General features: G+C 42.2%; 1 protein-coding gene across 1 annotated transcript; it reads right to left on the bottom strand.

Annotated features, from left to right (window-relative positions):
* Positions 1 to 17,644: 17,644 nt before the first annotated feature.
* Positions 17,645 to 52,019, bottom strand: BDNF (brain derived neurotrophic factor). The gene is made up of 2 exons (XM_082661205.1): positions 51,944 to 52,019; positions 17,645 to 18,899 (listed from the first exon to the last, which is right to left on the bottom strand). The coding sequence occupies exon 2, from the start codon at positions 18,876 to 18,878 to the stop codon at positions 18,132 to 18,134; it is 747 nt and encodes a 248-aa protein (XP_082517331.1). The 5' UTR covers positions 18,879 to 18,899; positions 51,944 to 52,019; the 3' UTR covers positions 17,645 to 18,131.
* Positions 52,020 to 72,089: the final 20,070 nt, after the last annotated feature.

Consider the following 72,089-nt stretch of genomic DNA (forward strand, 5'->3'; position numbering starts at 1 on the left):
TGTATGACTGTATCACTTTGCTGTACAGTAGGAATTAACATAACATTATAAATCAATTATATTTCAATAAAATAAATTTTTTAAAGAAGAAAGAAAGCTGTGTTCTAGGAGTATAATGGCATGACTGAAAACGCTAAGGGTCCATTGAGGGCTGGAATTAAAGTGGGATGGAGATTTCAGGACAGGGCCTATGGGAGATGGTTTCTAGCTTGGGAAATCAGGAGCAGCGTCAAGGAGGACGTGGCATTGGAGTTGAGTCTTGAAGGATTTATTTATCCAGAGACAGGAGTGAGAAGGGACAAGCAAAGGGCCAGGGGTGGGAAGGGCAATGTATTGATGGGAACCAGGCAGCGGGTGTTTCAGGAAAAGTGGATCCTGAGGGCTGTGCAGGAGAGCAGGGAGGCATGGGACCTGAAACCCCAGGTGAGGCCAGATCACCAAGGGCCTCAAGTGTGAAGCTAAAAAGTGTGCTTCTAAAATTGGAGGTCCTTAAAATGGCTCTTGAAAGGACCAAATGAAAAAAAGAACAAAAACAAAAAAATAAGACTCAAGACTTTGAGACACAGTTATTATTTATCAGTAAGAATTGGCAAAATATGGGCTTATTTATCTAGTTAGCTCTCTTCTGAAAAAATCACATCAGTTTACAGAAAAAAAAAAAGCTTTTTTTAACCACAAAGGGAGCTGATTTTGCAAACAAATACTTGTTCATGTGAAGAGGTTTCTGTCTGAAACGTGGTACAATTTCCATATTTAAATGAAGATGCTATCGTGGGTATTTTCCCTTGACTGGATAAAATATACCTAGAACTTAAATTTTATTTGTGAATTCTTTCCCTTCCTCCTTTCCTCCTTTTCTCCCTCCCTTCCTTCTGCTTGCACTGGAGCTTGGCTCACTCCTTTGTCCTGGACAACTGGTATCTTCTCCATCTTTAATTTTGATCTCTCCTTCATGTTTTGAATGTTGTCTTATGTTTAAATTTCACATTCTTTGTGACATGAACTCTCAGCCACTAGCACACCCAACATCCCTGGCATGACCAAGCTGAAAGGGACAGTCAAGAGGATGTAGTCTAACATCAGATTACAGCTGAGAAGACTAAGGCCCAGAGACAGAGCATGTCTTTCTCAAGAACATGGTGCCAGTTCAAGGCAGAGCTGGGCCCTGAGCTTGTCCTCCGTTTCCCATCCAGCGCTCATTTCAGTGCATCATGTGAGCACGTGTGTAAGCAGGGCTCAGGGGGAGAATTTAGTTTCCTAGAAGTGGTTATTTCAGAGTTTCAACAGACTTCTCATGTACCTTTTCAAGACTTAGAAGCCATGGAGTATTTAGAGCTGGAGGGAACTTTAAGATCATCAAATCCAGCATCCTCCTTTTGCAGAGGAGATGACCAAGGCTGAGAGAAGTGAAGGGGGGACTTGCCCAGATCAGGCAGCTGGAGAGGGGCAGAGCAAGGTCAGGGATTCCAATCTGCTGACTCTCAGGCCCATGTTTTCTCTCTGTACATGCTCATCCTTATTTTTCAGAGTCTCCACTTCAAGAACCCATCTCTTGACACTCACACACACTGGAAGGAATTCTGCGGCACAAGGCCTGGAAGAGCTTCAAGTGGAATGTATCCAAACCAGGAGGAAGCCGTTCCTTTGGTTTTCCTCTGATGGTCAGTTCAGGCTGGTGTGTGGTGGGGATGGAGGTGTGGAAAGCTGGCCAGTTCTCCTTTAGCAAGTTCTTCATCCTTTCCTACCCGAAAATGTATCACAGTTATGGACGTCTTTGTGAAACCAGAACCCAAACAAGAGAAAGTGGAATTGGGAACTGGTGAATTAATGCCCAACCCAGTCAAAGCCAAGATTTCATATTTGCATAGCACATCTGCAGCCACCTGGTCCTCACACTCAGGAAGGGAACACGCGGCGAAGGCTCGATGGCTAGACTGAGTTGTGGGTATGGTATGCGCATATGTGTCCACACGTGTGTGAAAGCACTGTGTAAACTATAAAACACATTGTATGAAAAAATGAAAAGAAATCCATAACTCTCCCTCATACCCTATTCTCGCTCCTTTGTTATGGGTTAGACCCAAAGAAGAATGTCAGTCCAAATCTCTAGCAACCACCCATCGTTTTCAACCTTGCCTGCCCAGTAAAAATCACCTGGGAGCTTTAAAAACAATATAGATGCCTGAGCTCCACCCCCAAAGATTCCGATTCACTTGATCTGGGATGGTGTCTAGACTTCATGGGGTTTTTTTATTTGTTTTTTTTTAAAGATGTTGGGGGTAGGAGTTTATTAATTAATTAATTTATTTTTGCTGTGTTGGGTCTTCATTTCTGTGTGAGGGCTTTCTCTAGTTGTGGCAAGCGGGTGCCACTCTTCATCGCGGTGCGCGGGCCTCTCACTATCGCAGCCTCTCTTGTTGTGGAGCACAGGCTCCAGACGCGCAGGCTCAGTAGTTGTGGCTCACAGGCCTAGTTGCTCCGCGGCATGTGGGATCTTCCCAGACCAGGGCTCGAACCCGTGTCCCCTGCATTAGCAGGCAGATTCTCAACCACTGCGCCACCAGGGAAGCCCAAGACTTCATGGTTTTTTACAAAACTCCCCAGATGTCTTACCTGCAACTAGGATGGAGAATCACTCAGTTGAACTATCCAATAGCTTTCCCTGACTGCTGGGACCCACTCCTTTTTTTGCTGCTAATCTCTTTGTAGTCACGGGCTAAATGCACTTAAAATGTGGTGTTATACTGTGTCATTCAGTTTCATAGACACTTGCTGAGTGCTTGGTGGCTATATGGACTGCAGTGGGTGTAGAGATGAATGAAAATGCCCATGGCCCTAGAAAAGCATAGGGTAAAACAAGGGGCTCAGTCACCTAGACACATAACTACTGCCTGGGGAGGTAGCAATTACTTTTTTCTGGGAAAATCCTGAAGCCCTCATAAAATTGAACCTTGAAGATTCTATAACATGTGGGAACAATTGTTATTTTCTTAGTAGATGATTCCTTTGTAGGAAGAGGCCTGATTAATGGAAAGGTTGCTTTGATAAGTCCACCATCATGTTCAAAAGTGCCTTGGGCCAGTGCCTGGGTTTGGAAGATGGAAGCTTCCCTGTGTAACAGAGAGTGGGAGCCGGGGAGCAGGGCTGAATGCCGTGTAGGGAAGAGGTCAAAGGAACACTTGGCAACTTTTTCACCAAAAACGGAGGCTCAGGGGGCCATTTTTAATAAGATTCTTTTAAGATGAAATGATAGGTATTATGGAACGTAAACCCCACCTTTCATATTTACTAAGAAACATTCAGTAAAATACACATTGTTCACCAATGATTTGGTAAGAATGAATTCTGTATGGAAAACACAAAGAAGTGCTGAATCCGATTTTGAGATGGGCTGAGTAAAATCAGAGGATGCATATGGGTAGAGCAACATCTTATGGGCAGGGCTGCTGGATGTAGCAAACGAAATTCCAAGACACACCGAGTTCAATTAGAATTTAAATAAACACAAATAATATTTTAAGTGTGTCCCATGCAGTATTTCTACATACTTATATTAAACATTATTCACTGTTTATTTGAAATTCAAATTTAACTGGGAATCCTGTATTTTATCTGGCAGTGGGTTATGCTTGGGTGGGGTTTTTACAATCAGGGAATCAGGAAGTGAACAAAGGAATGGTGTAGAGAGAGTGCAGAGTGTACTTGGAGAATAGGGAGGGGTAGGTCGGGAGTGGTCTGAGAAATACAGTAGGAAAATAATCTACAACCACATCCTAGAAGGCTATGAACGTCAGTCTGATTGATTTATGTTCTGTCAACAATGGAAATCCCTTCAATACGTCAAAGGAAGGAAAATCATATTGTCTGTTCATCCATCCATCCATCCATCCATCCTTCTACATCAATGTATCTGCATTAATAGCACGTTGGAAAGCACATGTCCTCTGAATTTATATAAGGTTCTGCTATGTGCTCACTGAGAGACATTTGGCAAATCACCCAGCCTCTCTCAGCCTCCGTTCCTTGAGAAATGGGCATAATTAGGTCTTTATCCTGTACTTCTCATCAGTATTATTACACTGTCATACAATTGCTGAGCAGACAAGGCCATCTTGAATGACTTCTTGAGAACTTTTTTAAAGGTTCCAATACTGTGTGTACCAACTGATACCCTTGTTACCCTAAAACATTCCACTCAGCTGTCTGTTTCATCCTTTTGCAAAAGCACTGGACTTTATCCCTGTGTCCTTACCAGTGAGTAAGGACAGCATCCCTGCCTCCTGCCAAGTCAGTTGATGGGCGTTGCCATTTGTGTACTGTGTTACAAAGCACTTTCACATGATTTCCATCGAATCTTCAGGGAGATCCTTCTGCTATCACGAGAGGACAGATTGTGGTGAGGGTAACAGATTGGAGGTAGAGAACCCACCAGAAGACTATCATGAGAGTCCAGGCAAGAAGTAACGAAGACCTGAACTAGAGTAGTGGAAAGGGTGAGGTGAAAATGGAAGGAACGGATGAGAAAAAATGGCACACAAGTAAAAACAAAGGGATGTTCCGACACAGGTATTTGGTCTCTCTAACACTGCTTCCATTTCCTCTAGGGACGTGTCCCGGATAAGGGTGAAATCGGATATTCTTTGGCAGTTTCGGATGACACCACCCCTAACTTTCCACTGGATGAGAGAAGGCTCAAAATAGCTTCTGGTCCCACAGGCTAGTGATTCCAGGGACTCAGATTCCTGTTCTGAAAAACACGGGGAAGAAGCCAGGCGCTTGCCCACTTTTACCCTCCTACCAGCTGACCCTGCTGCCTGCTGACACAGAGCATTCGCCGGTCCCAATGAGCCCCGTGGCCTGGCTAAGCTGGGCATCTCCTGCACTGCTGCTCAGAGAAGCCCTCCAGGAAGGGGCCGAGAGACATAGAGATGATTTTTCCTACTAAGTGTCAATCAAACTGACTGGTTGGCAGTTTGAGGTAGGGGTGGGGGGAGACAGAAAAATTAGAAGGGGCAAAAGACAAAGCCAAATGCTAACCTAACGGTCACTCTGAAAACAGAGAAGACATTCCAAACAATCAAATCTTCCTTTTGCTTGAACTTTATAAAGTCCTTTGGAGTCCAGCAGAATAAGACAAGTTTCAGTGAAGTGACGTGTGCAGGCTTGTCTCTGGCTCAGAGCAGCCTGCTCAGAGGTGGGACAGGCGATGACCTGCCTGCCTCCTGGCGAGTGGAGCTTTATTCTCTGCACTGCTGCCACTTGACCCTCACCTGCAGGCTCAGCCCTCCTGTAGAGTTCGTGCCTCTCCTGTTCTTGATCACAGCGAATCTGAAGGAGTTTGAGGACCCTAGTTCGGGATTCAGTGTTTAACTGAGCTATCTGGTCATCCCATCCTGACTCTGAACGTCGATTTTCATATCTAGAATTGTTCTTTGTTCCATGGCAAGTCTTCTACTCTATTTGATTTCCCCTAGGTCTAGGGTCTAGTTGGTTAATCCCCAGACATTAAACTACAATGCCCAAGTCCTAGCCACTGGGTTAGGACCAGAATTCTCTGATATTTCTGACTCATGCTTACCCAGAGGAAGAGGAGTCTAGGGTAGTGGTTCTACCCTGGCTGGTCAACAGAACCACTGGGGAATTTTAATACAGATGCCTGGGTCCCACTCCCAGAGATTCTGATTTAACTCATTTGGGGTGGGGCCTGGGCATATGTATTTTTAAAACATTCCCTAAGTGATTCAGATGTATAGATCATGATCAAGAGCCACTGGTCTGGTGATTAAGATCGGGGTCCTTGGCATTTGCAACAGTGTGGATGGACCATGTGGGTATTATGCTAAGTGAAATAAGTCAGACAGAGAAAGACAAATACTGTATGATCTCATTTATATGTAGAATCTAAAAAAGCTGAACCTTAAGTCATACCAATGTTTTCTTATGTCAGTCTCCCAAGGTAATAGAAACAAAAAGAAAAATAAACACATGGGACCTAATCAAACTTACAAGCTTTTGCACAGCAAAAGAAACCATAAACAAAACAAAAAGACAACCTATAGAATGGGAGAAAATATTTGCAAATGATGCAACCAACAAGGGCTTACTTTCCAAAATATACAAACAGCTCGTACAACTCAACAACAAAAAAACAAACAACCCAACTGAAAAATGGGCAGAAGACCTAAATAGATATTTCTCCAAAGAAGACATACAGATGGCCAACAGGCACATGAAAAGTTGCTCAACAGCTCTAATTATTAGAGAAATGAAAATCAAAACTACAATGAGGTACCACCTCACACCAGTCAGAATGTCCTTCATTAAACAGCCTACAAATAACAAATGCTGGAGAGGGTGAGGAGAAAAGAGAACCCTCCTATGCTGTTGGTGGGAATGTAAGTTGATGCAGCCACTATGGAAACAGTATGGAGGTTCCTCAGAAAACTAAAAATAGAATTACCATATGATCCAGCAATCCCACTCCTGGGCATATATCCAGACGAAATTATAATTCAAAAAGATACATGCACCCGTATGTTCACAGCAGCACCATTTACAATAGCCAAGACATGGAAGCAACCTAAATGTCCATTGACAGATGAATGGATAAAGAAGGTGTGGTACATATATACAATGGAATATTACTTAGCCACAAAAAAGAATGAAATAATGCCATTTGCAGCAACATGGATGCAAGTAGAGATTATCATACTAAGTGATGTAAGTCAGAAAGAGAAATACAAATACCATATGATATCTCTTATATGTGGAATCCAAAATATGACACAAATGAACCTATCTAGGAAACAGAAACAGACTCTGTTTCGGACATAGAGAACAGACTTGTGGTTGCCAAGGGGGAGGGGGTTGGGGGAGGGATGGAGTGGGAGGTTGGGATTAGCAGATGTAAGCCTTTATATATAGAATGGATAAACAACAAGGTCCTACTGTATAGCACAGGGAACTATATTCAATATCCTATGATAAACCATAATAAAAAAGAATATTAAAAAGTATATATATATATCTATATATATCTCTTTCTATATATATAACTGAATCACTTTGCTGTACAGCAGAAATTAGCACAACATTTTAAACCAACTATACTTCAATAAAACAATAAAAATTTAAAAAGTGAACTTATAGAAATAGAGACTAGAATGATGGCTATCAGGGGCTGGGGGTGGGGCAAGTGGGGAGATTTTGGTCAAAGGATACAAACTTCAGCTATAAGACGAATATGTTCTGGGGACTCTAATGTACAGCATGGTGCTTATAGTTAACAATACTGTATTGTACACTTGAAAGTTACTAAGAGAATAGCTCTTTAATGGTCTCACCACAAAAAAGAACAGTAATTATGTGATGTGATGCAGGTGTTAGTTAACATTATGGTGGTAATCATTTTGCAATATATGTGTATCAAAGCAACACATTGTACTTAAACTTACACAACGTTATATGTCAATTATATCTTAATAAAGCTGCGGTGCGGGGGGAGAAAAATGCCAGGGTTATAGTGAGCATGCCAAGAGATTATTAACAGAGGCAACAGCAAACTTATGAAGAATTGTAGGTAACATACGAACAATGAAAGGAAATGAAACAATGCTGATTTGAAAACAATTGGGGGTCTTGAGATTCTATAGATGTGGCTTCAAATCTGACTTTATCATTTATTAACTGTGTGACCTTGGGGCAAGTTATTTAGGCTGTCCGTTGTCAGTTTCCTTGTCTCTAAAGTTATACGTATCACAGAGTTGACGTGTATTTTAAATAGCACGCAAAGGGTCTAGCATGGCATCTGGTACATGGCATCTGGTACAAAATAGGTACAATAGCATGGCATCTGGTACTAATATTATTGCCTATGTCAAACTCTTCCCCATGTTCAATCAGTTTCTAGGGTAATCATTCCTTACTGGGCTTCTCACAGTGGATCATCTGTCTGAAGCCATGGAATTCACTCTCACATTCACATGTCTGCAGAACATGCTTTGCCCTTTCACACCCAAATTCTGCTCCGACCTGATGGGCATATCCAGTCCTCAGCACCTTGACTTTGCTGCCAGATCGATCCCATCACCTATAGGATCTGATCTTGAGAAACTGGGGGAATCAGGACAGCAAACTGTGTTCGTCTCCTGGGTCAGAGCACAGCCTTAAAGATGGTTCTGAGACTGCAGCTAAGCTCAGCTAGGACTTGTTAGCAATGTCTGCCCTACATGGAAGAGTAGGGGAGAGATGGCTCATGTGCTGCTCTGCTCCTGATGCCAACCCAGCAGGGCCAGGATCACTGCACTTTCTCTCCTCCACCAAGCCCAAACACAGAACAACTTTGTACGTTTTTGACCTAGGGAGGATTGGGCATTCCTGAGTTTAGCAGAACACTCTGCCTGTCTACCCAATCCTGGCTGCTCACAGGAAGCCCTTCCGAGCTGCTATGAGGTAGACTGGGTGACAGCTGCCTCATTTCCAGGTATTGGAGACAGCTGACACAAAGCTCTAGAAACCCTGCCCTCAGATTGCCCAGCACAGAGTTGCGTCCACTTTTGGAAGGGCCCTCACACAATTTGACCCCCTTGGCACGTTAACCCTTAAAAGAGCAATCCAGTGTTCTCTTGAAAGCTAAAAACTATAAGCACCACTAGTGCTCCACCTGCTTGATGGAGGTCCAACTCTTCTTAGATAGGTAGCTCCCTCCATTTTTTTTGTTTCTGTATTTTCCCAATGCTCTTACACTGTTTCTATTTTGCAGGGGTTAACAGAGTGGCCCCAGATCCAGGCTGCCTGGACTCCAGGTCCTGCTCTGCTGCTCACTAGTGATCTTTGGCAACTTAATTGAACTCTCTGTGTCCTAGTGTCCTCATCTCTAAAATGGGAGTCCTAATCCTACCACCTAGTCTATGGACTCTTGTGAGAATTAAGTGAGCACGTCTGCACGATGTGCCTCGGACACTGCCTGCTCACAGTGAGCACTGGTCATTCTTATTGTGTGAAGGGCTGGATGGCTCAGCGGTGAGGTGGGATCTTCCTGACGGGCCACAGCTATTTTGAGAAGTACGGCTGTGGCGCCTTGTTTTTCTTTCTGACTCTGTGAGTTCATCCATTTCACCCTGGCGTCAGTCTTTTCCATTCAGCTGGGATGGACACTTAAAGGATAATGGGCTTCATTTGGATTGTACAATCTAGAAAGATGCCTTTGATTGTAGTGTATCTCCTTCTCCATTTGCCTAAGTGTGTGTATTGGCCACAGTTTAACTGCCAAGGAGTATATTGCCACGGGATACACAAGAGTTGACTCCCTGAGTCTTCCAGAAAAGACAAGCGGCCTTGGATGCTTAATGAAACACATGAAATAGGATCCTCTCTAGGAGTCAGAGAATATTAGAGAACAGTCTCTGATATCTGCTCTAGGTGAGCCCAGCTCATCCGCAGTCAACAGAGTAAGAGTTTGACACTTCCATGGGACCATCCTTTTTCTAAGTGCTTTATGTGCATGGACCCATTTGCTTTTCACAAAATCCTATGAGGGAACTGGTAGTATTTTTACCTGTCCTTTACAAGTGAGGAAATTGGAGCACAGAGAAGTTAAGTAACTTGCCCACAGACACACAGCTCTAGTGTCAGAGCTGAAATTCAGACCCCCAACCCTCAGGCTCCAAAATCTATGGTCCTGTACTCTGAGGGGTGAGAAGTTGGATCCCAGAATAAATAGAGTCCTGAGGTTGCCAGGAAGGGAAGATCAGCATGAACGAGGAGCAGACATAGATGGCACTAGAAAGAAAATATAGGTTTTCAGAGATTCAGGCCCAAAGGATTCTGGCCCAGGAATAAGCCAAAGTTGGGTAGCTGGAACGAGGAATTCCAGATTCTGCCTAACCAGCGAGGTTTGTCTCCTAAGCTAGCCAAAGTTCTACTCAGAATGACCTTCCCTGAAGTTTTGCTGTGAAGAAGTCTATTGGGTGTGGTGCTGCCATGATTCATCATGTGACACCATTGTCTTCAAGGCTATTGTCTCCAGAAAGAGGCTATACCTAGAGTGCCGGGGGTAGCAGAGGAGCAGGTTGAGAGCTGCATGACCCTGGTGAAGCTATAAACCCAAAGGAACTGAGAGGCAAGTCCCTTCTGCTTTGGAGGGTTCTATAAACAGTGACTTTACAGGATGCAAATCCTGCAGTTTGATCCAGGGTTTCCTGACCTCACCTCAGCAAAACATACCAGATCTCTGTTTGTCGGGCACCATTTTTGTCATGGAGTGACATAAAACACAGGCAAATATTGTCTGGCTTTGAAAGCAAGTATAGAGCCAGGCAGAAAATGTTTGCACCTTGCAGAATATTTGGGCTCCTCTTCCAAGGCATTTTCTGCCTGATTGTCAAACAGTTGGTAACATTTTCATTTTATATATGAAGTGAAAAGCTTCCTTGGGGCATTTCCCCCCTTCCTCAACTCCCATTTTGACACAAGTACCTCCTGATTTCAATCTTGTGATAAGTGCCAAGCAGTAAGCGTGGAGGGATCCAGGAGATGGGCCGTGAACTTTCATAATGTTCCCCAACCTTTAAGAGCTTCAGAAACCTCTTTTAACCTCTTTTACCACAAATGATGAAGTAGGAAGAATGGAATGATAGACTCTTAGGGCTGGAATTTACCTCCAAGACCATCCAGTTCAGTCTTTTCCTACAATAGATGAGGGCTTGGAGGTCCAGAGACCAGAAATGGCTTTGGTCATCCTAGTTAAAGACTGAACTACCAGGACTCCTGGTTCCTAAGGTAGGCTTGTCAGAATTCAGGTTTCCATGTTGTCCAACAGATGGGTAACGTATTTGGACACCCTCCACCCCAGCTCCTAAACAGAGAATCTTCAAATGCAGTTTGCAGTGTCTAACGTGTGCAGGAATATGCACACACAGATACACACACACTCACACAGAAGGGGTGGAGGTGCAAATAGATTATTCTCCCGTCCTCCTTTCCAGAAATAGTTCCTACGATCAGGAAAAGGTTTGCCACCGAGGCTGGAGAAGCCCTTTGCATTTGCAATCTGGCCTTTCTGGAGGGGTGAACCTAGGACTCCTCAGCTGGACGTTAATAGCTGATTAATTCAGGAAGCTTATTTAATGTGTGACTAATATAGCTCTGTTTCACAAAGAGGAGGCCATGTTGGCAGATGCAGAGACCAGCTCCCCAGATGGAATAATCTTTTTCTTATTAATTTGCTGCATGTTGCTTCTCATTTCTTGCGGTCATTCCAAATGTGTTACAAACAACTACATGCTCTGGGTCCTGTATCCACTACTGCTATAGCTTTGAAAAAAAAAAAAGAAAAAAAATATTGACTATCAACTGCAGTGAGCTTTCCCAGCACACATCTTCATGCTTGCTTTTTTTTAAATCATTGCAGTCTCCCATCACTGAGCACTGCTCCACCTGGGAGCACCCATTGCTCTTGTGTTTTTTAGGAAATGAAAATCTGGATGGTTTGAATGATGTGTTCAGGGTCCTGGAAAGAGGTAGTGGCATGGCTGGGATTAGAACTCACAGATCCAATTTCTTGGGCTGTGCTGTCTTCCTACTGTCTAGAAGAATATGTGGCAGTCTGTCTACTCCCCCTAGTCCAGGGATTCCTGAGTATCACCTGGAGGGCTTGTTAAAAACACTGATTGCGGGCCCCTCCCCCAGAGCATCTGATTCAGTAGGTCTAGGGTGGGGCCTGAGAATGTACATTTCTAACAAGTTCCTGGAGATGCTGTTGCTGCTGACTGGAGAGCATCCCTTGAGGACCACTGCTTAGTCCAATCAGATGCATGGGCAGGTAGTACAATCTCCAACTGAACGCTCTTGGTACCTTTTGGAGAAGGTCTCTGATGTTTGGAGCGTTTCTATTTTGTTTTGTGTCTTTTTCCTCTTCCCCCCCTTGATATGCACCAAATTCGAGTTTGGAAACCATTATGATTATTTTTTCATGTTAAGGCTCGATGGAGAATGTAGACTAAATTAATTTGAATGTGTACCTCAGTACTTGATATGGATTTTTCCAAAATGTGAGCACTTAAGCTAGACGAAAATATTTCCCCTGGGTTCAGCCATCCTACACAGAGCAGCTCCTGGTTTCTAAGGAACCATTTGAACAGCATACAGTACCAAAGTGCAGTGCTGCAGAAGCATCCTTGTGATGTTTCTAAATGCAGAACATACACCCCAAGCTCAGTCTTTCAACCAACACTTTTTCTTGTCACTTACAGGCTTATGATTATTAATACCGTCATTAATTACAGTGTTCTGTGTGGGGTATTTTAGGGCAGAAGGGCTTATTTTTGCAAAGGAAAAGTACTTTTGTTTTGCCACATATAAAAAATTAGCAGCTCGCACTCAAATAGACAATGAATGCACAGGTCCTATTTGTTTATTTTGCATGTGTGTTGGGGGTGGGATAAGATTTAATGAATTGGAAGACTAGCTTTTACGAGTCCATGCTACTGACATCACCAAGCATCCAGGGTTGTTGCTTTTCAGAAAAGCAAATGTCAGGTCGGGGAGCTCCTGATCTAGTATTTTGTGCCTAGCAACTAATTCAAGGGATTGAGGTAAAGGCCTATGGAAATCCTGTAGAGAGTGTGACATAAATGGCTCTTTTTCTTAATGAGGACTATCACGGGTAAGGCCACAATATTTTTCTACTATTTAAATATATTCTTCAGGCAATTTACTGCTTCTACTCACATATCAAAACGCAAGGAGGTTGCCTTTTTTTTCCCTACAGAGAATGAAAGGGTGGCTAGAATTAAAGGAATAGGGGATAGAGGTGTGGGCCGGGTATTTATTAGCTGGAATGTACGTAAAGCCTGGCTGGTTTGGAGTGGCCGCACCTACTCTAGCCACTGAATTTGGCTCTTAGGTGGGGAGTTCACAGCACCAACCACCAGTCAGCTTATTGTAACCAACAACAGTCAGATTCCCAATTAATTTCTCCCCCCAAACCAACCACCCAACCTTTTTTTTTTTTTTTTGCGGTATGCAGGCCTCTCACTGTTGTGGCCTTTCCCGTTGCGGAGCACAGGCTCCGGACGCGCAGGCTCAGCAGCCATGGCTGACGGGCCCAGCCGCTCCGTGGCATGTGGGATCTTCCCGGACCGGGGCACGAACCCACGTCCCCTGCATCGGCAGGCGGACCCTCAACCACTGCGTCACCAGGGAAGCCCCCACCCAACCTTTAAAACAAGTTAAAACAACCCGCAGCTAAAAAAAGAATAAAAAAAGAAGCCCAGATTCCATCACTAATTTTGCTGTTCAACATTTTAAGGTTGGATCAAATCTGTGGGTCATTCTTTCCAAGCTAAATAATTTATCTACCTACATTATGTAGATAAATTGTTTCTTATCCCAACTGTCAACATCCTTTACTTAACAATGGCTTACCAAAACATGCAGCCACTTCCACTTTAACTGTCTTATAGAACAGGCTTAATGCGAGAACATGGAGGAGACGTGTGTTTTAATTAGGCCTAAGCCCTAACGCTGCTAGGGTGCTGGCTGAGCTGAGGCCAGGCATGAAGGCTTCTGTTGCAGTGCATAAGGTGTCTGACATTTTATCCAGAGGCTAGTAACCTCTTAAATGAATCAGGGAAAATTTAACACTGATCCATTCTACGAATTAGTTCAGATTCTCACTCAGAACTGTGACAGTATTCACAGAATCGGTACAGCTAATAAAAAGACTTCATAGCCACTGCTAATGACCACAGAGGCTTATGAATAAGGTGAAAAACAATAGCAATGATCTGGCTTATTTCCAGGCATCTTCATAATGAAAGAGGTTTAACCGCTTACCCAATGACTAGAGTACAAATTGACTAGTCCTGTTAAGTTCAAGCTGGTTAATTTAGGAGATGTCTCCATCTTTTGTTTGCTTGTTTCTCTGACCTCATCTTCTGATGAAAACTTCCTGTCATGTTTACCAAACTCCTTTAACTTTAAGGAGCTTGAATGTCACATTGAATTCTCACTTCTTTTTACTCAAGATTCAAAAACCTTTTAGTCTTCCTCGACTGTGAAAATTGGTTAAGTCTGAAGTTTCCTAAAGTTCTAATTCATTGCTGGGCTCGCTGGCTCACTGGCAGCCCATTGCTGTCTTCACTGGCCGTAGGGACTTCTCCTAGGATTTAAGAGTACTTTGCAAACTCACTGGACAGATTAGGATGGAGGAATTCCTCTCATTCGATCTGCCCTTCCTTCCATACCCACAAATCTATGTTTGTTATGACTTTCTTGATCCTTATTTATAAGACAATACAAGAGGAAACCATGTGTGTGTATGTTTGAAATAGAAATGATACATTGCACAGATATAGTTCACCACGTTCTGGGATGGGTTGTCAGTGTTCAAATGGGGAGTCTGAAGAGTAGGAACAGATGCTTTTTTTCCTTAATGGCCCTTTCTCTCATTTAAAATCCTTCCATTTATTTCCCTAAGATTTAGCGATAACTTCAAACACTTTAACTAAATTACCCAGCAGCTTGGCAGCCATGAAAGAGGCAAATCTTTTTAGAAATCCTAGCAATCTGTTAGCTCGTGGGTACTGTGATATAAAATCTGCGTGTTCCACGTACAAAAATTAAATCAGTGCAACGGATACGAGCACATAATGCAAACGGCACCATTTCCAAACGGAGGGTACATGACCTGCCTCTAAATATTGAATTTCTATGTTTTTTTCAGTCATTGACTTTCTAAATTTGGACCAATTTATCCTCATTATCCCTAAGTAAACCTACTTTGATTTTTTTTTAACAGTTATTTTATAATCAAATAGAGCCAGCCAGCCCTAATTCACGGATCCTGATGTTGCTAGGATACATGGCTTGGTATTTGATGAAAGTATATCACTTCAAAGGGGAAAACTTTCAAGTGTCCTAGAAAATGACACTCCCGTTTTCCACTGTGGAAGACAGGCCCAATCCTAGAGCTTCTTGAAAGCTCACAGACTGCAGGATTGGTCTCCCATGCTCTGAAATAAGCATCCTCTCTGGAGGGCTGTGCAATTGCTAAAACTAGTCAGGTTGGTCTTAAAGCAAGGAACACACGTATTTATAACAAAACACGTTGTCATGTTTGTTTTACAGTGAAGAGAATAAAACCCAGAACCCCCAGATTTTACGTACTTTGAAAATATATTTAAAAACATTAAAAATTCTATATTTAAAACATATATTATATGTTAATTAGTACACTTAAATAGAACTTGTATTTACAATAGGCTTCTGATGCGATTAAGTTTTAATGCCAATTTTTTCAAGAACATAATTATATAAATATACTAAAATACAATAAATATTTTTTGTTTGTTTTACATGGTGAATAATATCTTTACCATAGAGAGAACAAGGCCACAGACATTTACATTGTCAATGGGAATCACCAGAAAAAAGCAACAGACCTGCTGCCATGCATGAAACACTTCTGCCACAAAGAGACCACAGCAAGACTTTAAAAAAACAAAACCAAACAAAATGGAACAAAAATGAACAGCAACAGAGAAAGATTTTAACAAAATCAACCTTAAGTCAACGTAAACCACCAAGCAGGTGACTGTGATGTAGCTTATTGAATAAGAGACTGCCACCGACCACATGATTGCTGAATGCCTCCTGCTCGGCCACTTAAGAGATCCGGCCTTTACAGTACACTTCGAGACTGTGATGGGGACTTTTTTGTTTTGTTTTAGAATTTTGTCCCTTGACAGGAGGCTGTGAAAATTGATCAGACAGCAGATATTCCGAGTATTCATTACATGTTAAAGATAATTACAAAGATAGTAGTTTCAAACAGCACAAAACAAACCTATACTACATAAGTTATTCCTTCTTTTAAAGACAGGTATTCAGGATGGTACCGTAAAAGATAGCCTCGTTCTAAATGAAAGACTGAACAAGTAGACATTATTTGCTGATGGTATCTTCATTCCCTGGGTCATGATGGACAGCCTCTTTTGCTTATCCCTCACCCTACTAAGGTGCAGCAAATTTCTTGAGGCTTTCTGATACTCAAGGACCCGGTCCAGGACATTTTCAGGTTTACACGATGGGCTAAATGGGCACTAATTTCCACTGGAATCCATTTTACCTAGGACCACTATTTCAGGCTCCCAACTCGACTTCTCCTAACCCAAGATTGCAGAGGTAAGGCAGGGACCCTCTCCATGAACAGACAGGATGGCCACGAGGTGGCTGCAGCCTTTACCGGGGAGCAAAACTTTGTCAGCTCTGTCCTGGCCTCTTCCACCGAGCATAGCGCCTTCAAGCCTTTAGTGTCCTGGATGGGCAGACACCATCCCAAAGTCTTGTCTCTGGACAAGATTTTCTTTTGGTAGCCATGGTCATCCAACCTGAGTTTTGGGGCCTTTTCCTGTTCCCTTCCCCTTTACCAAAAGTTCTCAAAAGACAAAACCCTGGTTTCCTCAAGTCTAATTTCAAAGCAATAAGTGCTCATGTAACAAACATCTCCCATCTCATCGAATCCATTCCATGATCACAATGCCATCTTGTAGTTCCAAAAATGTTCCAGGCTAATCCAGCTTTATGCAAAATTACTCAGAGGTGGAGGGTGTAAATCGGCTTGAGCGCGCGGTCCTCCAGCGAGAACCTCTTAGCACGGTTAGATAATGTAGGCACTTAAAGCGCGAGGTCCAAGCAACTTGACGCGTGTCATTCCAGAGCCACCCCTGAGGGTCCTTCAGAGTCCTCCCTCCTGGAATGTCTCAAGTACCCTTCTCCACCCCACCTAGACCTCAGCATGGCCGCTCAGAAATTCCTTCTGCACCACCTGGAAATGATAGGTCAGCTCCACACAGCCTCCAGAAGGCTGTTCAGTCTCATTTCACTGGCAGTGTGGACTCCTGCTCTGATCTAGGTGTTTCTGGGTCTGTACAGAACTCTACCTTTTGCTTGCAAGACAGTTATATGCCTTTTCATGATTTTTTTTTTAAGCCTCACAATGATTGACCCAAATGTTTACCCCTCATCTAAAAGAATTTTTATTTTTGAGTTATTTTTTGTTTTTCTCTCATCTAAAAAAAAAAGAAAGAAAGAAAGAAATCACTGTTCTCCATGCTTATATGAGTGCCACGATGTGACAAAACATGTCTACTCATTTGCAGCAGTTGTAAAATATTTCAGAGCGCGCAACTGATTTTTCTCCCTTCAAGAAAACAAAACAAGGAGGGGACCAGAGGGGGTGGGGGGGAAAGAATGTGCTCAGAGTAAATGGAGATCTTTCCAACCAAAGAATCTTCCCCCGACCAAGGCCCAGAGGGTGAGCAGGCGCCTAAGAGGTGCGTCACGGGAAGTGGAGTGAGCACGTCATTCGTTTGCCTTAATTTTTATTCACTTTCCAGTCATCTGATTGATACTGCCGACATCTCTGCAACATACAAATGAATCTTTTATCAACCAGACTCTAGATGGAAGGAATTCTTTCCCCATTCCTACACCCTGTGGGAACTAAAAAAACAAAACAAAACAAACAAAAAAAAAAAACACAAAACAAACAAAAATATACCCCCCCATCCCCCATCCCCTAAGCCAGTAAAGCGATGACAACAGCACCTTGACATTGTTTTAATTCCAACGCTATCAGAAGTTAAAAGCAGTAAAACAGATAGAGTACTAACAAGAACGAAGATACTTACTGTCTAAAATGTAAACGGAATGTTTTGGTTCAAATTTTTGTTAGGCTTTTTTTTTTCTTTCTTTCTTTTTTTGTTTGTTTTCTGAAAGAGGACAGTTTGTTATCAATTCACAATTAAAGCAGCATGCAATTTATTAGTAGTATTTTTTAAACTTTTTTTTTTTTTAACGTTTTTCAATTCTTGGCAACGGCAACAAACCACAACATTATCGAGGAATGTAATGCAGACTTTTTTAAAGTTGTGCGCAAAAAATGACTGTTTCCCTTCTGGTCATGGAAATGTCCAATAAATAGATCGTAGAACCACTGTACTGTATAAACTTCATTTATACATGCAGTTCATAAAATTATTTTTTTCTTAACTGAATAATTTACCCTGTTATGTATATATACAAATAGATCATTTTTGTCTCAATATAATCTATACAACATAAAGCCACTATCTTCCCCTCTTAATGGTCAATGTACATACACAGGAAGTGTCTATCCGTATGAACCGCCAGCCAATGCGCTTTTTGCTATCCATGGTGAGGGCCCGAACGTACGACTGGGTAGTTCGGCACTGGGAGTTCCAATGCCTCTTGTCTATGCCCCTGCAGCCCTCCTTTGTGTAACCCATGGGATTGCACTTGGTCTCGTAGAAGTACTGCTTCAGTTGGCCTTTCGAGACGGGGACTTTTTCGAGGACCGTGACTGTCCCGCCTGACATGTCCACTGCAGTCTTTTTATCCGCCGCCGTCACCCACTCGCTGATGCTGTCGCACACGCTCAGCTCCCCGCGGCGGGCAGGGTCCGAGTGGCGCCGGACCCTCATGGACATGTTCGCGGCATCCAGGTAATTTTTGTATTCCTCGAGCAGGAAGAGGAGAGGAGGCTCCAAAGGCACTTGACTGCTGAGCATCACCCGGGACGTGTACATGTCCGCGTCCTTATTGTTTTCCTCACTGGGCCGAACTTTCTGGTCCTCGTCCAAGAGCTCTTCGATCACGTGTTCAACGGTGTCAGCCAACGACGACGTCAGGCCTCTCGAACCCGCCTTGGGCCCATTCACGCTCTCCAGAGTCCCATGGGTCCGCATACCTGGGTAGGCCAAGCTGCCTTGTCCTCGGACGTTGGCTTCTTTCATGGGGGCAGCCTTCATGCAACTGAAGTATGAAATAACCATAGTAAGGAAAAGGATGGTCATCACTCTTCTCACCTGGTGGAACTGTAGGGAGAAAGCAGAAACAGGACACAAGACTGTTTAGGGCTTTCTTTTGCTGGGATACAAAGCAGCCATCTGATTGTAATTCCAGGCCATTCTGCACGGTCAAGGTTTCTGCTGTATTGGTGATAAACTCCAGCTGCACCAGACACAGGTTAATGTCAGTAGTGTGCTCGATGGGCCTTAATACAAACCAGAGCTGTGCAGCCTTGGCCCCAAGGTTTAGCATGTAAACCCGAGATTAGGTGGCTCCTGAGCAAGTGAAAAGAAACTGTGGCTTCGAGTTTGCCTCTTTCCTCCCACTTGAGCAGCTCTGTAAGTTTAATTTTTAATGATCTCTGCTCGGGCTGTCACAGGAAACACAACAGCAGAAATGTTACCAAGCAACAACGGCGAGGGTAATAGTAATCTTTTTTTTTCCCTCAAGCCAGTAGCGTGGCCCTATGGCAGGAACGTGTGACAGGACCAGTAGTGGCTTGTGGGGTCTGAGGGGGCCTTTCTAGCTAGGGGCTATCCAGGCATGAACAAGAAAACAAGTCAGGGAGCTACAAGGAGGCTCCCCATTGACTCTTTCCTCCCATGGAGATAATCCATTAGAAGAAAGGAGGGAGTTCCTTGGTGGTCTAGCGGTTAGGATTCAGCACTTTCACCGCTCTGGCCCGGGTGTGATCCCTGGTCAGGGAACTGAGATCCGGCAAGCCATGCGGTGCGGCCAAAAACCAACCAACAAACAAAAACAAAGGAGAAAGATCATTTCGTCAGATCATCCAGTTCTACCGATAAGAAAACCAAAGGCCATGGAGGACTTGCCTCCCGTCACGAAGAAAGTTTCTATTAGAACTCGGGGCTCCCAAGTCCAGCTTCAACGTTTTTCTACTACACCTTGGGTGGTCGTTAACGAAAATAAGCTTTGCTCGTTCCCAAACAGAAATCATTTTCTACACGTTGATTTTAATGACGCGTCTCTGCCTGGGGCTGATATCATGAAAGCAACGTGTCTGCCTGAGAGAGAACTGGGGCTTCCCTGGTGGCGCAGTGGTTGAGAGTCCGCCTGCCGATGCAGGGGACACGGGTTCGTGCCCTGGTCCGGGAAGATCCCACGTGCCGCGGAGCGGCTAGGCCCCTGAGCCATGGCCGCTGAGCCCGCGCGCCCGGAGCCTGTGCTCCGCAACGGGAGAGGCCACAACAGTGAGAGGCCCGCGTACCGGAAAAAAGAGAGAACTGAAGAAGGTGGCATCAAAAAGCTCGAAGGCAATTTCAAGTGCCTGCCACATGCGCATCGACGTGTATCTCCACTAACTCCCTCAGCCCCTCACCCCTCGGCTTTTCTGGCTCTTGTGCAGACTCATCTAAGAGAGTTCAGCCTCTCTTTTTATTGGAACGTGACCTGTGTGCACGTGTGTGCGTGAGCTCTGCGTCGATCGTACCTTTAAAAAGCCGGGCGGCACTGTGCACATTTTGGTACAGGCAGCTGAGCTGGTGCTTCTTTCTGGGCTTTTGAAGGTTTCTGGGAAGTCCCTTAACAGCACACTACAAAATTAACCTTTTCCTGTTTGCCAGAGAGTAGCTATACTCTAAATTTGGCTCTCCAGCTACAAGCATGCTCTGGGAAACCAATTAGAATGAGTGAAGAGCGAGGTGAAAACATACCTACAGACACAAGGTTCCCGTCGGATGGTGAAGGACTTGAGGATCACTTACCTGAGGCATCGCGTCCCTGAGTAGCAATGGGAAGCATTCCCCCGCCCGAGCCCAACACTCTAACTTTATTCCTACTTCTGGGTTCTGGAGCAAGGGCTTACAAAAAGACATGCACGTGCCACAGCTGTTACGCTGTGCCACTCGGTAGGAAAGGGGACTGCTTTTCTGTCCATGAGGTGTCACTTGCCAGGAAGGTAACCTACCTCCTCCAGTCAGTAGGTCATACTGCAAAAAGAGCTGAAACTCTGGGAGCGAGAACCCAATGTTTCCGTCCTCCAATTTTATCAGAGATCCCATTTTCTACTACTACAAGACTTCATTACCGTCCCCAGACACCAACCAACTTCCTTGCAGATTCACTCTTGCTTCTGCATGAGTAGCAAGCATGCTCAGAACTGCTTGGAGTACACAGTCTCAGATTAGGATACACTGGTTTGAATAAAACACAGATATCCAGTCTGCTAATACCTGAACTTTTGTGAAGGTTCTGGATTCCACACCATCAAAGAAATGGATCCTCCAAGGAGCTTTCTATTCCTGGCAGCTGTATTTACACCACTGGATGAAAATCCTTTCTCCTAGTGTTTCCGGTCCAAATTAAAACAACCCAAGGGGTACCTCAAATGCAGGCCGATGAAAAAAGTCAAATTTAGAATATTTTACTCCTCCCCTCTATCACACTGGTAGACATTTGCTGTGATTAGCTATCTTTTAATACCATACTTCATGAAATCTAAGATACTATCCTTCTGAAGTACACCATTTTAGGTACCACTAGGATATAAAAAACACAGCCAGTTAAACTATTGCTTTCTTTACCGCTTAGAATGGAAAAGAGTTCTTTTAGACTTATTTGGACATATTTTATCATAGATAACTTCTGTGCATATGTAAAAAAGAAAATTAAGCAAAATAAATTGGTTAAGGCAATGACAACTATGTTGCAACTGCTACACAGCCAACGACAATAAAATGACATCAACTGTAACCCAATTTCAGAGATGTTAAAAAGATGAATAAGAAAATGTGAATCTTTGAATGAATGAAAAAGTTTAGTAAGTATTTACTAAGTGCCTACACTCACTGCTTAAAATGGCCCAAGGCACGGAGGCATCTTAAACTACAGAGTGGGAAAATTATTTTATTATTATCATAGTAATGAGTCTTTTAATGATCCTTTTTTCTATACTTGGACTTAAAGAAGTTGACCCTGTAAAGTTACTGCTTTTCACTTGTCGCATTTATCTTTCTATTAATAACTTTTCGGTTATAAAAATAGTTAGCACTTTAAGTATCATTTTCTCATCAGTTCCACAAGCAAATTTTTCAAAGGAACAAATGGCATCTGAGTAAATATTACTTGGCTTTCATCCTGAAGCCCAAACATGGGCATCCCTCAAAGCAGAACATCTGCAGACATTCAGTAATTAAACTACCTGGTGATAAAGCTCAACCCCAAGCCACGGCCCCACCCAACTGAGTGACTTTCTACAGTGCTAACTGCCTACTGGCTTATAAGGCCAATACTTTTTGTTGGAACAACGTCACTTCCTAACTTTTCTGTTTCTGACAATGGTTTCTTTTCTTTTTTTTTTTACATCTTTATTGGAGTATAATTGCTTTACAATGGTGTGTTAGTTTCTGCTTTATAACAAAGTGAATCAGTTATACATATACATATGTTCCCATATCTCTTCCCTCTTGCGTCTCCCTCCCTCCCACCCTCCCTATCCCACCCCTCCAGGCGGTCACAAAGCACCGAACTGATCTCCCTGTGCTATGCGTCTGCTTCCCACTAGCTATCTACCTGACGTTTGGTAGTGTATATATGTCCATGCCTCTCTCTTGCTTTGTCACAGCTTACCCTTGACAATGGTTTCTTGATACTTTGGACCACCCAGGCTGCAGGATAGAAATCTTGGAATCAATTCTGCCAATGTATTTCTTGTAGAGCTTTTAAATCCAGTCAGTGAAGAAGTCCTGCTCATTTTTCCTTTAAAATACTTCTCCTGTCCATCCTGTTTCTCCATTCCACTGCCACTGTCTCGGCTCAGCCCTTGCCATCTCATTTTGACTACAATGCCCCCAGCGCTACCCACCTCCCCCCGCTCCCCCGCCCAATGTATATGACATCCTTTCTGCTCCATTTAACTCTGATGACCTGACTAACCTCTCATCTTATGCTCCTATACAAAGACTTGCAATGACTTTTTTATTCCACCAGATCAAATCTAACCTCTTTTGCCCGGTATTCAACACCCTTCAAAATCTGGCGTCACCTTACTTAGCTAACTTTCTCATGTCAGCTCAGTGCTTCATCACCTCTCCTCTGAGCAGGCCAGAGTCCTTGGAGCCCCAAATGTATCAGTGCCTGTAAGTGACTTGTTCCTTTCTTCTGGAAAATTCTCTTTTCTCTATCTGACTAAATCTTGCTTATCCTTCATGACCCAGTTCAACCATCAAATCACACATGCCACCTTCTTTAAACTACTCCAGCGCACACTGCCCTCCTTTGCCTCTAAAATTCCACATAACATGTACCTCATTCCCTACTCACTGGTTAATTGGTAACAGTGCTTGCTAATTATGGTCAGTCTTCAATTGGATGATAAGCTCGCTGGATCATGGGTGATTCCCCCATAATGCTTAACACAGAATAATGTAGTAGTAGACTCAGTCAAAACTTACTGATGGGTTTATTAAACCATGAGAAAACAGTGCTGATGTCATTTTCACAGGAAGCCTTTCCATATGGCAAGCACCGGTGAACTCACTGAAATTATTAGGTCAAGTACAGGCTGTACTAAACCCAAATTACAAGCTCTCAAGTATTTGATAGATGGTAATTATCAGCCATGAGGAATCGCTTGAGTTTCTCTAATAGGGTATAACTTACCTTGAGTAATAATTTCTTAAAAGCAAATAACACTACAACACACTAACTGCCCCTACTACTTCCTTTGCTGCTCTGTTTCTAATAGAAGACTTGGAAAGGGGGCAGTAATAATAATTATAGCAAAATTTGGAACTTTCAGTCTTTTAATGTTCTTTGTCCTATTTACCTCTTCAATGAGTAATTTTATACACTGTATTAGGAAATCAGGAAAGGTTAAGAACCTCCATGACAATTTTCTTATATGACAGTTTCTTCAGGTGAGTGTTACACAAGAGATAAAGAGGCTATGCAAAATTGCTAAGTAGCTTGTTAGTCTATATATCTATTTATACATTACAAAATTCACTGCTGTTAATTCTGTTCCAAGCCTTACAACAATCAACTCAACCACATGTATAAAATGCTAGGAAGGTTGTTTTTAGCCCCATTCTCAAAAAATTAAATATAGTGCACAGAGCTAAAAAGAAAATCAACGAAATAGAAATAAGGTTTACTTTTAAGCATGACTCACAAGTCTTAAACATTCAACCAAATGAATATCCATGACAGTAGGCTGTAGTAATAACTTATATTTGTCTAAAAGACTGCAGAACATTCACAAGCATCGTCTAATTGGATTGTCACAAGGAGATAGATAGGACAGGTATTATTATCCACATTATACAGATGAGACAATTACTGTTCAGATATCATAAAGCTAAAAGGTTCCCTGTCTCACTGTCCACATTTTTACCATCAGGCCATGTTCTAAATATATATATTTTTAAATTTAAAATATTTAACCACAGGGAGGAGAGAAGTGATGCTATGAACGGTGGTCAAAGAAGCAGCTTATAAAGTATGGACACAGTTTTCTGCAGTTGTGTGTATCTTAGAGCCCAACTTTCTAAAGGCAGCACCATTAAGATGATATTCTGACCTTCAAGACCCTTCAACTTTATGGCTTGATTGCTTCAGCAGATGGAATTTCAGACAATTCAGTCCTCCTCTAAAAGCAAGCTTTGCAAAAATTTAGGCATGTTAGAGCCAAGTTTCCATGGCCAGAGCTAAGAAGGGGAACCAAACAATAATATGGATAATTTGGGCATATAGGCGGAAAAATACAAGGCTTTGTTTTTTCCCAGTCCCTTTGGGTTTTGTCTATGAGCATGTAGTCAAAGGAAACACAGTTTAAAGATATAGTTGCTCACGTTAGACAGTCCTATAAGCAACAGGGATAATGCTAATGTTGGCAAAATTATCAATTAATATTTAATTCCTAACATACCTGATGCAAAAATCTATTAAGAGCCCAATTTAATGAAATCTTGCAAGTCTAGGCTTATTTTTGGTTGTTCATTCATCAGACATGGATCTGTTTTCAAGCCTTCCAGTCTAGGAGGGAGGTAGGACATATATGTAAAGTAACTAAAATATAAAGGTAGAAACGACCCAGAAAAGTATAGGTACAATTCTATAAAGAGAAAGAGGCTACTTCCACTTAGAGAAAGAAGAATGCTTTGTGAAGACCATAGCAAAGGATAGAAAGGATTTTAATGTATCCAGAAAAGACCCCAGTGGATGGACGGCAGCTTGGTTAAAGGCACGGAGTACATTTCTGGACAGAAGAGTAGTGAGGAATAAGAGTGAATGATTGTTAAGTTTTGAAAGACTCTGAGGGTGATGCTGAAGAGTCTGGACCCTGCTGTAGAAGCACGGAAGAATCAACTAGAGTTTCTGAGTGGGAGGAATGCTTCAAGAAGCCCAGTTTATCACAATGTGTAGGAGAACCTGAAAGAATGATACATTGGAAGAGACACGTCAATTAATTGACTTTATTCTTAGCGGCTGTTGAGCTTTGAAAGTAAATACTAAGGAGTTACGTAAGTGTGGAGTTGGGGTTAAGGGGCCTGGACATAATTTTTAACTTATTCTATGTATGTATGTATGTGCGTATGTATGTATTTTTAGGCTTAATTAAGTTGCCAAAAGCAAAGGGTTTAGAGAGACGTGTGCAGAGCTGGGTGGTAACCATGAACCGTGTCTGTCTGGTCCAAAGGAACAGAACGGAGGGAGGTGGAGGGAAGGCGGCCATATAAACTCTCATTCCAATTATGATTACACCGAACTTGGATTCTACTGCTCAGCACTTTTAATTCGAAGATCTCCAAACGCTTTGCAAATATTAATTAAGACTCATAGGCCCCTAGAGGTGCAGGTAACTATAATTATCCCCATGTCATACAGGAGGAAAGAGGACCAAAGTTTTTAATCAACTCATCCACTTCCCCTGGTTCCCCTGAAAGAACAAGGTTAGAACCTCGGATTCCAAAGGAAAACTAGGCCTTCACCTACAGGGACTAGTTTCTTCCATCCCTCTTCATTATTTCTGTATTGTTTTCCCATTAGGTATATATTGTTTAGCCAAGAAGACTTAAAAGAGAAACACCTCACATCCCTCAAAGAAAATAATGGGTAGTTGGAATCCACAAATACAACGGAGGGAAGAAAAGCTCATGATCGTTACAGATGCTCACCTACTCACCTGAAAGACCAGTCAACTGAAACTAATAAATATTTTAGTAAATGATATCTGATAATGCATATGTTCCAAAGCTTTGAAGGAAGTTCCTTTAAAGATGTAGTTTTTAACCATAACATAGTTTATGTCCAAGAGTATCTGATTACACTTCTTATAAAACACAGTCCTTCCTACTACTCTCTGACCCCTGAGTACGCTCATGGTGTTGAGTGACACTTGGATACATTACTTAGCCTAAGAACGCCAGAGAAATTGCTGGTTCTTAGTTCAAACCTGGAGTGACACATACATGCAAGTACCATGAAAAAAAGGTGTATTTCCCTGAATCATAAATTTGATAGACAAAAGTACATACATCTTTGATAGAAAGCCCTATAGCTCTGGCCCTCTATTCACTCCTTCTATTCCGGCCCCCCCCCCACCGCATTTCTGAAAAAGGATTTTTTCTATTGGTTGGAGACCTACCTTATCCAGGAGTAAAACCAGACCGTAATCTCCATTAGGAGAGGGATTGGGCATTCTCTGAATTACCACAATTTGTACAGTACCTTGCACAAACTAGGTTCCCACACACATTAAATGACTCAGTTCCCCTCTGTACTGGTAATATTTGCCTAGTATTTAGGGAGGTGCAACGAAAGTAAGAGCAGTAAGTCTTAAAGTGAGCTATAATGATGGAATGAATTTTGGAATAAGAGATAGGAGATGCCTGGCACAAGGACCAGGCCTGGGCAAAGAACACACTCCACCTGGCATTCCAACCCCAGGCACAGCTGCCACCATGCAAAGGTCCACAAGCGCTTCCATCATTACTGCTCTGGGAAACCTGCTGTTCTACGGGAACCAAGGCAGCATTCCAGAAAGCCAGAGGCACCCAGAGCTGGCAGTCTTATCCATTTATCCACACTCTGCCCCCTTCCTCCACCTCCTCTACACAGAGAAATACTGCCCCAACAGTGTACATCTCTAGTCCCTCCTAAAGAAGTCTCAAGCATACACAGGTCACTTGACCATCAAATAAGGAGACTGTCTAAAAATGCTTTTTAAAGTATTGTTTTAAACTGCCAGTTGTTAGATTACAAGAACGAAATGGCAGTTAACATTCAATTAAAAAGCCTAACCTCTTTAATTAGGATTCTGTTTCCTTTAGAATTTCAGGTGGAGTTTGTCATAATGAGCTGAAGTTCATATTTAACAATGTTCTGACTATTAAATTGCCAAAAAGCAAGGTATTATTTATTAAATTTCCACACAGGGTAGACAGTAACATTAATTAAGAAGACACTGTCTACCTGGTTCTGTGAAGTTTCAGTGACCCACTGCGTAAGGAAGGGCCTGAAAAAATTATCAAGTATCCATCACATTTAATGCTAGGTGTTGATCTCTACAAGTCCTGTGAAATCATGGGGAAAAATTTCCCGTAAAGGGAAAATGACTCTGGAAATAGTAAATAAGGAGATATAAACATCATTGTAACACAGGCATTTAAGTTACATTTAAACACATGGACTTTGAATTTATAGAAAAAATTTAAGTACAAAATTCATTTCATGCAACCTAAATCTCCAACTTCAGATAATTTTTTGAGTGTTACATCTATAAATTAAGTGTATTAATGCAATTCCAATTTGTTACTAAGAATACTACAACAGAAGGAGAAACTTGTGGAGCCTGAAACAAGTTTTAGGAAATGTAGGTATGGGATAAGTGTCCATGGGTGGAAATTAAATGAAGCCTTGCTTCTCAAAGTGGGATCCATGGGCCAGTAGCATTAGCAAAACCTGGGAGCTAATAAGAAAAGCAGAATCTCAGCTTCCCCTCCTCCAAACCATCACAGCATCCACTCAATCAGAATCTGCATTTCAACAAGACTCATAAACTTCAAGGTGATTCATATACTTACTAAAGTTCAGAAGCACCGGACTAAGTGATAAAACCAAATGGCGGTTAACATTCAATTAAAAAGCGGTGTCTACTTAAGACACGGAAAACGGCAGGGTTAACATCAACTTAAGTAACCTCCTTGGTTCAACTTGCTTTATTGGGACATTTATTATGCAGCAAAATAGTTCTGCTTTTGAAATGTTAAGTAAAATCTGGGTTCCCTTTATGTCAACTGGCTTTTCCACTGTTGTGTTCATACCATAAAGTGCAGGATACCTATAAACGTGACAGGCTGAATGAGAATTTACAGAGTACTACTGATCTAAATCTGGACTTCCACTCAATCATTAAATTTTATCTCAATGCTACAAGGCAAGTACAAGCATAACTGGCCTCCCTGATCATTAGAACCCTAACATCACTCACATGATCAGAATGATACTGGAAATGATGTGATCAGTTAGAGCAGCGAGTAGATTTCCAGGCACATTAATATTACTTTCAGCCGGATGTCTCTGATCCTCCTGAGTTCTTTCTGTTGTGAAATGGTGAAACAGAGGCAGAAAGAACTGACTCACCCACTTAATGGAGATTTCTTATTTCTACGCTTGTCCTAAAACTAACAGATCGAGCTACCTCCTACCAAGTACTATGAAGTTAAAACAGAAAACAAAAAACTCACAAAATAAAACAGCAATGGGGAAATTCCCTGGTGGTCCAGAGGTTAGGACTCCACGCTTTCACTGCTGAGGACACGGATTCGATCCCTGGTCGGGGAACTAAGATCCTGCAAGCCCCACGGCACACCCAAAAGAAATAAAAACAAAAACAAGACAAAACAAACAAAAAACAACAACAGCAGCAAACAACCAAACCCTAAAGTATATTAGCGTACGTACCAAGCATCAAAATCCCCTCTCCAACCCAAATCTGTCTCTCTTTCAATAAGGTACCCAGCAGCAACCCAATTTCTCAGTTGAGTTCCAACATCTGGGATCATTTGCTTCAAGACTGAAGCACCCAAAATGGTTTTTAAAAAATGTTAGATTTCCAAAGAAAAGTAAAAACTTTGAGTTGAACAACATTATCAGGGAGTCGGTGGGGTAGGGTAATTTCATAAACAGAACTGCTAGAGACTGGTCCACTCTTTAGGCTTTTTACAAAGGACTAAAAAAGATGGCTAGTTACCAAACCCCAAGAAGTCACCAAGTTCACCAGTACAAATGCAAGTGACTCGCACTGGGAACCCTGATATCGTGGGTTACATCATTGTTACATCATTGGCAAATGGGTGAGTGTTACATCATTGGCAAATGGGTGGGTGAGATGAGGCTGAGATGCCACAAAACCCTATTTTCCCAGGCAGTATCCACCTTGAGCCCCACCCAGTACAGATGTCAACAAAGCTAAGGGACTGCCTCTCCAAATCACAAACAAGGTGCACCTACTGACAGGGGCTGTTGTGAAAGCACAGTAGAACATGGTCTTCCAAGTTCCTGGATCCAGGAAGGAGCATGCTCTGTCTAAAAAAAATGCAAGGGTGACACAACTGCATTCTTTGTCCCTAAGGGGAGAACATGCACTAATTCAAACCAGAGGATAAAGAAAATCCACCTTTAAGAAGTCGGCCACAATGTGGAGACTGGGAATATGCCAGAACAATTACAATCGGAAAAAAAAAAAGGCAAAGGAAGAAAGTTAAGACCGTCTGTCCTATTTCAGTCTCTTCTTTCAGAACCGGCAATGTCAAATCGACAGGTTGCTTTCAGAGTGCTGCTGGACACTCTTGAGTTCCTGCCAGGAGGTGCCGTGGGGATTCTGACAGCTGTGAGCCAACACCCACTAGACACCGTCCCCATACAAACACACTCTTAATGGACCCCAAAGCTGTGGTAGAGGTATACCTTTCTCAGTGTTTCCACAGATGGTGCTCCTGAAAATTTCCATAGCCAATGTATGCCTGTGGTTAATTAGTTACCTGAGCAATTTCCATAAAGAAAGAATATCTGTACATAATTAGACCCATCTTAGGTCCAAACTGGAAAACTTCAATGTCATTAAATCAGAAGGGGTACAAAGAGAATGGGATGGGTAATTCTCACCTGATGAAGAGACCTCTCTCTAGATTAGACCCTATCCTCAGAAGTAACACAGAACTTTAATTTTTAAAAAAGCAAGGAGAAAAAAAAAAAAAAAAGCAAGAGAGGTGAAAACAGGTGGGGGAAGAACCTGAACGGAGGATAAGTTGCCTCTAGAATCAAAAGAATAACATTCCTTTAAAAGCTACTACCAAGAAATACTAGGGGAAAGATAAAATTAGCAAGAGAAGGCCAGCAGCTCTGTTGCTCACCTTTATGAGACCATTTTCAGGAATCGGTTTGTTAAATTCCACTGAAGCACAAATGCACACACCACAGCCCTTCTTCTGGGATGCACAGTCATACCATACAGAAGCGTGTGGGTAGAGGCCAAACATGTGTGGACACGCAACCCTTTCTGTAGCAACGCAGTGTTCTGTGCATTCTCTAGGATTAACCTTCTCCACACGTGGAGAAAACTGGCGGTTCCACACATCGAGTTGTCCTTCAGGTTATTTTTGCATCCACCTCTATAATTTCTTTTAATTGCTTATTGTAAAACACAGGAAAGTGCTCATTATTTGTAACTTAATGCAGGAGCAAAACTAATTGCGTTCCCCCGCCCACTGCCCTACCCCAGCCCTCAACTCTTCTGTGTGTCACCGTTCATCTGAACAGCACAAGGAAGCCGGTTTCTGGGCCCTGCACATAATGAGCCAGGTGCACCCTATTCCAGAAACTGGCTGTGCTCCAGAGGTACTATAAAATACACGGAAAATATTAACTTCTCAGATGACAAAAGATCCATATGGCTGGTCAGAAAATATCTACATCATAGAATGTACCTATACGGAAACATTCAATTCTGTGGTTCCGTGAGTATCAGGACTGTGAGAACGTTTGTTTGGCTCCAACCCTTTTCACTCCACACTGATTCCTACAGAAGTCACGCAAACTCTAACATCAAAACATTTAATCTAAACAAGGGGATGAGGGCTGTGTTTCTACATAGTACCATAAATAAATACAGTATTGGTAATGCTGTATATGGGGGGGTGAGTTGTGGAAGATGCTCTAGGGAGCTGGTTAAATAAGTAATATCAAACTTCTCTTCATATTAAAAAGCGATTTAAAATAACAGCTAACATTTACTAGCTATGAGGTAAATAATCTAATTATTGACAGTTTACAGCTGAGAAAACTGAGGCTCAGAGCGATTTTGTAAATTGCCTAAGACCATATGCCTGGCATGTGGTGGAAATGGAAATCTGAACCTGGGCTAGCTTGCATGCTTCTTTCCACATGGGGTCAGAGGTGAACGTGGCGTCATATTTTGAGGGAGGTCTATTCCACCAACTGCTTATTTATTTAAGCAAAGCCGCATGTGATCATTCCTGATAAGTAGTTTGTTTACACGCTAATTCCACAGAGGTTGAACATCATCTTAATGTTTCTTCTTCACTACCCTCTTCCCAATATTGAATTATTCCCTCAAGGTACCAACCATACATGCATACTTAATAGGGCAGAGTGTCAAAACTCTGCAGGAAGGTAATTTGTTTGAAATGGCAGGACATTTTCCCCTGAGAAGATTTCTTCGGGCACTGGAACAAAACCACATGCTTTTCAGACCAGGAACTATAACTGCCAAATATATGTGTCAACTCCACTTGAGTAAGAATACAGTAAGTCCCCTACATACGAACCTTCAAGTTGCGAACTTTCAAAGATGCAAACGTGCATTCACATGTCCAATCACATAAGTTAGTTGATGTGTCTGACGTACACTGTCACGTGCATGCACCCTCTACAAGTGGTTGTGCTTTTGTGTACTTTACAGGACTGTTGCTGTGCAACACGAGGCACTTACTAATGAAGACCTGATGGAATTGGAGGCCCAGAGAAAGGACGAAGAGAGACAAGAAGAAGAAGGAACTGAAGAACCGAAGAGATTCATGCTTCAGGAAATGGCAAGGGGATTTTCTTTATCTGAGGAGGCACTGTTAGCTTTTGAGGCACAGGACCCGAACGTAGAACAGTACACGAAGGTTGCAGCAGCCGTTCAGAACGCAATCCAGTGCTACCGTGTCATCTATCGTGAGAAAAGAAGAGCTACTACCCAGACATCACTGGATCGCTTTTTCAAGAGGGTAGATAGAATTGAATCCAGCGAGGAACCAGAGCCTGTGCCATCAGCGTCAGGCGTGAGTGAAATTGCAGCTTGCCCTCCTCCTATTGCTGAGGATCCCTCAGCTCTACCATCTCCCACCTCCTCTCCCTCCTCCAGTCAGTAACTCTCTTCTTGCCTGTTCACTCGATGCCAGCCCCTGTATGCCAGCTGTTGTACTGTACTACTGTACTTTTCAAGGTACTGTGCTGTAAGATTAAAAATGTTTTATTTTTTTGTGTTTGTTTTCTATGTATTTTTTGTGTAAAAAGTATTAAAACCTATTACAGTACAGTACTAGATAGCCGGTTGTGTTAGTTGGGTACCTAGGCTAACTTTGTTAGACTTACGAACAAATTGGACTTATGAACGCGCTCTCAGAACAGAACTCTTCAATACGTAGGGGACTTACTGTAATTTCAATCAAGACCCAAGTGCCCATGTGTCTTAAAAAAAAAAAACAAAACCAAAAAAAACTTCTGACATAAAAACCTTTCTTTTCAGTATCTCAACCTAATCCCCTCCAAGTCTGGAGCCTGGTAGCCTAGGTTACCCCACTTCTGACCCATGAGGTTTGCCCTGTTACTCAAGAAAAGAGCTGAGGGGCTGAGATGGGAGTGAAAAGTATGGCAAGACAGTGTCAAATATATGCCTGGGGAGCAGTTCAGACACCTAGTTAGGACCACAAAGACAGGAGAACAGGTGGCCCAGCATGGACAGAGCAGCAGACTGTGCGAACAGAAGCCATTGAGTCAAAAAAGCCAAAGGAACAGGGTGATGGAGCTCAGATCTCACGCATGTTCTCTGCCAGAAACTGATACCCAGAGGCCCTCCGCGTGAACGACTAAGGCAAAATGGACCCCACAGCTACACGGAGCTGATGCAGAACATATCCCTGGGATGACATCCTGAACGTGTGTGGTGGGTTAGATGATAGCATAAAAGAACACCACGCTTCTGGCCTTAGTCAGCCCTCGGCAGAGAGCAGCCTTCAAGAAGCAGCTGCGAGGAGCCTGACAGCAAAACTGGAAATGCCTGTTGTGAAGCCTTGACAGGTATTAACAAAAGAAAATGGGTATCTGCATTTGTCAGTGGTGTGTCAGCTAGCTTCTGGCAGTCCACCCTTATACCCAGGAATTATTTTGTGTTTCTTGTGTAGGGCAGATACAGTCATCAATTAACTCCCCAAGTGCAACTAGTCCACATAGGAGAGAGGAGTGGCTTTCCCTTTTTTTTTTTTTTTTTTTGCAGTACGCGGGCCTCTCACTGTTGTGGCCTCTCCCGTTGCGGAGCACAGGCTCTGGACGCGAGTCTCAGCGGCCATGGCTCACGGGCCCAGCTGCTCCGCAGCATGTGGGATCCTCCCAGACCGGGGCACGAACCTATGTCCCCTGCATCGGCCGGTGGACTCTCAACCACTGTGCCACCAGGGAAGCCCTGGTTTTCCTCTTTTAAGTGGCCCCTTCAAAAATTCTATGAAAGAGAAGAATGTTCGTTTGGATTGAATGACCATTCGGCCAGGCTCATTTAGCACACTTCTCTGTGCAGTGGAATTAAAGTGAGTTTTTTCTGAACGGAGCACACTGTCCTCAGAGAAGAATAAGACGGAGAATCAATCTTACCAGTGGGAATGGCAGAGTCGTGCGAGGATGATGTGTAATATATGGTCTTCAACATGTGGAGATGTTCTCTAGGCTATAAATCTTATGTTCTCACAGGATGCCCTATTTGTAACATGCAGAAAACTACCCGACAACTTTAATGGGGAAGTCTAGCAATATTGCAACATTGTATCCCATAGTTTTACTTTACCTTATAAAGCACTAATTATTTAATTACAAATGTTGGGGTAAGTGCAAAATTATTTCTCAAAAGAGCACTCCCTTGGGTATGAAAGCTCCAAATGTAGCAAGACTTCCTCTGTGATTTGGGATCTCTCTCTTGAACTCAGTCCCTAGAAATAAGGTTAGCAGCTGGGAAACAAGCATTGAAAGCCTGGTACGCAGGGCACTGCAGTGGAACAATTTCCTTTTCTAGTCCAGTAAACACTGTTGTGCTCTTTAGACCCAGTATTGCTAGCTGGGTGAATAATGAATGCATGCTCAACTTTCCACTGCAGGAAATTCTGCAAGTGGCAATGTGGGTCCATTCCATGTGTGTCACTAGAGCTGGCGTAAGCCCACGCCATGGTGAGGCATTATTTCCATTGGAACTGATGCCGGCACCAGCTCTCGGAACTGGGCAGTATTCCCACTGCAAACCAGGGGACTCGGAAGAGACTGAGACCTCACTTAGAAGGTCGCCTCCCGTTTCTCATCTTTCAGACTGACATGCACTCTGTTGGTGAGGCTGTAGTGAAACAGGCATTCTCATTTACTGATGGTGGGTGTACAAAGAGTTCAAGACCTTTTTGCAGGACAATAAGGCAATACCTATCAAAATTTTAAATGAATTTTCCTGCTAATCCAGCAATTCCACTTCTGAGAATAAATGTACGGCAATAGGTAGGTGCATACATACAAAATGATGCATACACAAGGTTATTAATTGCAACAAGGCATAGAAGAGCAAAAATGCTAGAAGGAGTCCCATTTCTAGCTAAAGGAAAGTATATAAACTATAGTGCATACTTACAATGAATTTGTGCAACTGTAAACAAGTTAGTTCCCATACACTGAAATGGAAAGCTCTCTGAAATATATTGGTAAGTGATAAAAGCAAGATACCAATCAGCAGATGTATACATATACATACTATCTTTTAAAACTGGGGGAATATAACAATATTCATATTTACTGTATTTTCATAAAACACACTGTATTCACATGAGACGAATACAAACGACCACCCACAGATGGTATGTGTCGGGTGGGGATACAGGTGGGCATGGCACAGGTGGGGCAGGAATTCTCAATGCAGCCTCTTTTTTTTAATATATATCTTTGTCGGAGTATAATTGCTTTACAATGGTGTGTTAGTTTCTGCTGTACAGCAAAATGAATCAGCTCTATGTATACATGTATCCCCACATCTCCTCCCTCTTAAGGCTCCCTCCCACCCTCCCTATCCCACCCCTCTAGGTGGTCACAAAGCATAAAGCTGATCTCCCTGTGCTATGCCGCTGCTTCCCACTAGCTATCTATTTTACATTTGCTAGTGTATATATGTCAATGCCACTCTCTCACTTCGTCCCAGCTTTCCCTCCCCCCTCTGTGTCCTCAAGTCTGTTCACTATGTCTGCATCTTTATTCCTGCCCTGTCACTAGGTTCATCAGTACCGTTTTTTTTTAGATTCCATATATGTGCATTAGCATATGGTTCTAGTTTTTCTTTCTGACTTAACTTCACTCTGTATGACACACCCTAGGTCTATCCACCTCATTACAAATAACTCAATTTTGTTCCTTTTTATGGCTGAGTAATATTCCATTGTATATATGTGCCACATCTTCTTTACCCATTCATCTGTTGATGGACACTTAGGTTGCTTCCATGTCCTGGCTATTGTAAATAGAGCTGCAATGAACATTTTGGTACATGTCTCTTTTTGAATTATGGTTTTCTCAGGGTATATGCCCTGTAGTGGGATTGCTGGGTCATATGGCAGTTCTATTTGTAGTTTTTTAAGCAACCTCCATACTGTTCTCCATAGTGCCTGTATCAATTTACATTCCCACCAACAGTGCAGGAGGGTCCCCGTTTCTCCACACCCTCTCCAGCATTTACTGTTTGTAGATTTTTTGATCATGGCCATTCTGACCGGTGTGAGGTGATACCTAATTGTGGTTTTGATTTGCATTTCTCTAATGATTAGTGGTGTTGAGCTCAACGTAGACTTTCTAATACTATTTTGATTTTTGAATCATGTAAATAAATTATCAAAACTTAAATTAAAAATAACCAATTAAAAAAATGTTTAACCCAGTGGCTTTACTTTCGGCACCAAAGAATCTCCCACACTGCTCTGATGCAACAGACACTCAAGAGATTTAACCAGTTCTAGGTCCTGGTGGTGACTAAAACCAAAAGTCTTTGGGGGAACCATCTCAATTTCTGGGACATTTCTCTGGAAACCAATTTAACGTGGGACACTTGGATATAAAGGACTGTCTCTGGGGCTGGGGACTGAAGACCTGAGTTCTGGTCCGCCTTTCCCACCTGCTATTAACTTGACCCTATAAAATGGCTGAGAACTGGCCATTTTTTTACCAACAAATTGGGCAAATTCATGGGTGAACCTTCATGGGTGAGCCAATTCAAGGACTCTGCTGCCTCACTTCTGTGACAGAAGGAGGATTAGAGTTCTCACCCTGCCTGTCACAGCATCCTGCCAAGGGTCATCAACACGTAGAAAAGGGCTCTATACACTCTAAAGGGCAACCCTATAAACAACCTTTGTAAAGCACAACACCAAGCTGAGGGGTGACCATGGCCAGACACAGACGGAGAACAAGACCCATTCCCAAAAGTCTCTGAGACACTTAGATGGTGGGGAGGAAATAAAACTCCCAAAAGACGGAATCTAATTGTAAACAGAACACAAGAGCAGGCTGACAAAGAAAGACTTTGAAGATTAAGACATGTGGTTAAATGACTCCATATGCGGTCATCTGCAATTGAATATACTGCAAATTCTAGAAGCCTTAACAGGAAATTAGGGAAACATATATGGAGCAAACTTAAAGGGTACAGACCTGAATACAGATGCAAGATCAATGTCAAATGAATGATCCAAAAGGATGGCCCTTATCCTTGCGAGCAGTGTAGTTGTTGGAGCCATGCGCCTGTCACACAGAGGCAGGCCTCCAACCTTCCTCCAAAATAAAATGCAAACTGCTCCCTAGGAGACCACCTTTTACCCCAAATTTAGAAATGGTAAGAAAAACACTCTCTAAAAAGGCAAAAAAGAAAAAAACCTTCTCAAAAAACAAACAAACAAAAAAAGAAAGAAAACCTTCTCTTCTCCATATTTATGGTCATCTGGAAAGCAGATCTCCCTTTAAACGGATGGTCAAAGCTGGACCACAATGTTAAACTCATCATGAAAACCCAAAGGTTGCTTCTCTCACCTTCTTGAAGTGAACCATTCCGTTCCAAGAGGTAGGAAATAACCACAGGAGGAAGTTCACTGTCGGTGCCCTAACTTGGTACTGCTATCTAGACACCTGGTCTGGAAACCAGAAGTCTCTTTGGAACTCAGAAGAAAGCAAAGAACTCCTTTCTTTTTTTCTTTTTTCTTTTTTTTTTTTTTTGCGGTACGCGGGCCTCTCACCGTCGTGGCTTCTCCCGTTGCGGAGCACAGGCTCCGGACGCGCAGGCCCAGCAGCCATGGCTCACGGGCCCAGCCGCTCCGCGGCATGTGGCATCTTCCCGGACCAGGGCACGAACCCGTGTCCCCTGCATCGGCAGGCAGACTCTCAACCACTGTGCCACCAGGGAAGCCCAAGAACTCCTTTCTACTTCGGTTAAGGAAGGTCCTTGTGCAAGGTGCCTGGTTCCAATTAGGTCTAAGTGGTCTAAACCGTACAATGCAGAGACCACCACTTAATGACTTTGATGGACCTTGCTAAGAATTTCCCAGGCCACTTTGGGTCAAATGCAATGTCCTCTCACTTTCAGCTTCATGTTTCAGTTGACCATGCTTCCTTACAGAAATTTCCCTAGGAGGCTTACTATCCTATATTATTTCCAGTCAGAGTCTCCTTTTGCACAAGAGGCTTAAACTAATTCTGATTAAGAATCAGAATATGCTCTGTTTTAGTTAAGGATTCATTTATTCATTCAGCACAGGTTATTAAGAACTTACCAAGTTTAGATGTGCTTTGCTTTAAGAAAATCATTTTCAAGGAAGCTTCATGTAAAGCAGGAATAATTAACCTGGTGACTCTTAATAGATTCTTCAAGTGGCTGAATCCTGAGTTTAAATCCTCACTGATTTTCAAATACAACAAGAAAATCAATTATGGAGGTGGGCACACTCCCAGCTAACTGTCAATAGCTTTCAAGGGAGGTGTTTCAATGTCGCTCCAAATGGTCAATATCACATGGTTAATCATTTAGTTAGAGATTCACAAGATCAAAAACAATTCTTAAAAAAATGTTTACAGGCACACAGGGACAATGAGTTAACACCTCCAAGGTGTATGTCAGTGTCAAGGATACAAGCTCATGTTTCATAAGCAGAGCTCTGGTCACTTGATTGAAGTTGAAGGTCATAACCGGCTATGTTTCTGTCATTTCCTCATGTGAAGAAAAGTAAGTTGTAGCCCATGTTTATTCCACGAGGAAAAAAAAACCCCACAAATGTATTTAAAGCTACATTTTGGCCTCTTCTCCCACCAGAGCTACAAAGGTTGCCCATCTTTCCATGGCTGGGTTATGCGTGAAGGCCTTGTTTGGATATCAACTTGTCAAACTTATTGCTTAGAATGACTATGACTTAGTGTTCTCCTAAAATGGACTTTTTAACTTTTTGTTCACTTATTAGACATACTCTGAGCACAGATACTGGGGACACCAAAATGAATGAGAGAATCCCTGCCTTTGGAACTTCACTGTTAAAGGGGGCGGGGGATGCAGAACAGTTTAGACACGTGAGCCAACGATTACAGCTCAATGTAGAACACGCTGTAAGCATCCTAAGCAGGATACTCTAGAATGTTTTTCTCGACTAAGACATCACATCCACAGCTCCTAGCAGAGAACCTGATACAGAGAAGACACCCAATAATGTTTTAATAGTTGTGCAATTATTGCTTATATGATTAACTATTAAATTGTAAGATAGAGACCATGGATGACCCAGGAATCCAGATAGAACAGGTTTCTCTTGGGCAGAAGTCTTTCTAGAGGAAGTCAAATTCGAGCTGGGTCTTAAAGAATGAGTAGGACTCAGATGGATGAAAGGAAGAGCAAGTCAATGAGTAAACAAATTAGCCTCCAAAGATTACAACAAAAGAGTTCTGGTCTTGTCACCGTTGGTACCAAGTGAAGCAGGTTTAGGCATGGAGCATGCTGATACAGTTTTTAATTGTCTTGACAATAAGTCATAAAAGGTACTCTTTTAGGGCTGGAAAGTGCCAGTAATAACAACAGTGGCTGAAATTCATTAAGCATTTACTATGCCAAGCGCTGTCCTGAGGACTTTACATGTATTAACACACTTGATCCCTACCATGACCCTGTTAGGAGGTTGAGGCACAGAGATGGGAAGTAGTTTGTACAAGGGCCTAGACCTCGTAAGTAAGTGGTGGCCTTGGAATCCAATTCGACGCTTGGGCCCAGGAATGTTGTGCCAGGCCTTCTGCTCTCACATGGAAGTCTGCAATTACGCACTATCTTTCAAGTCAGAAGAATATCTTCAACAGGCCTCTGACCTCAAAGCTCCTGAATTTCTGATTATTTACAAGACTGCAAACCCCTTCTAACCATGCTCAAATCCAAGTATTTGGACGATGAAGTAAATGATGTCTTTTAAAATTTATTTGGTTTCTAGTTCAGTAATTCTTAAACCTCCTGCACACCTGAACCACCTGTGGAAGTTTCTAAACATAACATATGGCCAGGCTCTGGCCCAAACCCACGAATCTCAGAGATTAGGACCTGATAGCTGTATTTTTTCTTAAGTTTCAAAGGTAATTCTGATGATCACCATCTTTAAGAACCACTGCTCCATGGTATGCTTTCCAACAGTTCACTTACAGGACCCTCAGCTTTAAGCAAAATTATAACTAAGAAGCTCAAGGAACAAGTTGAGCTTCTTTTTCTCTTTTTTCAAGAGTTTTTTGTTTTTTTTAAAAAAAGGAAACTAAATTTAAAAACTCCTTAGAGAAAACATTTCTTATCTTCCCATCATCATCTTCTTCCTTGGCACACAGAAGGTTGCCAATCTCTTCTCTAGAGAGTGGACACTAGGCCAGGGTGACAACACTGGTCTCCATCTGTGCTGGGCACCCACATTAAAGCATCAAGGGTGAAATACGGTTTCTAACCTGAATTCTGCAGTTCACGGTTGTAGACAACCAGCATGATGGTCAGAGGGCTGGATTAGGAGGAGTCACGGAGCTGTAATCCTTGCTCTGGTTCTATAGCTGTGCATCTTGGATCAAGTTATTTAACTACTCTGAGCTTCAGTTTCCTCAACTGTTATATAGGAATAATGTCTGCCCAATGGTTTTCAAAGGGTTATTTATAGGATCAAGTGGAATGAGACGTGTGGATGCATTTTCTTAATGTATGGAGCACTACACCTTTGGACAAGGTTATTACCGAGGTGTGCAATCTTACCTACATATGACAATAAAATCATGTAGGAACGTTAGTGATGGGATTTTTGGTCCCAGTACCAATGTCTACTGGGGCACTGCACTAGGGCAAGTCGTCAAAACCTCTGATACTGGGGCTTCCCTGGTGGCACAGTGGTTAAGAATACACCTGCCAATGCAGGGGACATGGGTTCAAGCCCTGGCCCGGGAAGATCCCACATGCCGCAGAGCAACTAAGCCTGTGCGCCACAACTACTGAGCCTGCACTCAAGAGCCCGCGAGCCACAACTACTGAAGCCTGCGTGCCTAGAGCCCGTGCTCCGCAACAAGAGAAGCCACCGCAATGAGAAGCCCACGCACCGCAGTGAAGGGTAGCTCCCGACCACTGTAGCTAGAGAAAGCCCGTGCACAGCAATGACGACCCAACACAGCCAAAAATAAAAACAAAAAAATAAATAAATTTATATATATATATATATATATATATATATATATAAAATCTCCGATACTGCATGGAACAGTGATGGCGAGGGTTCCCCTAAATTCTTAGATGAGACTAACTCTGAAGAACAATCAGATGCTCTGGAATAATAGACACTTCAAAGTTTTAAGAAAATCATTGCCAGGGATGTGAAAACCAGAAAAATATACTGGTATTTTAGGAAGAACATTTTAAAATAAATTTTATTAATGGTGATAAATTTCAATGATTAATAAAATCTTTAAGGTAAGGTCACCTTACCGTTTTTTTCTCAGCCGTTACACGTCTATGATTATTTCTAAAAGTTATGCAGTGGGGAAAATGTCACATACCCGTATCTATGTTACCAAGTTACCATCCATGAATAATTTAAACAAGCGGATGAACACAACTCTCAATGCGAGAGAATGGCCACAGGAACGGGCAGGGGGACAGTGATTTTCGTGAAGAAGGAAGGAAGATTTAAGACTTTGGGATTTCCACTTATTGATTTTTCTCTAGAACAACAGTTTTCCAACTGGGTTTTGCAGACAAGAGTGTCGAGAGGCTTCTTGCAAGGGGCTAAATCGAGGTCAAGGAGACAGGACACTGATGTTCCCACCTGCAGTTCAACTAACTCAGCCCTGCTTATTTTTGTTTTACACATTGGGATTTTAAGTTAAGGCTGTATTACAGGAAAAAAAAAAAAAAAAAAGTCCTACAATGTACTTATTTACATTTATACCACTAATTTGGAGGTTAGAGGACCTGTGTCTAACCCTCTGATTTTGTCTCAAAGAACAAAGAATGAATGGAATAGTCCTGGCACTATTTATTTATGGCTTATTCTTTCTTTATTTATGGATTTATGGTTTATTCTGATTGCCCTGCTCAGGAGTGAAGGAGAAGGTTAGAAATGTGGCTATAGGTTTGGTATTAGAAGGAAAATGGGAGGTATTACCACTTCCTGATCCTGTGATTTTTTTTTTTTTGAGATTCACAAGAGAATATGAAAATTTGCTTCCTTGTTCAGTATATCAAGAAGCTAAACATTTCTGAGTTGATGGTACCAAACTGTGCTCTAGTTCCATTGACATATTTACATGATCCACAAACACTACATACGGATTCTTATTTATTCCATGTATTTGAGCAAAAACACCTCCTGACTTCACAGTGAAAGGAGACCAACCCAATGGATTGAAAAGTGGTTTTAGGAAACTCTTAAAAAAATTACCATTTAAGCATGTTATTGACTAACGTTTAAAGGCAATATAGTATTTACTACACTGATTTTTCCTTCTTTTTCTTACTCAGCATAATCATGAAACCAGCTTCTAGTAAATGGAAGCATTTTCACATTTTTAGTTTCTTTAGGGAGGAAACACACAGGGTTTATAAACACTGCAAAATAAAAGACACACTCCTGAATACTAAAAGGCCCAAACATGTCCTTGTAAGTACAGAAAAAAATCCATCATAACATCAGTGGAAATGAACAGCATCTTTAGTCCAGAAGTTCTCCTTCTACTGTGGCTTCTACCAGCATCATTACAAGAGTTCCTCTTGAGGGCTTCCCTAGTGGCGCAGTGGTTAAGAATCCACCTGCCAATGCAGGGGACATGGGTTCAAGCCCTGGTCCGGGAAGATCCCACATGACGCGGAGCAACTAAGCCGGTGCGCCACAACTACTGAGCCTGCGCTCTAGAGCCTGCAAGCCACAACTACTGAAGCCCGCACACCTAGAGCCCACGCTCTGCAACAAGAGAAGCCACCGCAATGAGAAGCCCACGCACCGCAGCAAAGAGTAGCCCCCACTCGCCACAACTAGAGAAAGCCCACGGGCAGCAACGAAAACACAACACAGCCCAAAAATAAATAAATAAATAAGAGTTCCTCTTGAAATATCCTCAAATAATAGCAAAATGTTTAAGACACTAACAAGCATTTTTGTTGCCTTAATTTGAACATGAAATGATACCCGATTGTTATATATATAAAAAAAGATTAATCTCTTAAAAGTGACATAAATTCTTCCAAAATATTACAATCTATGACTGAAAATACAGGGTGGGCAGGAAGTTCTGAAATGACTCAGAGAATTTGTTCAATAGATTTTTAAAATACTCTTTTGAAGTGAGTATATGAAGAGGTAATGGAAGACTTACCTGGCAGAATCAATGGAGTTCCTTATCCAGGGGCATCTGAAGATGGATGGATCCATCTAGCCCAGTGCCTGGCACCCACTGGGCACTCAATTAACACTTGATGAATTAATAAATAAAAGAATCATTCCCTGCATGTAATGCTTTTACTTTTTTTTAAAGAAAAGCTTTGAAACAGGAGAAAATATACATGTAGCAACATGAACTATATATAAAATATGTGATGCTCTAAGGGGGATGTAAACGGTAAACTGCTTGCTTTGATGACTGACAATATGAATATTTGAAAGCAGTATTAGAGACCATGAAGAATAAATATTCATGAGTACTAGGAGTGGGCCATGCAACCTAGGGTCTAAACTTGCATTTTAATGACATCTCCATGTTGGTTAATCTCCAAATGATCTACAGAAGAGCAAAATAAGTTACAAAAAAAAAAGTTAACTCCATCCACGTTGGAGCCTGAAGGGGTTGGGGGAGGGGTCCACTGTTTTGACAGTTTACATTTAAAAAAAGAAACTCTTTGGAAAGCTGAGGATTCTGCAGTTCCCAGAAGGGGAAGGTGAATGTTGAGGGTTTTTTTCAGTTCAGTTGCTGAACTCTCTAAAAAATCTAATGTCAAAAGCTAATTTCTTAAGCAATTTGGGCATCTGAATCTGATCAGGACTCTTTTTTTAAACATTCCATTCTGTCTGATCCAAAGGAAAAATAATTACTTTTGTAAGCATGAAAAAAGTAAAAGCCCAGCACTTTGCAAAGAAATGAGAAGGATTTCTGATGCTCAGTTCATGATACGGCCCCTACCTCAGGTAGAGGATCCAAAGACAGAAACATATGATCGTCATTAGGATTGTATATGAACTCAAAATAAGGAGCGTACCTATGATATGATCAATATATTTGAAAAACTTAGGCGTACAAAGGTACTTCAGAATATACCTAACTCTGACCTCCCATGTTAATAGCTGTCCTTTCTGAATGGGTTTCAGCCTCAGCTTAAACATCTATAACAGGAAACTGATCATATTCCAAAGAAGCTTCTTTTTTTCTTTGTTAGATCATAATTCCCTCAACACAGTGCTTTGTATGCAGTGAGCCTGCAATATCTGCTTAATTAAATGGAACTGAAAGTTCTTCTAGATACTACGTACAGTGCCTAAATTATATCACTGGTCCTAGACCTGCTGTCTGGGGCAACATAAAAAAAAAACCCTCTCCCTCCTCCATGTGCCAGTTCTTTACACTCGTGAAGACTGTCCTCTAAATTAGGACGTCAAAAACATGTCACACATGCTGCCACTCTACCCATGGCGGGCAGAAACAGAACATTCTCATTGAGCCTGGACAGCTCCAGAATTCTTCTTAACCCAGCCTTCCAGGTACCTCCCATCATGTGATTTAGACTACCTAAGGGAGAAAGAATACATTCACCATTGCAGCCTAAGTTTCCTTGTCCCCAAGCCACCCATTCCAAGTTCCCTCAGCCATTCCTCACTTGCCAATGGTTTCCAACTTCCTATACATCATGATCATAATGATCTCAATATACACCAATTTGTCAATGCTGGACCTAAAGCAACCTATTCCAGTTCCTTAAACTGAAGATATTCCATACATAGTCTACTTTAGAAATGGGGGGAAATTATTAGTTTCTCCATTTGCGTGTTAGGCTTCTACTAGTACAGACCAAAACCGCAATAGCTTCGTCCAAAGCCCCCCACCGCACACCAACACACACACACACACACACACACACACACACACACACACACACACACACACACACCACTGGCTCCCACTGAACCTGCAGTTATTTAAAACGTCTGAGTTTCCTTTGTACAGTCTAAGTCAGCGCCCAAAACCTTGTCTCAACTCCATATTCTCTCTATTTATACAGTTGACTTTTAACCTAACCACAGTATTTTACATTTAAGTAACTGTAAATGATCCAGGTTCTATCATCCAACAGAATGCCTGCTGGCTTTATGTTTCAGAATGATAAGCCCATCATCTGTGACTTCAGATACATTATCAGACAGTGTGTGAATGCTGGATGTGCTCTCCCCATGTTGCGTAAGAGACAACACCTTCACCAGTCTGCTCTAGGAATGTGGCCTGGGACTCCACCAAGCATCTCTGCCCGCAGCATGAAGCAAATTTCTCGGCCTTCAGATTCTGCGTGATGTAAAAGAAATCTATCTGTGTTTAAGAACACTCCCCATGATTCAAGAAACAGATGAACATGTGAAAAGATAGAAAAACTTGTTTCAATCTGAGCACAGGTTCCGTTTTCAAAAGCAGAAAGCAAGTATCAGAAAAGGCAGCAAATGCTGATGGTAACAGCTCCAAACCAAGAGCGATTAGACCAAATCCCATGTGGCAAAAATGTTATTCAAGGAGTTTCCGTCCATCTCTCTCTCTCCCTCTCCCACCGCACCCCCATCTCTCTCTATGTACGCATAAGCTGTAGATATATAGCTTTTTTTTTTAGTAATTTTTTTCCTGAAAAGTAAAGTTTTCTGCACCTGATTGCTTCTACGCATGACACAGACAATATAATGACTTTCTTTGGTTAACTGCTTACCAGAAATTGGAACCAACTTAACATATACCATTTTCCATTCCCTGAAGCACAAGGACTGGCATCGCCCACCAGTACCCCAAAACTGAAAACATTTAAACGAAAATCCACCAGTAGCTTTTTTTTTTTTTTTGCGGTACGCGGGCCTCTCACTGTTATGGCCTCCCCCGTTGCGGAGCACAGACTCCGGACGCGCAGGCTCAGCGGCCATGGCTCACGGACCCAGCCGCTCCGTGGCATATGGGGTCTTCCCGGACCGGGGCACGAACCCGCGTCCCCTGCATCGGCAGGCAGACTCTCAACCACTGCGCCACCAGGGAAGCCCCCACCAGTAGCTTTATAGTTGCTACTGTCTAAATCAGCTTTAACATTTCATATGGTCCAAACATGACAACTTTACGAGTGAGCCAAATTGTACATAAGAAATTTCAGAATTAAGCCAACTAAAGGACAGTTATAATACATACTAGAAAAACAAAACTATTATTACATTTATTTCTTCCAATTTCTGCCTCTCTGCCAGCAAAACAAATACACATTTTTCTATAATTATAGAGTTTCTTCATTGCCCACACTGCTAGTCAGAATCTGAGGCAACTATTAGTCAATCTATTTGTTCGTTCAACAATATTTGCCTAAGTGCCTCTTCTGCTACCAGAATCATTTTGGATACTATTGTGGAAGCATGCAAAAATGAATGAAATGCAGATTTTGTCATCAAAGAATTTTAAGCTAATTTGTAATTATTGGCTCCTGGCTCTGTTACCGGTTTTGGTGCTGGCTCAGATGTACATCTTTATTTATTCTAAGGTTGAGGCAACTCTTAAAATTGCCTTCTCCTTGTCCTTTCCCCGCCCCTTACTTTTTTGGTGTTTAAAGTCTTGCCACATACATGACCCTTTATTTTACTCTTAATTCTTCTCAAATCATTAAAGTTAAAATGAGATCATCAGAGATCAAAGACATTTTTAAGGTCTCTCTACTCTATTTATTTGGTGTTATTATATCTCAGAAAGGGCAATGAATTGCCTGTAGCAAGTAAATAAAATCAGAACCTTTGTACTCAATGCTTCAGCATATATCCTTGAAAATAATAAATGTTAAAAAGGAGGCCAGCCTTTATTCCCGGCAGGTTATTCTACATCTGGCTAATATTAAAATGTTAAAGGGACTTAGTGTAGGTATTGAGGTATGGGTATGGATCTGGCTGTTTTAAAATCTCATCTACAATCCGAAGTGCATCCTAAGCCATCCCCTCCCTGCCCCACCCCCACCCCCCACCCCGCACATACACTCACCAAATCCGAATAGGGTGCCAAGGCAATCCTAGTAACTGTAGTCTTAGAAAATGGCTCATATGGCAAATGAGCTGTTTGGCTGGTAAAGCTGGTGATTTTGTTCTCTAGGTGGCGCTATTACTTCAACTTTTGATGAGTTGCTTAAATTCCTTGAAACTGTCCGTTTATCTTCTTTCCATTTCCATCACATAAATCTTAATTGTATACATACTAGTTGTAATTAAAGGAAAGACTGCCTTCTAGTTTGATTTTAATAAGCCACTTGAAGTTAAGTGATTTTTCTACCATATGATTTTACAGATTTCCTAGTTATGCTGTCTTAGATTTAAAGAATCTTCCTTTGCCTGCCTCATCCCTTTAAAATGCAGGGGCATGTCAAAAACACAGAGGGTCGTCTTAAAGCTTCAGTCAGACCAAAGGAACCAAGATGAAAGCACATTTAAGAGCTACTAGGTTCTGTGAGGTTTCAAAATCAAGACATTACTACCGTGACAACCAATGAAAAGTTCTTTCAAGTGAACCTCTGGGGAAAACTGCATAACATTCATTATTCTCTGGGCTCTTTGGAAATAAACTTTTATTTTATTATGGCTGTCACTGAAGCTTGTGAATTGACTTTGCTTCCCCCCAGTCACTCTCCTGTTCTACACCCAGTCCCCAATTCATCTAATGGAACCATGCTCAAACTTTAGGCAACATATAGATGAGATATCAAGGCAATGAGTCACTTCTTAGCATCCAGTATTATTGGGTCAGATTTATTTCACCAAGAGTATAAGTGTCCCAGAGTTTGTACTTGAATTTGAGTACTTTCATTTAAATACTTCTTATTCATGTTTTTCTTACAGAAATAAGAATACCTTCCAGTTCACTTAGAAAACATGTGAGTGTTTGCCACTCCCTCACCCCCAAAAAGGTTTTCCAAAGTCCATATATTAGTGAGCTCCATTGTTTCGTGTCTATCATCAATAATGATTCCATATATTTAATAAATGGGTCCATGACTTTTCTAAGCCTTTAGTATAAGTATTCTGGAAAGTCAGAGATGCATTTAAAGTATAAAATGATTTAGGATTAAGTAATTCTATGCCTTAAGTGGAAGTTTAAGGAGACTTTGAGGACGCTTGTCTAAGCTTAAAAATACCAATGCCTTCCTCTGTCTCCTAGGGTTAAACCCCACATACAAATGACATACGGATTTCACGTGCCAACATCAATTATTGTTTGGCATTACTCCATCCTAAACAGAGTAAACGGATGCAGAGTGTAACCAAGAAGTTCACTCATTCACTTTCTAAATGCTGATCTGGGCATGTTATTCATCCTGACAAAGAAAATTTATCACAATGCAACTTAACGTTCAAATGACTTCTTCCTCCATTGAACAACAGCCAGTTGTTTTAAACCTAGAATTCCCCGGAATTCTCTCCTCCTTTCCTCTATTAAAATGCAATTCACAGCCTGAGATTACAGAGGCTGCCAGTGGCTGAAAGGCTGCACTAGATGGTTGAGAGTCCTTCAATTAAGCAGCAATTTTGCAATTAGTGGAAACTGCTGTGCTCCATAACAATTGTTTGACAACAAGTTGAGACAAGTTAGCAATTACCCTATTATTGAAGGGAGATATTCACATGCTTTGGGCTAGGCTAGGCTAGCCCCCTCACACAAACAAATCTTCTACACAGGGAGATGAAAGTTGAAAATTATGTTTCAACCATTAAAATAAATTCAGCATTATGGACATCTGAAATAGCAGTGCTTCTCATTTTAAAACGTATTCAGAGTTGAGCTTTCATATATTCAATACTTCTCCATGCTGTTTTCATTCAACCAGTCTAAAATCGTTCTTCTGTCTACTCTGGGACTAACCTCCAAAACCTAAAATGTTAATCAACTACTAGTATATGACCTTTCCATTGTGTACATCTTCAATATTCTTGAAGCTCAGTAGAAGATTAAGTCTATGGTTGAGACCCAAAGCTGCTGGCTGCTACATTCCACAAATTCACTACCTGCATGTAGGGGCTGTGGATGGATGTGTGTGACCCAAGTTGGGTGGTGGCGGAGGTGTTGGATACTTACGGAAGATTCTGAAGACAAATGTACAAAAACATAAACAAGCTCTTTGCTGTACTATCAGGTGGGTGTGCTCAGCTTGCTGTGTGTGTTTAAGTTACAAACCAGAGCTATTTATGTTGCAAAGAAATGAGATTATCAATCATATGCCTTTTGACTACTGAAAAGCTGGGACTCTTAACCATTCCAGGAAGAAGAGAATAACTTACATTCTAATGGTGCCCCCTATTAAACAGGAAACTCAAGGACTTTGAGCCGGGATTTTAGAAATTTGCATTATTTACAGGACTCCCTCTCTCCTGGTGAATCAAAATGAACCAGCAATATTCCAGCACCTTCCCACCCTTCTGTGGCCATTTTGAGATTTAGGCAATTGACTCACATAGTATAAATGAATCATTCGAGGAGATCATTGCATTTTAGGCAAATGATCACTTTCTTAGTTCCTTCTGTTTGCAAGTTACACTTATTGAAAAGACATCCTAAAACAGAGTTCCTAAATGCTTTATTTTCTGGATATTCAAATGTTGACCTGCTATAAATCTCAAAAGACCTTAAATATCATCTTAAAATAAACAAGATTTCCAGTTACTGATTCAGCTCTGAATAGGCAATGAAAGGCTCCAAAGGTATGTGAAAAATTACTCTGTTATTTTCCTTAAAAAAAAATGTGATGTCTAAGTGTGTCTGCAATGTTCTAATGCTTCAAAACATGTACGTAAGTCTTGTTTATCTGGAAATCATTTCTTTCTGCTTATATCATTCACAAATAGAAAACGTTCTGTAATGACTTAAAATAGCTCTACATACACAGTGCTTCTCCTGTCATAATACTTAGTACCGGTCTATATTTACCAACATTTATCACATTTTGCAAAATAAAGTGGAAGAAAAAAAAAAGACAACGACTTTATGGCCCTGGAATTCCAGTAAGGGTAACCAATGTGTTTTAAATTCCAGTAAAGGTATGGTTACATTTCAACAAGTGTCTCTTTCCTTTCTCTTACCTCTGCTGCAAGTCCAGCAGTAAACTTACAAAAGAAGAATCTTAAGCAAGGTATTTGCAAAATCAAGGAACAGGAGTTAGAGGCTGTTTTAAAGGGGTGTGGTTCCCAGGGTCAAAACTTTGTGATCTATTACTTATAATAATAATAATTTGAAGTGCTACATGCCATAATCTCAGAACCCTTCAACCTAAAAAATAATGTAAACATCGAGGGGTCCCATGTTTAGATGAATTAAATCTGTAACTATACCTCAATAAATTAAAATGCAAAAAATATAAGTATATACAAATATACTTTTAAATATACTTTTAAGCCTCTGACTTTATAACGAACATATAAAAAGTAGATTTGGGGGGATAAAATTAAAGGAGAAGGGGTATTTTCCCAAAAGTCAAGCCAATTTGAAGGTCTCATTTAATAACATTATATCCTATTAGAAATCAATATGCAGTCTTATATGCAGTGAAAAATCAACGTTCCCAATTACATATGGCTTTGCTTTAAAAGATAACTGTACTAGAATTAATAAACACTCAGAAATATGCTTTTCTTTGCTTCTGGCCAAGAACATTCCTGCATTCTTGTCAGAAAACGTTCGCTGTTTACTGCTGACGTAGAGAAGTAAGCGTTAAGATCCCTGAAGGACACTAAAATGAGATCCAGGAATCCCTAACACACCACTAACCGTAGCCTGTCAAAGCTCCCCCAGCTCAAGGAAAACTTTTTGCATTGGAGCCAAAGAGGCGCAACCAGTCGAAATTCATCCGAGTCGGGAGTCAGAAGCGTCATTCAACAAGTCCCTCCTACCAGCTACTGAAGGGATTCCGCAAAGCCGTCTCTTACCACTTCCCCACCCCCAGCAGCTGCTCGGGGCAGCTTGGCCGGCAGAGGGCACCCTCTACCTTCCCTAGAGCCTTTCTCCCCACCCCACCCCCCACCTCCTTCGGGCCCCTCGAACCGAGTCCCTCCACCCCGCTCCACCCGCTCCACCCGCTCCACACAAACACAGCATCCTCCAACAGTGACTCTAGCTCACCCCAGCAGCCCCAAGGCTTTTCTTTCCTAGGGGTGCCACCGGTCTGCAATTCCCCTTCTCTGCCCGTCGAGCAAAAAGCCTCCAACCCTCAGCTATTTCTTTCCAGGCACGGCTCACTCACCCATTTACTCTTCCCGGCTCTGCATTCCCAGAGACCTACCCGAGTCACAACCTGTCCCCCCCCCCCAATACACACACACATCCTTCCCAGCCCCCGAAAGTAAAAACTTTTTACTTTCCTGTAAGGTGCCTCAAGGGAGGGGCACGGGATGGAGAGAGGTGTGGGCACAACTAGCCCCGGAGTCCCGCAGCCCCTTTCACGTCCGAGCTGCAGCAGTGTCTCAGGTTTCCTGAGATAAACTGGTACTGGACCTGGATAAGTCCGCTTTGATCTCAACTCTTGGGGAGCAGGTGACAGTGTGCAGCCCGGCTGGAGGCCCGGACGGGGATGCGGGCTGAGGGAGCAAGGGGCCCCCCGAAATCTGCGCGGGGACCTCCCAGCCCATGGGAAAGATTCCCATCTCAGCCCCAAGCCCGTCACCTCAGTCGGGGCCCCCGACAGCTGGCGCCCTAAATCGCTCTCACGGCCTCTGGGGAAGGGTTTCGGGGGACACCGGGGCGCCGTCTTCTCCCATCGCGCAGCTCTGCTTCTCCTCTTGGCTTTCTCTCCCCCACTTCGGGGCTTCCTGGCGTCCCTCTCCCTCGGGGGTCCTGGCTGCCCCTCTGGATCGTGGGGTGGGAGGAGAAAGCTCCGAAGGAGCAACTCAAAGTCTCCCCTTCTCGGGACTCGTGCAAGGGAGGAAAGGAGGAGTTCTGGCCTCTTCCCATAACTTCAGGACCCCCCGCCCCCAGCCAACTTTCGCCGGAGGACCGGCGGCTCCCGCGCCAAGACCCACGCCCGATGCTCGCCTACCTCGGGGTTCACACAAAGCTCACGGGTCCCCGGCGGCGGAGTCACATCGTTGGCCCGCTCCTGGCCCCTGCGCCCAGCCCCGGTCCCCGTCGCGGAGCCGCTCGCCGCCGGCCCCACAGCAGCGGGTGGCAGCTGCAGTTCAAGCGTCTCATCAAAGCTTCTCCAGGAGGAGGAGGGGGGCGCGCCGGGCCGGTTCCTCGGCCCCGCCCCGGAGCCCGTGGCGCGACGGGGTGCGCGGGACGGTGAGCGGGCGGGTGCGCCCCGGCGCGGCGGCGACGGGGACCCAGAGCTCCAGCCTGCGCCTCGAGCTCGGGTCAGACATTATTTAGCTCTTCGGTTGAGCTTCGATTGGTCAAACGGCGCCGCCCCCCGCCCCCCCACCCCCGAGCTCGCCCGCGCCACCGAGACCTGTGCGGGGCGGCCGCTTAAAGGGGACGCCGCGCCTTTCCCTTGCCCCCGCTCGGCCTCCGGGACTCCCCGGGCTTCCGGAGCTCCCCGGGCCCGCGCGCCCCGTTCCGCCAGTCGCTGGGGGCCCGCGACGTGGCCCCGCAAGCCCTGCGCCCGTCCCTGGGGCGACCCAACTGGACCCGCGCGCCACGCCCGCGGCTCTGAGAGGCGACCTAGCCCCCGCCCCGGGGAACCCCGCGTCCCGCGCCCTCCGCGTAAACCCAGGCTGTGCGCGCCGGGGCGGGAGCTAGCGAGCGCGAATCCAGAGCCCCCAGGGTCTTGCTCCCCTCCTCGGCAACTCCCTCCGCCCCATCCCGGCACCCAAGTTCTGAGGGAGAGGGCGTACGTTTCCCGGGCCATGGACACACCTTCCCGCACCTTCCCGCACGACGGAGCTTGAAAACGCTAGCACACAATGAAATCGCATGGAGCATGGGGGCTACTGGTTTACTCCGCTACCTTAAACACGCCGCGGCTTAAACAGAGTTCGTGCACTGACCTCTCCGGAGTTTGCCTAATAGGAATTCAATCAAGATAATAACGGCATTTTTTATTAATGAACGCCCCCAGATAACGTTACACCAAGTTACTTGCTCCAGCAAGGAAGCCGAGGCAATGACAGACCTCACTCAAGCCATACGCTTTCTAGCCGACCAGAGAAAAACGGCAAGAGAAAGAAAGAAAAGAAACCCACCTTATTAGTCACTACTTGTCAAAGTAAACATCAAGGCAGCTGCTCTGGAGAAGACTTCGGCACCGAAACTCCCAGACTCTTTTTTTCACGTTCCCTTTGGTTAAAAAGAAGTGGTAGGGGGGAGTCTTTGGTGCCCGGTATGTACTCCTTCTGTTCTGCACCAAAGAAGTTAAATTATTGATAGTGGAAATTGCATGGCGGAGGTAATACTCGCACCCCCTGAGCGAAGAGCTCCATTTGATCTCGGCAGCAGGGAGATTTCATGCTAGCTCGCCTGGGGGAGCGGCTGCGCGAGCAGCACTCTCCGGGTGAATGGGAAAGTGGGTGGGAGTCCACGAGAGGGCTCCACGGTGCCTTGACGTGCGCTGTCATATGATACCTCCGCTGCCTCGAAATAGACACTCTAGTGCACGAATTACCAGAATCAAAATTCAGCGCATTTAAAATGATACATCTTTTATTAGAAGAGTTCCGTTAAAGGGCATTGCATGGTTCTGCAGATGTTTTCAGTTCCCTCCCTAGCAAACTTACACACATAAAACAACCCTTTTAATAAAGAACCTGGGCAGCAAAGATACATAAAAAGCCTCTGTTTTAACGTGTGTGTGTGTGTGTGTGTGTGTGTGTGTGTGTGTGTGTAGGGGATGGGCAGTTGGCTCAATTAATCCTCACCTCGCGCCCCTCCCCCCGCAGCAGAAGAGCAGTCTTTCGGATTCTTAGTTGCAGGTAGCCGAGACCCTTGGAGAGAATTTAAGTGGCCAGGGCCCAGAGGACCATTTTCATTTTGCCATTGGACGAACGTTTTCAAACGTCTACCTAGGTTCCTGCTTTAAAGCTGAATTTTCTTCCCATTAGTTCGACCGATTCGTAAGCACTAGGACAGAACTTAAAATTTAGAATAAGGAACGGAACAAGACCCCAGCATTTAACTTGGAGTCCTTGGACCTCCTCCGAGCATAAAAAACCACCTGGGTTGCCTATTAAAATGCAGATTTCTCCTCCTGAAATTGTGATTTAGTAAGGGTGGGGCAGCGTCCAGAAATTAGCATTTTAACAAGCACCTCTAGCAAATGGGAAGCAGAAAATCTGAGGTTACACTTTGAGAAACACTCTTTCTTAAGAGATGCATAAATGAGTGTCATAGCAATCTCCCATTCCCCCCAAATTTGGTAGGCAGTTCTATGTGTATGTGCATTTTTTTCTGTAATCTCAAAGGGGTTTGACCTAATAATTGCTAAGACTCACTGCTTTAAAAATTTGTCTAAACAGTCCAACATTAATTTGGGGAAAGGGAAAGATTTATAAACAGTTTCCTTTCCTGGACCCTCCTGTGGTTATCAAGAGTGTGCTGTTGAACTGAGTATATAATATCATTATATACTCAGTTCAGTTTACCTAAGGGTTTACAGTTTAAAAAATGAGTGCACTTATATTAGCTGTTTTAGAGCTCCTGAAGACCATTCACAGAAATTATTATTCCTATTTTATAAATGAAAACCTGAGGCTCAGTGCCACAAAATAATTTGCCCAAGTTCACACAGCTAAATGCCAGAGATAAGACTTTAATAAATCAGGAACTCTAGATAGAAATATCCCTGCCTCTCTCTCCACCCCCAATAAAGGGAAGCTGTCTGTTTCTTGGAAGTGTTATCAGGATGTGTGATCTTACAGAGCCTCTTCGCAAACTGTTGGACTGAATAGTCAAATTATTCAAATACATGCATATTCTTAGAGCGTCACACATTTAGCTTTGCACCTCTATCAACTTGAGGGTATACATGACCAATACAAACTACCATACAGCACAGATGGTGAAGTATATTGTGGAGTATTTAATGTAAGTGAAATAGACTGGCTAGTTGGAAGCAATGAAGGACAGAGGCCAAGAAGCCCAGCCTGGCCACCTCAAAGAACCTCTGAATTGACTCCCAGGGGTGTAGGCTGAATGCAGACACAATTTCTTTTAATATGGCAAAACAATTTGAGAGGCTGGATTATAAATTTAAAAAAACAAAACATGTACTGATTTATAAAGTACTGGAGGAGCCCTACCCTAAGATTTTTTTTAAATAATTTTATGCTAACTTCAAACCAATGCTTACTTTCCAACTTTAAATTTGCTTGAAAATGAATTACTTCCTCAGGTTTTTAAGCTCATTTGTAATTTAGTTCCTTCCTGAAAAATACCTAGCCAGTGCGTATCAAGAATCTTAGCATTCTCAGTGCTGTTGAGTGAGAAGTTATGGCAAATCTATATGCTAAATTCACGTCGCCACGTCAGCATTTCTTCTGAAGGAAGCAGTGTCCTTATTTCTGAGACTCTGATTGTATCTATGGCCAGTCTTCTTACTCCTACTCTCCCTTGATGTTTTACAGATGCATATATCTTTACTTTCCAGTGTGTGGTGCAGTTTTACTGAGGAAAAGACAGATGAATAGAAATGTCAGGAATATTTAGAACTAAAAGAAGATCAAATGCCAATTCAGATAAACCCTCTAATGAATCAGACCTCTGGACACTTCTGAGCATTTCCAAACTTTCTGATTTGTGATTATGGTGTTACCAAAACAATAAAAGCCCATACTTAAACACTTGCCTATTTGCCTTAAAAATACATCTTACAGGGCTTGCCTGGTGGCGCAGTGGTTGAGAGTCCGCCTGCCGATGCAGGGGACACAGGTTCGTGCCCCGGTCCGGGAAGACCCCATATGCCGCGGAGCGGCTGGGCCGCTGAGCCATGGCCGCTGAGCCTGCGCATCCGGAGCCTGTGCTCCGCAACGGGAGAGGCCACAACAGTGAGAGGTCCGCGTACCGCAAAAAAAAAAAAAAAAAAAAAATACATCTTACATTTAAAAACGACACCAAGGTAAATTAAAGTTGTACCAGTGTCTTGAATGGAATTCTGAATAATTTTTTAATTCAGGTAGCATATAGAGATAGTGTTAGAGGTCTGATCTAAGATCAAACTTTTTACAAAATCATTTTCCTATTGTGATCACGGGTGATGCTGAAAATATAGAGCACGTATTTCTGACTCTTCTTAAAGATTGGTCTCTGACATGATTGCTGTGTTAGGAGCAAAGATTCCAAGTTTGTGACCTAAATATTTCCTCAATCACCAAAAGGAGGAAAAACTTCACTGCTTGAAAAGAAAATGCTCCCTATTTCACTTACAAAATTAATTTTGAATTAGTCAAAATCCCTATTTTTGGTTTTGGTCTAATACTATCCTAACACAATGTTCTAGAAGGACAAAGGTAAGGGAGAAATTCCCATCTATTCTTGTCAGGAAATGTGAACTAATCCTCATTACCCAAGTGGGAACAAAGGCAGTAAGCTCAGATTTGACATTGACATATTTTTTCTATTAATAATTTTAATTGGCTGAGGTCAATTCTACTATCACTATAAGCATTTTATGTTTAATTATGTTTACTTAAGTTTCCTAGTTACTCCTGCCTTCAGTCTTCCTTGCAAAAAAAAAAGGCGTTCAGAATCAAATGAATTGACCTCAAAAACTGCTGAAAATTGGAGTAATTAGCATAGGGAAAATAATAAGTAAACAGAAAACTCTCCCGCTGAGCAGAGTGGCAAAGATGTCAAATTCATGATTTCAAAGCCCCAATCTAATGCCAAACTGTCACTCACAATCCTCCAAATTATTGAGTAAGGCCCGTCCTGAGAAAAATCTTAAGGGAGGAATAATATCCCTATTCATTAGATGGTACCTTAATATGAGGTGTACTTGTCTGTAAGCTTCTCATAAACCATAAGAATAGCTGTGTGCCATATTCAAATGTGTCCAAATTGGTTAACACCTGTTACAGGAATTATGTAACCAGGCATGGCCATTAGTGGCAAAGGAAAGAAAGGAACCATAGTAAGAAAATGTTAGAAGGGCCAAGATTAGGAGAGTAGCACAAGAAGGTCAAAAACTGATCCCAACTGGAAATAATATTTAATTGGATCAAAAAAGAAAGGATAAAAACCATTATGAAACAACTAACTCCCAGACATATAAGAGTCTTCAACTTGTAGCCCTCCGAGTTACCAGATTTTCCCTGAGAACATTTAAAAAATAATAGTGAGGAATAAATTGGTTTACTTGTTATAATGTTTCTGTAAGCATAGTCAGAAGGGATGTGATTGAGGGCTTAGGACAAAAGTTAGAACTGACAATGGTAGCTGACTCTTTGCTGGTTTTGCTGGGAGAAGAGCCAGGAGATTTAGCAAGTTTAAACCAAAGGGTTTCAGGACATTGAATCAGATTGTAAGGAGTGGATTATATTTTTGAGACCCAACTATTTAGGCTGTGTGGTGATTGGGGTGAGAGATTCCCTACTGCTAAATTTTATATTCTTCATGGAGAAAGTTAGCAACATATGCAAAAATATAATTTAGAAAAAAATAATTACTGAACTTCCTAAAGTCATGTTTTAAAAATCACACTAAGAATTTGGCCTATTTTTCCATGATTCTGAATCTACACGGTGCCTATGGTGAATTTTTTTTGGAGGAAGGACCCAAGCAGCTTGTGATGCCTTGTCCAAGTCCTCTGGATAGCCCAGGCCTGGTGGGAATAAAGTCCTCAATGGCACACATGTGGCAGCAAGGATTAGGCTTTAGATTTGTCTCACATGTGGAATCATTTGGAAACCTCTAACACTCCTGACCTTTCTCCACTTCAGTTAACTACCTTCACTTCTTAGTTCCATTCATTCAATTGATAAAAACTTGCTGAGCACCTACTGCCAGCCAATGCTCTGTGGACTAGAATCAAGGCGATGAGTAAAACACATTTCAGCCCTTTAGCTGCTCAAATTCTAGACATAATGTTTGTCTTTTAATCCATTGGGCCACTTGTGAGTTAGTTAGAAGGAGGAAATTATGCTTTGTTTGGTTTTGTTTTCCCTTGTCAGAGGTTTAGTTTATAGAAGAATGACCATCAGCATGACCCTAGTGGCCAAGGGGTAGCAGTGATAGACAAGAAACTTGTTCCCAAAGCTGGAGGGACAGGGACTTCCCTGGTGGTCCAGTGGTAAAGAATCTGCCTTCCAATGCAGGGGACATGGGTTCGATTCCTGGTCAGGGCACTAAGATCCCACATGCCGTGAGGCAACTAAGCCCCCGTGCCACGACTACTGAGCTGGCACACCTCAGCTAGAGAGCCCATGTGCCGCGAACTACAGAGACCATGAGCTCTGGAACCCACACGTCACAACTACAGAGCCCATGCACCCTGAAGCTCGCGTGTCACAACTAGAGAGAGAAAACCTGCAAGAGAAGCCAGCATGCCACAATGAAAGATCCCGCGTGCCTCAATTAAGACCCAACGCCGCCAAAAATAAAATAAATAAATAATTAACTAATTAAAAAAAAAAAGCTGGAGGGGCAGCTAGCAGCTGGGGAGGGCCCTCCCCCCCATGGTTGATCAGTGCCCTAGCCATTTTTGGTTAGCAGTGTTTTACAGAAGGTGGACAAAGGATAAGGGATCAGGGGTGGAGGTAGTGGTAGGGAGAAAATGAGACATAGTTCAGGAAAATAATTTTTCTAAATATGGTTAGGTAGACTTATAGAAAGATAGATCCAGAAGGGATCTTATGAGATTATCTCATCTTCCTCACTACTCATAGGCCTATCACCGCAGACCAGGGAAATAGACTACTCATCCTTCTTCTGAGGACCTAAGAATCCAGCCATTCTAATGCTTAGAAGTTCCCACTTGTAACACATTTTTGTTCTTGTTGCAATTTATATTTTATTTCATTTCATCCAACCTTAGTGAAGATGGAGAACAGCTGCTTCCTAACCTTCTTGTGCTATTAAGTCACCCCTCAGCCTTTTCTCGTAGCGAGAAATCAGATCTCACAAACTCTCTTCATAAACTCCAACTTCCAATCCATTAATCATGTCCCTTGGTCTACCCTGGATCTCCTCCAAGATCTCCATATTCTTCTGAAAATATGGAGGCCCGTATTAGACATGTCTGTGAAATTATCCAGGGCTCAGGAAACACTGGAGTCATGAATTATCTGAACACAGCTGTTGGGAAAAACTAAAGGGAAGATTCAATCAGAATGACAAATCCCTCCCTTGCAACTTGGAGACAGAAGTGATTGTTTCATAAATGATGAGCCCTTATGTCAAAGCTATATATTCTATCCTTAGTTTTCAGATGAAGCATTTTTCAAAAGAAACAGATCTTTAATAAGACATTTGTTTTTACTTCTCAACAAAATTTTTTAAGAACAATTTTTCTGTTCTCCACTTAATGTCCAAAGTTGTACACATTTACCTGATAAATTAGGAGAGTGCTTTCATCTTCTCAAGTAATTTCTCTCAGAGGGTAAGGTCTACACAACACTACATGACTTTTGAAGTTTGAACTTTCTCCTAAATTGGACCATTTCTTTTCATTTTGTCTGCATTCAAAACCTAATTAGAATACAGTATAACTAAGTTGAAGTCCATAAAAGAGAATCATGTTAACCTACGCGATTCCTAGAATCAAGTTTAACTGATGATTTCACTTGTCAGGTATATCTCAATTATGATTTCACAATCCAATGTGACCAAATATTTGGGGCCTTCTAATTCTTGATAGCCCGGCTGAAGAGCATGGGATCAGCTGAAATATCATTCCTACTACTCACAGTTGTCTGTTTAGGGCATGTTGAAGGAATTCAATGGTAACTGCAAAATCAATCCAGCAATTCCAAGAAGAAATTAAGCCAGACAGGGAATGAAATCAACACTCTAAAAAGAAACTGAGTAGAAAAAGGGAACATTTACTTCCCCTTCATAATATCATTTTGAGAAACTGTCAAGGGACTCTGTGATCAAAAGATTACTAAGAGTGTTTGCTGTTAAGTAGGAACTTCTGAAACCTTAGTCTACCAAGAAGGGTAACAAGAAGTGCAGAATCTAGTTGAACCTAAGGAAGGGTGATGTTGATACAGATGGATAGGACAAATATAGTAGTTCGAAAAACGTGAGGGCAGAGAGATGTGGTAGAATGGGAAACGAATGGGGGAAAGCAGAGCCACACATTTAAATCCCAAGACCCATTAATTAATTAATTATCATTTTAGTTATTGTTACATATGTACTCAGGGAAATTCATTTTTCTCTGCTTGGACAGTAGTCATGACCTGGGAGAGAGGCTGATGTGTGTGAGGTGGGGGAAAATAGGGCTAGATATCCAATTTTGGAAGTCAGATTTTGAGTCCGTAATACAAATTAAATATATTTCTGGGATGCAAATTCAGCCCACGGTCAGCTTTCCTTAAGGCAGGCTCCATACTAACTTAGAAAAATGAAGACCCAACACTTCCTTTCTTACCAAATTTTATGCTTAGCATAAAATAAAATGTTTAGCACTGAGGAGCTTATATTTCATAGACATGTTTTCCAGGAGGCTTTGGGAAGAATGAGCCAATGCTATCATATATTCTGGCCTTTTTAGCAAAAAAAAAAAAAAAAAAATTCCCAGGATAAATAACTGAAATTAACTTGCATTGCTCATTGCTTTATGTCTATACTGAATGCCAACTTGAATTACCATTCTCACATAATAAACATATTTTTATGATATTACAACCAGATTGTGGATGTAGATCATCTTAGAACTACTTTGCAAGCCAAATTTCCATTGCCTTCCATTTTATCTGCACACAAAAACTAATTAAAGTGAGTAAAAATAAGTTGAATTCCATAAAAAAGGATCATGCTAACCTACATGATGCCAATTTATCTCAAAAAAATATGTCAAAGTTTGACATATTCTTGACTATTTGCTTGACTAATTAACATTTTTTCTAATTTTACTTTTTGTTACTGTGCTTTTAATAAGTCAGATTGTTATTTATTGATATGATTTTGCCCTGCATTCCTAGGAAGAATTTATAAAATTCTAATTTACCCTTCAATGAATTGATAAGAGCACAACTTCAGAATAGTATTTAATAACAGAAATTAATCTCAAAAGCAGAATTATATGTATAGATGTCATATGAAGAACAAAGGAACAGTCTTAAAGAGTATTTCTTTGGAAAATGACATGAGTTAAAAAATCTAAAGTTTAAATTAGTAAACATTTCCTAACATTTTTAAGACAAGGGATTTTAAGAAAATTTAGAATTTCATCCTTATTTCTTGATTGTTTTAAGAAAAATAAATCAATTTTTTGTTTTCCTAGGTTGAGAGGGGAGGAAGCTATAAGAATAATAAATAAAGCTGTTGTCAAATCTCAGATAAAAATCTAGAACCAACTGAAAACACTGGGAATAATATAGGAATGAATGAAAATTTGAGGTTTCAATTCATCTTGTCTTAGCGTCTCAATAATCGTAAATTAACTGTGGAGTGTTGAAGAAATTTAAAATACTATAATTAGTTTTGTGCTGCCAATTTGAAATTAGTAATATCATATTGGAATGGTATTAACATTTTGTTAAGTATGTTTATATTTAAGCAATTAATCTAAGCTATATACAAAAAAGCTTTACTTTGAAAATCAAGATAATTAAAATCTTGCAAGGCTATTCATTGTTTTCTTTTTTAAAATTTTTATTTATTATTTTTTTGGCTGTGTTGGGTCTTTGTTGCTGAGTGCGGGCTTTCTCTAGTTGCTGCGAGCGGGGACTACTCTTGCAGTGCGCGGGCTTCTCATTGTGGTGGCTTCTCTTGTTGCGGTGCATGGGCTCTAGAGTGCACGGGCTTCAGTAGATGCAGCACATGGGCTCAGTACTGTGGCTCCTGGGCTCTAGAGCGCAGGCTCAGTAGTTGTGGCGCACGGGCTTAGTTGCTCCGCGGTATGTGGGATCTTCCTGGACCAGGGCTCGAACCCACGTCCCCTGCACTGGCAGGCGGATTCTTAACCACTGCGCCACCAGAGAAGCCCCGTTGTTTTCTTATGTTTTGATTATTGGGAAATAGAAGAAATGTCATTGTCACATGATATGATTGTAAGGCCCTCAGTAGTCAAGAGAATTGGGGTTCTAGTTTAAACTATCACTCTGGCTGTGTGACCTGTGCAAATCACTTCACTAGCCCAAGATTGTTCACATCAATACTATCAGTTTCACAGAAATATTTGTTGAGTAAGTGGAGCAATCTTAACTACCGTACACCTCAGCTGCCTGATCAATGAAACCAGGGCAGTGTGCTATAAGCTGTGGTTGTCAAGCCTAGCAGCACATTCAGACCTCAGCTCAAAGGAATGAATGATTCAGGTGATTTCAGTGTACTGGGGAAACCTGTGAACTAGATCATCTTTAAGGCTTTTTTCTATCTAAATTTGGACTGCTTGCAGGAACTGTGTATCATTTGGTAAACTAAACTTGGAACTCATGAAATGATTTCCCCTAAAGTTAACAGCCTTGAGCCAAGGTAAGGATTCATACTCTTCTATATACTACATAGTTATCTCTGATGAGGTTTTAGGTAGACTTTTTCATACACCAAAATGTCCTTTGAGATCATCCTTTCCCCCTGGGCTGGTTTCTGAGCTCTGGGACTTATCAAATGCATTATGAGTTCAGGTCGTCCTTCCTTGCATAGATCAGAATGGCGGCAGGATGAATTCTTCCCATTGACCTCCACATCCTTGATTCCTTATATGACTTTAGCAGCTCTGCAGAGACCACTGACTTGTACTATCTTGGACTACCAGTATGCAGCCAATGTCTCATTTAAAACCACATCTTTCTAAGAGCTGTTTTCCAGGAGGAAGATGGAAGAAATTTATTAGGAAGATGCGCAAGTAGATGTATAACTCCCTTACCCAGACTATCCCCCGCCTTAGTTTCTAGAGCTGCTATTCTGAGTTCTGAGTTGGTGCAAAGACGCAAAGGACCCAGACACAAATACTTGGCATTCTCTCAAACGAGATGCTATTTCCAGAGAAGTTCCAAGTTTGGAGTAGGGCTTTGGGAGGAAGAACATTAAATTGCACAAGGAAAGCCAATAAACATTTTAGTCCCCAGCAGGGACTGTAAGCCTTGTAATTATGTTTAGGATTATGCTTGTCCATCCTCTTCTTTTCCATCTCTGTAAACAACATGTTAGCTTTGGAGGTTTGTCATCCACTGTGTTTTTGGAGAGGGAGTTCCTCATCACAGCATCTGCAGTGCTATAGCCAGTAACAGTTTGAAAATGCAAATTTATGAAAAGGCTTCTAAACACACTAACTCCTAATCTAAACAATTTATAACGTTTCCTACTCAATAACTCTCAGAAGTCAACTAACTTGAAACTGCCCTAAACAAGTTAAGAAAGGAGTCAGACATCATCCATGGGGTTAATAAACTAAAGTAAGTGGAAGGAAGAACGTGCAGGTGAAGAGTTCCAGATAGTAATTTTTCTCTTCAGTGACTGTGTACTTATTTCTGGACAATTTTCTCTCTTGTTAGTGTTTTAAACATGAAAACAATTATAATAAAAGCAGCTAAGATTGCATAGGGACTTACAGATTAGTTTACTGATTAAAAGAAAGGGCTTGGACCTGGGTTTAGTCAAGCTTTGCCACTTATTGGCTCTGCTAATTTAGGTTAGTTAATTAATTAATTGATGCCTCAGTTTCCTTATCTTTAAAATAGGAATACTAATAATCTCTGCCTAGAAAGATGGTCGTGGGGATTCAATTAACTATGGAAATGTAGAATGCTCACCACAGTGAACTCAGTAAAGTTTGATTTGATTATTAATTTATCTGATCCTCCCCAAACACTTTAAGTAACATCACTCTCTCCATATTATGATTGTGAAAATGGTGCTTCAAAGTTGATAGGTGACAATTAGTGGTTTGAAAGTTTTTCATTAGTTAGAAAAGATGCAATATAATTCTAAATCAGCATTTGTGGCCGCTGATTTGGAAATTCTCAGCCATCTCAAAGGGTTGTGTTGAAGATCTCTTAACAAAATGTATGTGCAAACCTGATAATGGGGGGCCCAAATCAAATCTGGGTGGTAGCTACTAGATAGGGAAGTGTGGTTTTATAATGGACTTTGGAACCGGAGAAAATTAGGTTTGAATTTTAGCTTTTCCATTTAAGATTCGCTGTATAATTTGGGGTAAATAAACTCTCTGAGCTCCAGTTTCCTTATTTATACAATTAGAATATAATCTAACTCAGAGAATTGCTTTGAGGGTGAAATAATAAATGTCAAATGCAAAGCAAACAACTTAGCCCTGGATAAATGCAAAATGAATGTTATCCCATCCCATCATAATTTGCATATACTTTCCCATAGTATAGTCATGACAGAAATGAAGTCTTTATAACTTGTTGAGGTTAGTGAAGTCACACCAGGAATCTGAGGCCATGCTCACTGAGTTAATGAACAGAGTCTGGACTTTTTCTCTTTTTCAATGGAGCAATGGATTCTAGGGTAGTGGGGTAGCCCGTGTGGTACTGAGGATAAACTTCGGAGTAACAGCAAGCTCGGCCAATAGAAACATGTCTACCACACCTTAGCCATCTCATCAGTTGGTTCTTTATCCACTTGGCAACTTGTCAAATGGCAAAAGTGAATTTTAAAAATTTCTCCAAATGCCAGGATGGAAAACTCAATGGCTCACACTGAAAGGCAGAGAGAGACTAAACTAACAATTCTGAATCTATGCCATGTTAATCAGTGCCCCCCTTCTCCAAGCGTTCTATGGTCAAATATGTTTGGGAAATGCTACACAGTACTATTTGCAGATTTTGTCACTGATAGAAATCACAGTCACCTTCATATCACATGTCAGTTGTTACAGATATCTTGAAATACATTGATGCTTATCACTACTGCAAAATTATAGTATTCACCTTGCTGCTAGATCTTATTTAGTGCCTTAAGAAAGCACATATATTACTATATCACACAATCTACTTTTTAAATATTTTAAAAACTATATTTCAAGGTAATTGGCTTCCTTTGTAATCATATGCTTTTAAGACTTATTCATTTAGAAACATTATTCTGAGAAGGGTTTATAGGCTTGACCAGACTGCCAAAAGAGTGGAGTCCACAGCACAGAAGTGGTTACCAAGCCCATGTTAATCCAACATATGCCAAGGAGAGGCAATAACAAGGCCATTCTTAAACATTGGTTGTGGCAGTTGCTGGGGGAGACAGAAGCCCTTACTGGAGGAGGAAGGTAAAAGCAGAAGAAATCATTGTTTCCTACCAACGTAACCAGAACAATAATGAGCATGGATGGTAGAGATCAGGCTCAGTAGACAAATGGGCTTGAAGAATACTCTCGGAGTGGACACGTCTATTCAAGAGCCCCCATATGATACTAACCCTATTTTGGTTTCCCTTTTCATTTCTCTGCTCCATTTTTTTCACGTTCCCTCTCTTTTTTCTATTCACTTGCCCTGTAATGTCCGATCCCAAAGGCTTTAGATATTTATGGAGCCTTTTTACAATCACCCAACTTAGCTATTTTTTCCCCGCAGTCACCTTATTACCTAGGGATAGTAGGTCGTTGCTATTTTCCTTGAAGATGGAGGTAGGACAAGTCAGTTCCAACTCCTTCTGGTGCTGATGGGTATGGGATTCAGCATATTCTGAAGGAATCCTGGATTCCATTACTTCATAGCATGCACTCTGGGCACAAAGATCTCAGAGCATTTTCTTCTGCTGTTTCGGGCAATTGATTGGGTTTCCCTTTCCCAGTGTGAGAAGGTTTTTGAGTGCATTTAACGTTCACTCAGAGGTTGAAAACATTGGCAAAGTACTTACTACCTCCTGGGGTGATCCAGAAAATGTTCATAAATGGTCAAAATGCCTCACACAGGCCAGAGGTTTCTCCTAGCTTCAGACTGAACTGTTAAATTTGGAGGTCACACACTGCTAAACTGCTGATTTTTAGAAACTCGACTTTAAAGTTTTTTATTTTTAAATTAATACTTTGAAATATATTTTGCCATTTGTCTAAAATAGAATTCAAGAATGATGTATGTCATCCCGAGTGCATCCGAAGTTATTTTAAATATGGCATCTTTATAAAAGTCAATAGCTGACTCCTCAAAGGGCAATCATGTCCAGTGTGGGCAGCTGTGCCAATTGTTTTTGAACTACTGCAGCAATCTAGCCAATCCCAAGGAGTGTAGCCTTTCTGCACCCACATTTTTCTTAATTATCTCCACTAGGCTGAGTTAGCTAAGGACAAATCTATAGCATTTCCTGGATGTCAAAATGCCTACACACCTTCTGCAATCCTTGGGCTACCAGCTCCCTTTCATGTTTCTCCTGGTTGGTCCATCTGATTATCTATTATCATGTGTATATCATGCATTATTCATGAGGCCCAGACAATTTCAGGGTGTAATATCTTTGATTTTAAAAAGAAATGACCTGAAAAATGAGAATTTCTGCTTGTACAAAGAAGATAAGCATTTAATTTGATAGTGAGTCTCTCATCATCCCATCCCTTTAAAAAGTAATCTGTAGAAGTTTGAGATCATTGTTCAAATTAAAACTTTCCAAGTCATCTTTTCTCAGAAAATGATTGGTTCAATATCCATATCCTTTCTGTGCTGGGTTCAGGTAAGTTTCTTTGATTTTTCATAATGTGCTTCTTAACAAACAAGTTAAAAACTGCTGGCACCCCAAATTGTAAATCACCAAAGGTTAGGGTGACTTAAGCCCAAGAAATAAGTTATCTATCATATCACTCAAACTTGGAGCTAAAATGGAATTTAGAGTTGATCCTAAGGCTATCCTCCTTGTTTTATGTGGGAGGAAATATGGATCAAAGGGGACTAATTGATTTTTCCAGCTACTGACAATGAGTTGGCAGCAAAGCTTGAACTCAGACATTTAATCTGTTTCACTGAGTTCTCTTGAAAAAGGTTAAGAATCCAGAAGTCTGTCTTCTTCTAGGGAACAGCGCAAATTCAAGGACAAGTCAGGTCTCTAAGCTGTGAGTTCCACCAAGATAAGTACCTTCTAGTCTTACACGTTGCTGAATCTCCAGACTTCAGCACAGCTCTCGGCACATAGTAGATTGTCAATTAATGCTTACAGAATAAAATTATGAATATTAGAGTCTCTATAGAAAGTATACCTCTTGGGCAAATGGAAAATGGTCTGTCAAGCTCATGATCCCCATAAGTATCAGAATATCTACCGAGATAACAAGATCCCAGGCATGTAAGACTGGGATGAATATAGCTGATGCACTTTGCTGTACAGCAGAGACTAACACAGCAGTGTAAAGCAATTACACTCCAATAAAGATATTGGGGGGGGGGCAAAAAAAAAGACTGGGATGAAATTCCAGAGGGTTAGAAGAAAACAAACCAACATGAATTCATGCATCAGATAGGGGCTGGGCTAAGTGACCCCTGAGAAATTTCCCAGGCCCCAGATTCTACAGCTCGCAAGTAAAAATTCTTCTTGCCTTTGGCTCTTCCTATTCTGTGTTGTTTTTTGGGGGGAATTAGTGACTATCCTTTAGATGGTATGTCAACCCTAGGAAGATCCCTGCCTTCTTTGAGCCTCCGATTATGGGAGAGTGAAAGAATGGCTTAGGAGGAGAAGGTCATATACTGGTAAAAACTTTTCATTAGGACTACAGACTTGTGGGAACTATTTTTTTTCTTTTAATTTAAAGAAATCAAAATAGGAGGAAATAATGCCTACAGTCCCCTCAGATGCCTGAGTAGGGTTTGAGGCAGCATGATCTAGAGAGCTGAAAATATTGTCCTTGAAATTTGAAGATTCTGAGTCAGTCTTCACCTCTTACTGGCAATGTGGTCTTGGGAAACTCTGAACCTGAGTTTCCTCATCTGAAAGGTGATTGATAATTCCTACCCTACCCTCCTGGCTGAGGAGATCAGATAAGGAAATCTGTGAAGAACTTTCAAAGCACTATGTGTATATAAAGTATTATTACTAGGAAATACAAATAAAGTCTGCATTATACAGAATTCTTCATAGGACTCCTCTAGAATGTTAGGTAAAAGGGGGAAAGCCCATCTGAACTTTAAAAAAACTCAGAACGAATGCTCCAAAGATTGCCAAATGACAATGGAGGTGGGGATAAAAATTTGACATTTTGATCTTTGCACCCTGGTGTTTCGGCATATTAGTCTTTAGGGACCATATGTATCTTTCTCAAGACACACTGGTTAAAGCAGTAGCTTTAACTTCCAAAGTAAAAGATTATAATATTTTTGAAATTATGGTCACTCATTGGCCAAAGAGGAGAGAAATTTTTCGTTTTATTGTTTAAGAATTTAATCTTTCTCACTTAAAGGCAACACCCTCCCTCCCCATTTCCATAGGATTCAATAATGGTAAGCTCTCACTAAATGTTAATGTTTATTTTATTTATTAAATGCCACACACTGTTCTTTACATGGATTATGGCATGTAAATTAGAGACTCACCGCTTGTTAAATGCACTAGAAACACACAGAGACAAACATGCCTATACACACACACACACACACACACACACACACACACACACAGCAGGAGCAGATCAGCAGAGAAAGACACCAGCCAAAGAAAGATAATTTGAGATACTTCTGAGCTAGCAGTTGTAAAATTAAAATAGGCAACTCATTAAATTATCCATAGAGTGAAAAGAAAGCTACAAAAATAGATATTTTTCTGGCAAGTCAGTGCTTTTCAGAACAAATTTAGTTTTAAGCAGAATCTTAAAATCAGATTCTATCAGTTCATATTCACTAGAGTCATTTAAATGGTTAGATTAGTTTTTCTTAATTAAAGGCAAGGATTAGCTTTACCGGCCTTTGATAGGAGTATATGTATGTTCAGTTAGACATCATTTTAACTGACATTTTGTAAGCAGTTTGATCAAATGAATGTTATTTGAGCAATTGGAGCCTCATCCCCAAATCACAGAATTAGAAATAAAATCCTTTGTAAATCATGCCTCAATGCTGATTTTTTTTTCCCCCTCGTTTCTCTTTGTTGGTTTTTGTGGCTGAGTATCTATTTTGTGGTCATCCAGGCCTTGCCTCTCACATTGCCTGATAATGGAATGTTGTTTCTTACTAAGCTTCCCCTAGAGGACAGGCCAGGAAAAGGAAAGAAACTAAAATCACTAGCTTCTCCTCTTATTAAGAATATAGATTACAGATTCGATAGGGAAAGAGTCTGGTAAGTGAATGAAGAATCATATGTATTTTGATTTTAGATATTTTAAAGGTATTCTTTCCAATTTACATTGATTGGCAATTTTACAAATAATATTTTGTGAACCAACAAGAAGCTTGCTTTTAAAATCCCATTTACTGCCTTACCGTATAAAGTAGACGATATTTAAAAATAACTAGCATTCTGGTTCAAATGAAAATGCTGTATGCAGAGAATGACATAGTGATACCTCCCTCTTACGGGGTGTCTCCTTCCCAGTTTGCAAGGCTCTTTCAAACATTCTCTTCTATCCTCCAAAAATTGCTGTGTTGTAGGTCTTACTATCAGTGACACTGAAAAAGCTATTGGCAAAATGAATATATTTTCATCTGAATCAGTACTGATATAGTCCATTGGGGGAGCTAGACCAAGCTAAAAATCTCACACACAGAAATATTAATATACAAGACCAGGGGGTACAAAAGTAGGCTAGGTTACTGTTCATTTTTTTAAGGTTAAAAATATCCCTCTCCTCTTTCTTCCCTTCTCCTCTTTAACACCTTCTAATCTTCTGTCAGGTTTCAAACAGGACAGTTGAAATTTCTCGCCTTCGCGCTGAAGGGCTCTATGTAAATACACATAAACAGTGAATATCAGGTGCACTATTCTTAAAGTGATACTCATTCTCACGACACTTCAGGCGAAACCATTTCATCTACAAGTCAAGGATGTTTATAGGTGCGCGTGTGACAGAGGATGACGTGACACTTTTGAGGTTTGTTAAAGATCTCGAGGTTACAAGAATTAGTTAAGCATTTTCCCTCCTTGTCTCCCGAAGCCTCGAAATCTACAATTTTCTCCATTCGACTGTCAAGATAAATTGGCATGTCGACTAAAAGCGTAATATTCCCTTAACGGTGCATTCATTTAAAGCCCTAGGAGCTGTATTAGGTAGCAGCGGGTATTCGCTAGCAAGGCATCTCGAGGAGAGAGGGAACTCTGCGATTTAGAGTGACAGATGATTTTTTTCTCATCCATCAAACCGCCTCAAAATGTCACAATATTTACACCTCTTCCTTGGTGAATCCAGAGACAGGCAGACAGGGGAAAAAAAAAAAAAAGCCGACCGGCTGCCGCTTGATTTGGGCAAAAGGAGGCGTTGCACCTTTAAATTCTGCCTCTCCATTCCCCGTTACCCCCCGCCCCCTTCTCGGGATTTTGCAATAAATCTCCCAGTTCTGCTTTCAGCCCTGCAGATCCGTATTTAAAACAGCACCATCTGGGAAGGGTGGGTGGCGATGGTGATGCGGACTCCTTGGAGTTCCTTTGCAGCACGCTTGGAATTGCATCAGACTGATCAGAAATCCCCCCGCCCCCAAGCCCAGCCCCTCCCGTCTCGCTTCCCTCCCAGGCCCTCCCCTCCCCTCCTTGCGCGTAGATCTGACTGAGAAAATGACTGGATCTCGGAACAATCTGTGCCCCATTCGCTGCAGCCTTGCTCCGTAAACCCTGCCCAACGCTCCCTTTGTGTGCCGAGCAGCCTATCACGGTCATCTGATCCTAGTGCCTGGTTTTTATTTTTTTCCTTCTAAATCTCCACAATATCCTCGCATTGCCTATGAATCCATCCTTTTCACCTGAGCAGAGTTGGAATTCTTTCTTTTTTCGTTCGCTAGAACAGTCAAGTGAGTTTCGGAAATAGGTTTTCCCCCTACGCTCCCCCGTACCCCCATCCAAGCCTTGCCTCTTAATTAAGAAGGGCTGATCCAGGAAGGAGGAGTCCAGAACGCTCAAGCCCTGGGGCGAAGACTACCACGGGGCTTGGCCGGGAGGCCGGAACAAAGGGCCCGGGAAGGGGTGGGTTGAGGGTTGTAGGAGCATGGAGTGGACGGTGGCCCCCACGCAGGGGTGCGCAAGTCCTTGGACTCCCAGTGGAGAGGCAGGACAACGCTGCCGCGCGCTCGCTGTCCCCCCGGGGCGGAGGCGGGGAGGTGGAACGGAAGGCTGGGAGGCTCTGAGCAGCTTCGATCACCCCCGCCCCCCGGTCCACCCGGGCGGCTGCGGCGGCGGCCCGGCGGTGAGCCGGCCGCCCTCCACACGCGCCTCCGGGTGCAACCTCGCGGTGGCTGGGCGGTCTGTGCGCCCAGCTGATTGGTGGCTCGGTCCAGCCGCCGCGCGGAGCTACGAGTGTTCTCCTCCACCTCCTCGAGCCTCCCAGGCCCCCTCCCCCGGCCCGCTCCCTGGCTCTTCGGCCCATAAAGGACCTTCTCCTCCCAAGTAGAGGCCCCCTTTTCCTTAGTTACCCCGACTGACTCGGACCTGGGCTCAGAGAGGCATCCAGCCTGGCGGGGGAGCGGAGCTCGGTCTCGGCGGCTCCCCTTCCCCTGAGAAAGCGGGAGCCCTCTAAGCCAGCACCCGAAACTCGTAGGGAGGGAGGAAAGAAGGGGAGAGAAAAAAAAAAAAAGAAAGAAAGAAAACAACCAGAAAGAAACATCCAGCCAGGCGCGAGGGCGACGGAGGGGAAGAGAGAATAAGGAAGGGACGGAGGCAGGAGGAGGGGGCGGGGTGGAAGGAGGTGGGGGCGGGAAGGAGGGAGGGGGAGAGAGAGGGAGGGAGGGATACAGAGAGAATGAATCCTTTGCCTAGAAGAGCTGAAATTACCTTGATTCATTTTGTGTTGGAGATTTGGCGTTACCTCCTACCCTCTCCCCAACCTCCACCTCCTCTTTCCTCACCGCACACCACCTCCACCGCCTAATTCTAAATGGTACAAAGTCAAAATTTAGGAAATCGAATGTTGTGTAAAAGCTTCATAATTAATGAACCTACTGTACACACACACACACACACACACACACACACCCTGGCAAAGAAAACGGAAAAGAAGCAGATGAAGGGGA

Source organism: Grampus griseus (genome assembly GCF_964374135.1).
Source record: "Grampus griseus genome assembly, chromosome: 8".
Lineage (NCBI taxonomy): Eukaryota > Metazoa > Chordata > Mammalia > Artiodactyla > Delphinidae > Grampus > Grampus griseus.

What these genes read in the sequence shown, in the direction of transcription:
- BDNF (XM_082661205.1), bottom strand. Translation starts at nt 18,878, where the DNA reads ATGACCATCCTTTTCCTTACTATGGTTATTTCATACTTCAGTTGCATG.